This window comes from Amphibalanus amphitrite, unplaced genomic scaffold, assembly GCF_019059575.1.
Source record: "Amphibalanus amphitrite isolate SeventyFive unplaced genomic scaffold, NRLGWU_Aamphi_draft 000009F_arrow, whole genome shotgun sequence".
Classification (NCBI taxonomy): Eukaryota; Metazoa; Arthropoda; class Thecostraca; order Balanomorpha; family Balanidae; genus Amphibalanus; species Amphibalanus amphitrite.
Genome location: NW_024881505.1, coordinates 476,366 through 544,860, shown reverse-complemented (window position 1 = coordinate 544,860; position 68,495 = coordinate 476,366). Strand labels below are relative to the sequence as shown.

The 68,495-nt window shown below is 47.3% G+C and overlaps 5 protein-coding genes and 1 long non-coding RNA gene across 6 annotated transcripts; 3 read left to right on the top strand and 3 right to left on the bottom strand.

The window, feature by feature from the left end:
- Positions 1-16,189: 16,189 nt before the first annotated feature.
- On the bottom strand, positions 16,190-20,766 carry LOC122379909. The gene is made up of 3 exons (XR_006256251.1): positions 20,716-20,766; positions 20,159-20,279; positions 16,190-16,668 (listed from the first exon to the last, which is right to left on the bottom strand). It is a non-coding gene; the product is annotated as an uncharacterized LOC122379909 (long non-coding RNA).
- Positions 20,767-21,133: 367 nt separating this feature from the next.
- LOC122379656 lies at positions 21,134-22,416 on the bottom strand. The gene has a single exon (XM_043362035.1). The coding sequence runs from the start codon at positions 22,414-22,416 to the stop codon at positions 21,211-21,213; it is 1,206 nt and encodes a 401-aa protein (XP_043217970.1). The 3' UTR covers positions 21,134-21,210.
- Positions 22,417-28,063: 5,647 nt separating this feature from the next.
- Positions 28,064-34,460, bottom strand: LOC122379905 (WSC domain-containing protein 1-like). The gene is made up of 2 exons (XM_043362528.1): positions 34,170-34,460; positions 28,064-30,617 (listed from the first exon to the last, which is right to left on the bottom strand). The coding sequence occupies exon 2, from the start codon at positions 30,566-30,568 to the stop codon at positions 29,480-29,482; it is 1,089 nt and encodes a 362-aa protein (XP_043218463.1). The 5' UTR covers positions 30,569-30,617; positions 34,170-34,460; the 3' UTR covers positions 28,064-29,479.
- Positions 34,461-36,767: 2,307 nt separating this feature from the next.
- On the top strand, positions 36,768-51,132 carry LOC122379900. Its single transcript, XM_043362514.1, has 30 exons — positions 36,768-37,280; positions 37,630-37,745; positions 38,365-38,502; positions 38,675-38,878; positions 39,277-39,670; positions 39,915-40,001; positions 40,197-40,392; positions 40,775-40,910; positions 41,105-41,206; positions 41,385-41,597; positions 41,745-42,417; positions 42,638-42,799; positions 43,088-43,362; positions 43,535-43,700; positions 43,881-44,029; positions 44,194-44,313; positions 44,695-44,877; positions 45,118-45,297; positions 45,486-45,705; positions 46,064-46,171; positions 46,282-46,591; positions 46,769-46,958; positions 47,158-47,484; positions 47,760-48,200; positions 48,351-48,672; positions 48,840-49,006; positions 49,226-49,386; positions 49,527-49,665; positions 49,811-50,170; positions 50,421-51,132. Exons 1-30 carry the CDS (start codon positions 37,271-37,273, stop codon positions 50,589-50,591), a joined length of 6,420 nt encoding a protein of 2,139 aa, XP_043218449.1. The 5' UTR covers positions 36,768-37,270; the 3' UTR covers positions 50,592-51,132.
- Positions 51,133-53,857: 2,725 nt separating this feature from the next.
- LOC122379899 (NADH dehydrogenase [ubiquinone] 1 alpha subcomplex subunit 13-like) lies at positions 53,858-57,927 on the top strand. Its single transcript, XM_043362499.1, has 3 exons — positions 53,858-54,055; positions 56,862-57,012; positions 57,416-57,927. The coding sequence occupies exons 1-3, from the start codon at positions 53,968-53,970 to the stop codon at positions 57,618-57,620; spliced, it is 444 nt and encodes a 147-aa protein (XP_043218434.1). The 5' UTR covers positions 53,858-53,967; the 3' UTR covers positions 57,621-57,927.
- Positions 57,928-59,398: 1,471 nt separating this feature from the next.
- On the top strand, positions 59,399-67,038 carry LOC122379898 (tumor necrosis factor alpha-induced protein 8-like protein). Its single transcript, XM_043362482.1, has 3 exons — positions 59,399-59,594; positions 64,305-64,460; positions 65,384-67,038. Exons 2-3 carry the CDS (start codon positions 64,314-64,316, stop codon positions 65,804-65,806), a joined length of 570 nt encoding a protein of 189 aa, XP_043218417.1. The 5' UTR covers positions 59,399-59,594; positions 64,305-64,313; the 3' UTR covers positions 65,807-67,038.
- The last annotated feature ends 1,457 nt before the right edge of the window (positions 67,039-68,495 follow it).

Here is a 68,495-nt window from a genome sequence, read left to right as displayed (position 1 = left end):
TGGATGAAAGGCGATTGCTTGCCTGGTTTTTACTGTAAAATATGGGAGATATCCGCTCCATTTTAACGGTTTTTAGTTACCCTTCATCAGTTTATATCAATAGTGACTAAGTTTATGTTTGCATGCTACAAGAACAGTCATGTCACTTGAGGTCAACTAGGGTCAAACTACGTTTTTGCAGATAACGCGACAGACAAAAATGGTGTCGTTGTGTTCTTATTCATCAGCCGAGTCGTATGATATGCAATATGATGCATTTAGGTAAATAAAAAATGGTTTAAAGGAGTTTTGAAATACACATTTTTGTCAATTTTGCATCACGATTTTCATCGAGCTGTGCTCTATATGTGATAGAGGCTAGTTAAAATACCAGTCGTGACATAAACTGTAAGATGTCTAGAGCTAAACAGTACCTTAACCCGCGCCCCACTGGGGGGGGGGCTATTTATAGCCCCCCCCTCCCGTTTTTCTGCAATAACTTCCAAACCGCTGGACGTATCGACGCCAAACTTTCAGTACCTTTGGCTGCATCAATTTGACACCTTGTGTCAAAATTTGAACTTCGTAGCTACCATGGGTCGGCCGGAAATGACGTCAGAGTGACGTCATGTTCGTTCGATTTCGACGCAAAACATTGAACCACGGCAATCGCTCCCAAGAGCTCAGTTTTTAAGCTAGATCCAATTTCTTTGCATGAAAGGACTCAAAATTGACCGCGCTATCAAACTGCTATCTCGGATTTTCAAAATTTTGAAAATTTCGAAAATTTCATATAATAATATTCAAAATTTATATTTTTATATTTTTTTCAAAAAGTTTTTGACTTTTCGAAAAAACCGGAATATATGTGAAAGAACGTATGATTAACTATGATACGTATGATGAACGTATGATAAAATCATGAAAAACGTATGACTAACTCTAGCAAGTTTTAGCTAAATATCTTCAAAAATGGCCAAGTTATACGCATTATTGCAAAAAATTCACAATTATTAATTTTTCAAATCACTTTTTCAGTACGTATTTGACATCGTACACCAATATAAATGGCACCATCGTGTTCCTGAGCTCAAACTGCATCCAATAGACACCTTTTTTGTTGAAAAATTTTAACTTCAAAATTTGACCTTTTTTGACCTGAAAGTGACCTGACCTAAGCTAAATTCGACTCAAAATGACCTCGAATGACACAGACGACATCAAATTCGAAATATATGGCCTAAATGGACCATAAAACATGTGTCACGTGACCGACGCATGATATAATATTTTCGTGACCTGTGATGACCTGACCCTGACCTGAAAATCAAAGTACAAGCTTGGTACCCTCAAGGTATCTAGAGCATCTGTTCACGAGTGTGGAAACCAAAAATGAGCCTGATCTGACTTGTAAGACGGCGGCCAGAGCCCAAAATGTGAACAAGCCAAAGTGCTAATAATTTTTACTTTGACCTGACCTGTGACGTCATCGGTGACCTCGAGGTCAATGAAATTAGGTTTCGCTCGACAGTTTTTCCGGGGCTATCAGACGCCGTTTGAATTTTGACGATCGGCCCAGTAGTTTCGGAGTTAGGAGGGGGGCTATGAATAGCCCCCCCCCCAGTAGGGCGTGTTATACACAGACCCCAGTGGGGCGCGGGTTAATATTTCACTTTCCGTCAATATTTGGAAGACACATAATGGTTTCATCAACTCGTTGTAAAGCGCTGGAAAAGTGGCCGGCGTTACCCCTATGCCGGGCTTACCCCAGAAAAATTAATACTTTTTTTAAAACTCGAATTTTGCAGCTTTATGCTATTTCCACAAAACCAAGTTTTTGGGACAACACGGCCAGTTAACTTATCAAGCTAACAGGGTATCAACATTTTATACATCACGCAAGGTATGTCATAAAAATCAAAAAGAGCTTATTATGCCGGGCTTCCCCCGGCTTCCCCCACTGTAGGGTAAGGTGCCTAATTAGCGACCCTTCCCTATTTGCGACCTACCTCCCTACAGAAAAGCTGGGAAGATAAATCGGGGTAAAAACAATGTCAAAAGGTCTGCCATACTTTGGTTATCAAACTAAATTCTTTTCCGGTTGTTGGTGCTTCTGGTGGAACGTTTTAGGGGAGTTGCGATAAAAATGGCCAGTTTCTTATCCAAAACGTGTGCATTTGGACCCTATCTGATGAAAAGCGATGCACATTAAGATAATGCACCTTTTTTATTCTAAATCGACAATCCTTTTCCAATTGATTGCCGTTTTCCCGTAGGGAATCACGTTACTGTGCACTGCATGGTAGTCAAAAATGTGTCGCAACCCATATTTCCTATTTGCGCCCAACACGGTCGCAAATAGCTTAAGAAGGGAAAGAAAGGAAACAGACAGAAATTAAAATGAGTTGTTGCTGAAGTTTGCGATGTGTGGCGGGTGATACCAACTGTCGTCGCCGACTGCAGGGGTGCCGATGCCGAATCCAGGGCGGGCCTCGAATATCATGCGAGATAGCCCGCAATATAGATATGGGGGTTTCGCCTTATTTTTGCCTTTGGCGCATCACGTGATCAGTTTTCACCTTCATTAAGGTGTTGGACAAACGCTCCTGTTCCAATGATTGAGTGCTTTGCGTATAAGTTGCTTGTTTGGAACCATATTGCAAATTTTCAGGCGTCGCATTTTTTTGTCATTTTTATTATGGGAAAACCCACAGACTTATTAGCGACCCTCACCGTGGTCGCTAATCGGGACGAGTTCCCCATTAGCGTTTTTGCAATGGTTTGTCAAAATGCTCAGTGCAAATAAATTAGTGGATATTGGTGCAGAAAATGAATGGATTTTAATAGCAAAATGTACGATCTCTTCGAAGATCAAGCCAGTAATACAGTGGCACCCATATAGAGCGTGATCAATGACGGTTCAAATTAAGGGGGTCGCTAATTATGCACCTTACCCTACAGATCCATATGTAATGTATTCTGAGTTCTCTCATCTAAGAAAAATGATTAAGTTAAGAAACTAAGCTCTTGGGAGCGATTACCGTAGCTGAATGTTTTGCATCGAAATTGGCCGAACATGACGGTACTCTGACGTTATTTCCGGTTGACCTATGAGAAGCGAAGAAATTTTCATTGGAACACGAGGTGTCAAAGTGATGGAGCCGAAGGTTCAAGGTACTGCAAGTTTCGTGTGGATGGATACGCCCAGTGGTTTAACAGATGTTGCAGAAAAGCGAGGGGAGTTCTCTGTAAAGTCCCCCACCCCCCAACCCCAGCGCGGGTTAATGGCAGCCGACCGATTACCTGTACCTACATTTGCAACCCAATAATTCAACTTAGTACGGTTACAGGCAAAGCCTCTGGGCTTCAATCATTATCGTCGCCACGGGGATGGGGGGGGGGGGGGGCAGGCGGGGTAGCTTCCCCGCCCAAGCTCCGACCGTTTTAGCTTAATCGTTTTGAACTCGTTAGACATAAAATTTGTACCATCCTTTTTCCGTCGAGATGGTTCGAAATATGTATTTGATAGACCTCGGTAGTCGGTAAGTCACTTTCACTATTCGACCCAGGTCAAGGTCAGGTCTTGTCTTGACCCAAGCAGGTCTTTTTGCACCTAGCGATCGACATGTCTTGACAGTTTGGTACCACACTATTCACTAGTTTTAAGCACCATTATATCGTGGAAAAACTACTTTTTACCATATTTGACCTCAGATGACCTATTTATTTCAGTAAATGGTATCCGGGTCATCCTCACCACTCCAGAGCCACTGAGGGCCCTTAGAAACTGGCGTGGGGCCAGCTGGGATAACTGGGCTTTTAGGTACCGGTGCGGGGCCCTCAGACTTCGGCCCCAAGAGACCTAAGGGGGCTGGGGCCCTTAAGAGCCGGCGAGAGCCTTTCGATACTGGCCCATGGGGCCCTGAGATAACCTGCAAGATAACACCCGCACGTACAGCCCACCGCTAAAGTAATGTGTGGTTTTACCAATCTCAACAGATGGCTTTGGCCGACGATTTTTAAATGCGGACTGATTGAAGAGAAGACGTCAATAGATAAAGTTGTAGATGCAAGGGTGAAGATACATGTAAGTTACATTTTAAGTCTCGTTGCAGTCTGGCTAATCGTTCCTAGGCTTCAGAAGCAGAACATACCCATGACTGAAACCACACATTACTTCTGCTGTGGACTGTACCTGTTTATTAAAGTTCCGGTGCGGGGCCATCAGGCTCGGGCTGGGGCTCTCGAGCATCGGGCTGAGACAAGCAAGCGCCTGTGAGAGCCCTTATTGTTATTAGCCCGCATGAGCCCCGCAATGAAATGTGGATGTGCAAAAAATAGTGTTTGCAGTTTGCACACCTTGGGATTTTCACCGTCTGCAATTGCACATGCCCTGCCTCCCCCCTCGCCGGAATCCGCAGCCCCATAATCCAAAGTGTTTTTAAAAATATAACTATTCTTTATAATAAAATATCAAAATCAGCGCAAAAGATCTACACGTAAAAGCTCTACAGTCTTGCTTTTTATAGAACACTTAACACTTAAGTATGTTTAACGTTACGGTCCGTTTGAAAACTCGGCCCGTATTAATGCTGCCCGGCCCGTATCAATAATGACCGTAAGGCCGGCCCGTATAAATTCGGGCCGGTCAGTAGGTAATCGGCCGGTAGGGCAGTTCTAATACCGACCGGGCGGTATTAGAATCCACTGTTTTCCTCACGGCCATATCAAAACTCGGGCCATATCAAAACTAAGCAAATAGTCACTATTCGATGTACCTACCCATTAGCAACGTAGGCCTGCAGTGGACTTATTTTTTAATGCTGTACAGTGGAATCCGCTTAATAAATCCTCGAATAATAAATCCAGCCGCTTATTGTGGCTGCTTGAGCCATAGGCGGCGGAACGGGGAGGGCACCGGGGTACCGTGCCCCCTTTTGATTTTGGCATTTTAACCCTATTATTATAGTGGCAGGGGGGGGGGGGGTGTTTTCATCCACCCCTCAGGTTTTTCGGGAATATCTCCGAAACCGCGGAAGCTATGATGCTGAAATTTCCTGACTTTTCCGAAAACTAAATTGGGCACATTCCCTGAAAATTTCAAGTTCATAACTTTACCAGGGGCGGCTCCAGAGCACTGGGAATTGGGGGTCCTATTCGTGAAGCGAGTCATTTGGGCGAAGATCACGATGCTGCACCAGTTTTACGAACAGTGAATGAAAGGTATCATGTGATAACATATACAAAGTTATTGTGCATCCTCTTTTGACACGTTTTTGCTATAATAGGCGGATCCAGGCGTCCAAAAAGGGGGGTTATGTTTTACCTCCCAACATAGGTGCCCTGACACCGCTTATGCATGACCAATACAATTGTAGTCGTTCTCTCATAAGAAAATTGTAACATAACAAGACCATTACCACCCTTTTTAGAAACAGTACCAACAAAAACCTTATTTACTATACTTTTTGTGTACCACCAATCTCAATGATCTGTATCCGCCTATGATTTTTGAAAATGCATATTTTTAGGATCCATGTGAATTCCTGGTTCATTCTCTATCGATCGGCAAAAGTTGCGTTAAGATTGGTTCAGAAACCTGGCAGTGATAAACAGTCTAAAATGTATCTGCAATTTGCCCGTTTTTACCCCCCTCTACCCCCCCCCCCCTATTGACATTTTTTAATTTTTATTTTTTAGAAATGTAGATCACGTTAAGCGAAATCGAATGCCGTTTGAATTTTGAAAATCGGCCTGTTAGATCTCGAGATAACAAGGGGGGTCGTAAACAGCCCCCCCCCTGCCACTAATAGGGGTAGCCAGGAGCCTGCCACTAACAGGGTTAACATTAACCTTATGGGCGATGCATGGAAAGAATGGGACCAAAAGTCGGCAGTGCCCCCCCCCTCCTTAATTGAAAGTGTTCCGCCGCTACTGGCTTGAGCTGTTCCCGGATTTTCTCCATAGATATCCATAGTTTATTAATCCGCTTAATAAATCCACGCACTCCGCTTAATAAAGCCACTTTGGAGTTTCGAAGTCTGCAGTGACGTCTCCCGACTCGAAATGTGGCATCCAACCCGCTCCTTAACTAAGGTCCGCTCCTTATCACTTAACTAAGGTCTGGGCACAAAGTCAAGTAGCCCTCTACTAGAGGGCTACTGAAAAAAAATGTGGTCCTTTAACCGTATAACTTATTTCCTAGAAGTTTGAAATTTTGTGTAGTGCAAGTGCAGGACTGCGGGATCGGAGCCGGAGCTTGACAGCTCGTCAGCTTGACTTGACAGCTCTGGCCAGAGTCGGAGCTGGAGTCACCGAAGTCGTTTGTACTTCGACTCCGAAGTCAGAGTCGACATTCTCTGGCTTGAAGTCATGCTCATTGCTCTTAACTGGTTAGTCGAAATTTATGAAGCCGTTTTAGCCGATCGTGGGCAGGTGGGATAAGAGCTGTAGGTTCTGTTGACCGTTGTGACTGGTGGACGGTGGTTGTATCAGTAAAGAGGTCAGACCAATATAGGCCCACACTGAGTATTCAAACCTCCTGGACCCTCTCATACCACACACCGTTCCGTCATTTCTATCCTCAGGACAGTCAAATCCCTCTCCTCCACGCCTCAACTCCTTGTTCCGGGCTGGACGGGCAACTTTATTCCATGCGGGAACCCCCGATAAGAGCACGCCCGTAACCGGGTGCGGTGACTGGTGTGTGCTTGGGGTGCTGGTCAGCCTGCCCTCTGGACGGGCTCAGCCTCGTCGACTCACCAGGGTGCTCGCCCAGACCAAATGTCCCCCCGCCCTCCCCCTAATTCCCATCTCCTTCCGGCTCTGAAATGGTCTCGTCAGACCGAAAAGTCCTAACCCAATAAAAAAATCCCAGACCGTGGCGAGGTCCTCTGACCCTCACACCAGCATCAGGTACTCTAAGGTCATGGTGAACTGGTGAGCCCCTTCGGCTGTCGTTTTGCCTAGCACGGGAGGATGGCCGTTTAGAAGTGGGGTTCTTGCTTGAGTATTGTGAATACTCGAATGTGTGGCTTATGCAGCTGTCACCCCACCCAGAGGACCGAACTTCAGCCTTTGGTGGGTGTACCTGAGCCGCTGAAATGTCTGAGTTCTCAGTTGTACCGTCGAACTGACCAGCATCAGTATTCTTTAAAAAATGGTTTATTTCTGTTTACATGACTCCATATTGAATGACCGTTGCAAATAGTCACTTTTGAAATCCTTTATGGCTGATTTTTTGGAGGGGACGTCCCCCCGGATTCCTCGACTGCCGGCGGGGGGGGGGGGGCGTCCCCCGCCCCCCCCCCCCGCTTTCGACGCCCATGCTATCTACAGGGTGTTTCACTAAAAGTGTCAAAAAGTAAAAGGTCATAATGCACATAATGACAATGTTTTCTAAGGAACTTTGCATATCATTTCATCCGCAATTGTTGGACATTTGAATATATAAAAACGATATCACCGTCACTCAAACCTATTCCACATATCCGCCCCTTCTTTTGATGCACCGTTTCGGCACGTGTCCGGAGGTGCCTCACAGCCCGTTTTCATCCTCAGCGTCCAGACTGTCGGCAAAGCCTTGAATTGTGCTCTTCAGCTCCCGAAGTGATGCGACTTGAGTCTTCCTCAGCTCTGCGAGAGCTACTGAGTCACTGACCAAACCAGAGGCTTAGCGGTGACAGATCGGGGCTTCGCGCTGGCCAGGGGCGGGCGGCGAGGCAGCTGATTATTCGGCCCAGGAGCTTCTGGTCCAGTCAGTTCCTGGTGGCTACAGCTGTTACAGTGGTTGATTTTAATATCTTGTAAGGCCCTGGCTATTTCTGATGTTGGAATTAGCTTCTTGTTATCTTCAAAGGCCCTCAAAAAGACCCTGACCTTCTCAACGGTTTCCGCCGAGAGGTGGGGGCGACCCCGCTTTTTTTTTGGACTGGAACCGGCATCGAAGGAACCCTTTTAAACCTCTCAACAAGCCCTTTGAAACTTGTATAATCTGGAACGTAGCGAGGTGAGAGAGTAAAAAGTTTCCTGAAAAGTCGGCATACGGTTTCAATGTTTCTGATGGCACCAAATGTAAGTGTAATTCACCCCTCCTGTTGCGGTGTAAATAACCTGTTCTTGTTCTGCATAAGGAAAAAAATGACTAGTAACTTTGGCCTCCTGCCCTCGCTCCGTATGAGTGTAAAATATATCTTAAATGGACAAACAATAAATGTCCAAAAATTTGCAACAAAGCCACGTGCGCAGCCACGTGATTTGCATATTCTATATATCTTTAATAAGCATTTACTTTTTGACACTTTTAGTGAAACACCCTGTATAAACACTCTCAAACATCGGTTTATTGGAAAACATGACACACCCGAATATTGCACCCGTTACCCCTCTGTGTGACCCTGAGGTTATCTCGGGTCATGAAGGGTCACCAGTTTTTTTTTAACTATTTCTTTTGAATTGATATAAGAGACGACAGACGTGCTAGAGCGGTAAAAACATGTCAGATGTGTTCAACTCGGCGATACGGATCGACTGATATGCAGCATGACTCTTTCCGGTCAGGCCATGCCCTGACCCGAGGCTAGATTTTCCAAATGACCTTAAAAGTCCGAATTTCATTCGACGCGACTCGACGAGGGGAACACGTTGCTGGCAAAAGTAATGCCGTGGCTCCCTTTAGTCAAAATCTGTTACCTAAAACTTTTTTTCGTATAAACCAGGGATGCTGAGCCGTGGAAATTTCAGACGGTCCGGCTCCGGCTCCGGCTCCGAGTAAAATGGTCCGGCTCCGGCGGCTCCGGCTCCTTCATGCGATTAATTAAATGCCTACGGGTGGAAGAGAAAGGGCGATTGAAATTGGATGGGTACACGTTGCCTCTGTATTTGCATAACAAGGCTAATTTGAATAGTGAATACCACATGGCCTTGTACTGTCAAACCGAACTAGGTCAATATTTTTTCCTCTTAAAAAAAGAGCCGGAGTCGCCCCCTTTTTTGACGGCTCCGGCTCCGGCTCCGGCTCCGGGCTATATTACATATTTCACGGCTCCGGCTCCGGCTCTGGGCAAAATATGCCGGCTCCGGCTGCTCCGGCTCCGGCTCCGCACCCCTGGTATAAACGGCTATTTTTTATATTTTTGCCCTCTGGAACATGAAATATATCACATAGGACAGGAAAAAAGTTAACTGTGAAGGAACGGGAGGAGCTGACGATGATAAGCGCGATCTGATGGTGAGATGAAGATCCTTACGGAGGCTTGGTTACGGGGATAGTGGACACTACACGACTTATTAGGCACTTCTGGTGTGAAAACTGAAAGGGCAATAAATAAACCCACTTTCGGTATCGGTCTCCATTATCGACACTTCAGCCTACCTACATACGTGCCGCGCTTGGATACGCTGCAATGCGTCTTCATGTCATCTGTCAGGTTTGTAGTGGTATCGCAGCGATGTCGCTACCAGCACCTACGCACCTCCGTCTTGAGGATGTAAGGTCATTATAGGGATGCCACTGTATAGACTCAGTGATGTCATACAATTCCGTCACTTAGGAACCGTACGTGCCACCACCTATCGGACAGCCATTGAACTAATAGTTTCCAGCTTGTGCAACAGATGTCACTATTTTGGATGATACGGTCTTGGATGCTGCGGTACCAAAAATGTTTTTTGGATGATACGGTTTTGGATGCTGCACCCTTGGATGTTTCACTCTTGGATGCTGCAATTCCTCGTCCTTGGTTGCTGCCAATTTGGATGATACGGTTTTGGATGCTGTGGTCCTGGATGTTGCAGTTTTGGATGTTTCGCTCTTGGATGCTCTGAATCATCCCTAAGGGGTCGGTTTTGGATGTTATTTGGACGTTTTGATCGCTGGATGCTAAGGTTTTGGATGTTGCGTCCCTTGGATGCTGCGCTCTTGGATGCTTCAATACTCACCCCTGGCAGTAGCTTCATATTTGCGAATAATAATAATAATAATAATAATAATAATAATGCCATTTATTTCACACCATCATTGGTGCATACAGGAAGTTCCAGTGACAGCTAACACAATCATTACATCCATACCAGGGCACTAAAGAGTCGGGTACTCCAAAGTTTTTCCTAGTATATACTAGAATTATACTATATCATCTAGAAAAACAACTAGAACTAGGAGCTTTTTACTATATACCGAATATTATCCTAGGATATGGCTGCGCTGAAGCGCGGCGCAGCTGGCGCTCGTGTTTCAATACATTGCGCTTCATATTTATACACGTTTTTGGTATATACGCGGATATGTTGATCATATGTGAACGATTGGCGTGATGGCTGAGTGCAGGCCTTATGAGTATGAGCTGATGTTAAACTTGTGAAATGTATGATGTTTGTTTTTCTTTCTCTTTAATTTACTTTATTTTTATTTTTAGTTAGTGTAGTTTGACCAATCACTAACATCTAACTACGGCAATACCAACCTAAACTGATAAATCCTAACTGGACAAATCCTGGCAACGCATTTCCTTGTCCCATGGATCGCTTAGTTCCATTCCCTGGCCATGACAAGAAGGAAGAGAAGATGTGAAGACAACTTCTGGACGCTCTGAGCCCAAGAGGCTATGCGCCCTACACCAAAACAACAACAACAACAACAAGGCGGCTTGTGGTTTCACGCGGTTCCATGGTGTTCTCCCTTCATTTTGATTTAAAGACTTACAAATTGTGCTGGCTAAGTATTTAATAACTATCGTGTGCATTAAAAAATTGGCTCTTCATTATGCATGGAATTGTGTGAACAAAGGCCTTTCTGAGTAACTGTTTACAAATTTGCAAACTGCTGTACTTGACTGGGTGGTGGGCCAGCCTCATGCTTTCTCATTCTTTTGCGTAGCAATGTGTTAAAAAAAGAAGTTTCAAGGAATTTTATCAATTGTGATGCATGGCGACACCTTTCGACTTATCTGTGAGCATATTTGGTATAATCGTATTGCAAAGATTGCGTACACCGGCTTTATCTATTTGCAATGGCAGCTTTCGTACGACATTTGTGTATTGTCTTTTCTATGTTTGTCGCTACTCGTTTGTATGTATTTTTAGAGCCCTGATAGGCTGATGAAGGATGATTGAAGTCTTCTGAAAGCTATCATAACTAAGAAATGAAGCTGGTGTTATGAACAGTGAACAGTGTCCCAAAATTTTATTTCAGAGTGAAAAATTGTTCTTGAAAATTGGAGATGAAAGTGGAAAATTGATTTCAGTTGGATGTCACTTCCCACCCAAAACTGGCAAATTTTGGGACATTGGTTTTGAACAAACTTAACAATACAATATCACTGTCCCAGGCTCCAGCTGAATAACATCAACATATAACATAATACTTTGTGTAAGCATCTCGTACAACTGTGTTGCTGTGATAATGAAATCAAAACACATGCATCCTGCATCCATGAAAGTGGATAGTAAGTAGAAAGAAGCATTTGTTGCCTCATGTTAGTGATAATTGTGCAATTTCTTGGTATTTTAAGTTTGTATGAAAACGCGTAAGATTTAGGTGATTGAATCTAAACATGGAAGATAATTTTTAGGTCAATTTTTACTTTTTCTTTTTTAATGCTGTTCTTGATACTCCACCTCACTCAAAACACACCAGTTCATAAGTTATTTCAGGGCTTTCACAATAGCCATGTCTTTGTGGTCAATCATCCTCAGAGCAGCCTGAGTCAATTCCATTCATGACTTCCTTAGCCATATATCTCTGATCCTTTTTCAGGACAAGACATGCACTACTACATGTATGCTGTGCCTGGCTCAAGATTCCTATATGTAGCAAGGCTGCCCTACCGACACTGGCAAAATGAATGCTTCCTTGAACAAGGCTAACCAAAGGTGCCATCAACTGTCTTAATCTGAACAGGAAGGAAGCCTAGTTTTCAACATAGACAACAGCTTGTGTGAAGCTGTGACTTTCAGGGTGTGCACCACCCGGTGTTCATTTGTAAACATCAATAATGTGTGATTGATTGATTGATGAGGAAAGGAAATCCTTCTGAAGGCAACATCTCTCGACCATTCTAAGATCCTGTTAACAATCCACTACCTTAATATTAACAGGTCTTTTAAATAACCATGCATTATTCCTCTGATAATGCTTGTTATGTTTTCAAATAGGTTGATGTTCTTTCATCCTGATTTTTCAAAGATAAGTATCACTTGAGTTTGTTTTTATTGCAAGTGTGATGCATGTAATTTCATCTTCATGTTTTCTCAGATCGAAGATCTTGCTCGCAGCTATGCCTCATTGCTTACCATGGCCAAAACCTCTTTGAGGTTTACTGTAGGTAGTGTTCTCCGTCTGATTGTTATGTGTTGAGGATGAGCTGAATGTTACTGATATTGATACCTGATATCTAATTGTGGTCAATGTTTAGTGTAACACCGTGACATCTTCCAATGCCAAAGTTTATTTCCAACGAGCCAAAGCTTATTTGCATTGCAATTACGAGCGGTAGTGTGATGTGTGGAACGTGTAGTATGTACGATTGGGAACCACTTACTCTGTAACCCAAAGTGGCATGTTTGCATATACATATGAGAATGTTCACTGTTTATCGTCTTTAGATAATAAAAGCATTGGCATACCAGGAAGTGGATTGTTCGGTGGTCGCCTAAAATGGTATCAGAGCTGCAATTTTGACACCATCGTGTTCGTCATGCTCAGCCACGTCGAATGATATGTTTTGTGTATGGGTGAGGTCAATTTAGGATGTTGACCTCCGTCCAAGGTCAGGTCAGGTCATTACCTCATGATGAGGTCAAGTTGCACGTTATTCAATTTGGCAGGTCTTTCTGAATCTATTTGTGTCTTTTCCGTCTAAGATGAAGATCACTGTCAGCGCCAAAATAACTGTCTCTATATCCCCCCCCCCCCCATCGGCTTATAATGGCCAGATCACCTGACCGACCTGACGTTAGGTGACCCTTAGGAGAAATCCGAAGTTAACGACTTTTGAGAATAAGGGAGTTTGATAAGTTCTGTAAGTTTCATCTATCTGTGATAGATCTCCTTGAATTGATGGAGTTACTATGTTACGACGTTTTTGAGACCGTGCAGAGGTTCACTTATGACGTCATAGGTCAGTGACCTGACCTGACCTGGAAATGAGGTTGGTACCACAAAATCCGGCTTGAATCAAAGGTCAGGTATGCCAACTTACAACCCTCCATCACCAGCGCGCTCACCCCTACTTTACTTTGCAGCAATGGTTTGCCGCACATTAACGATAAAAGTTTTGGTCTGTCCGAGATTCGAACACAGGGCCTTCCGATGTATCAAAAACATGGGGTCATATATGGACGAATATCTCGAAAACGGTTGGATGGGCTTGAACTTTTCATCCCAAAAATGGAAATAAAAATGTTGTAGCTATCTTTTGACATACTTTGTATGTGGATGCCCACACTACGAAACCTTGAAAACCGAGCGCGAAAAGTCGCATTTTAACACGCAACCCTATGGGCTAGTAGGAAAAGTCACGCCCATGCTGCCATATGACTTTGGAGGGGGCTGATCCATACATACACACACACATACACACACATCAAGATATTCATATTCAGAACGTTAAAATCAGTGCAAGCACGCACGTCGATCAAGAGGAAGCTCGTCTCAGCTTTTTTTGTGTATTGTGTATTGTGTATTGAAATATACCGTCCACAGGTGCACCCCATTTACAGACGGAGTCACAAGCATAAATATACGCCACATTTTCACACACCTACCTATGTCTAACTAACACATGTATAAATAAGGTTACAGACTCGATACGAATGCCTTCACCTGACTTCTAAACGCCGCCCGGGATCCGAACAGGTCAGCAGTGGGCCGTTTCTCACATAGACTGTTCACAGCTCGTGGCAAGCGACAGAACAAACCGTTTCTGATTGTGTCAACCCTTGCTGCAGGCACGTACAGCACAGGCTTGGAACGAGTTCGCGATGGTACAGCGAGTGAAAACATCGCAAGAATGTCACCGGAGTCGATCCTGCCGGTGAACACGTTCTGCACGAAGTTCAAGTCATTCAGAACAAGCCGCTGGTCAATTCGCAAGACACCAAAATGACGAAGCAGATCAGTATAGTCAAGAGAAGCACATGGACTGTTTGAATGCCTGCCCAGTGCCCAACCACATCAGGAACTTGTGTTGGATACGCTCCAATCTCGCAATATGAGTTTTTGCTGCTCCGCCCCATATCACGCAACCGAATTCCATGATTGCACGAATGTGGGCATTGAAACCTGTCATTATAGGTCCTGGCGGTAGCCTACGGCCGGCGGGAGCTCGATAACTCTGAAGCGACCTCAAGTACATGCCCAAGGCGCGGTTTACCTTTCTTACAAGTTCATCAATGTGGGGGCCGAATGTCAACTTTGAGTCAAGCAGAACACCAAGATCACGCATCTGGCTCACACGTTCCAGTGCAGTACCGCCAATGTGGTAGGTTGTATCTAAAGGCTTTCCACGAAGTGTGAACGTGATACTTTTGCATTTAGATGGGTTCAGAGCTAACTTCCACGTACCTGACCAAAGACACAATTTATCTACGTCTGCTTGAAGAGCCAAAGAGTCACTAGCAGTTCGAATGCGACGGTACAATTTCAGATCATCTGCATACATCAGGCACCCAGAAGATATGTCGAGAGGGGCGTCGTTGCAAAATAAGACGAACAGGATTGGCCCACATATGCTGCCCTCCGGCACTCCTGACTTCACACGCACCCAGTCAGAACACTTGCCGTTCAACACTACACTCTGCTCTCTCCTACTCAGGTAAGAACGGAACCAATTGAGAGCGGCACCAGACAAATGGTATGACTTCTGTAGCTTATGTAAAAGCAGAGAGTGGTCAACACTAGTAAAAGCCGACGAATAGTCCGTATAAACTACGTCAGTCTGAGCCCCCTCGGCTATCGAACGCCACAGCTGATCGACAAGACAGGTAAGATTGGTCTCGCATGAACGTCCTGCTAAAAAACCGTGCTGTGCTGAGGATAAAACGGGCGACACGTGTTGAATCACTTGGTCACATATGATGCGCTCACATATTTTGGAACAAATCGGCAAGAGGGAAACCGGGCGATAGTTGCTGGGATTTTTGCGGTCACCCTTCTTGTGAACCGGGGTAACGTACGCGCGTTTCCAGACTCTAGGAAAGGTGCCCTGGCTCAGCGAAAGTCGAATGAGTTTTGTGATCGGCACAGTGAACTCTGCTGCACACTCCTTCAAAATTCTACCACTAAGACCGTCTGGTCCACAAGCCTTATGCACATCAAGGGTAAGTAGAATGTTTCTAACTTTGTCACTGCTCACAACAAACCTTGACAGACTATCTACGTCATAACTCGGTGCCACAGGTAAGTCATGAACGACAGCTGGGTCAGAAAATTTTGCAGCAAACGCACGACTCAGACATTCGGCTCTATCACGATCGTCAGATATAATTCTACACTGTAAAAAATCATAACACGTTTCGTGTTATATGGACAAAAACGACTCGGTATAACCGTGTGATGTTACACGTTTAGTGATGTTATCTTACACGGAAAGGCCGTGTTAGATAACACTAGAACGAGTTCTAAGTCTATTGTTTGTAGTGTTCCGCTACTCGCTAAAAACGTGCTACGAGTTTCATAACTCGTCATTGACTTTCTAGTGCATTGAAAGGCGTGCTACAATACTCGCATTAAACATGTAAGGTGTTAATTAGCTACACTCGTGTTACTGTGCTCTGCTTCGGAATCCTAAAAGTGTTAACATATCGGAGTATAAGATGTTATTGAGCACGCCAAAAACGTGTAACGTGTTTCGTAGCTCGGTTCGTGTTCATATACTTCCCGTCCAGTACCTCTTTTTAGAATGTATATTAACGCAAAATGAGCTGCATTACACGATTCAATGATCATGTTGAATGAATATATAAATATATAATTCATGTCGACTTATTATTACGATGAAAGGCGTACCTTCTTTGATGCAAACGGGGCTGTAACAGGCCGAGCCGCGTTTAAACAGAGGTAACGTCTTCAATCGCAATAAATCGACATGAAGTATACATTCATACAATTCATTCCACATAATTATTGAGGCGTGTAACACAGTTCGTTTTGCTTTAACTTACATCCTCGTTAGCCAAGTTCATTAAGTCTCAGAGTACAAATCTAGTCATTATATATTTCAACAGGTTGTTCACAGTAAACATGCGCTCTGAGCCTCATCAGAAGTAACGCCACAGCGGACGAGCAGTGGACAGTGGTCCTCCGCGATCAGCAACACTAGTATTGTGAAAGACACCTATGAACAACACGTCTTTGGGCCTGGCGATGGGAGCGTACAGGTGTCGTTTCAAATGCATTCACTGGCGCGGTCTTCAGCTTGTCGAGCCGACCGTCGCAACGATTTTTTAACGACTTTCCGGTCGACATTTGGGAGAGCTCTTGCGTCAATACTAGATGGGAGTTCTGAGCGCTGGGGCATTTAATTTTTTCATTGAACACGGGGAACATTGCCGCACAAACTAGGAGGCGCACACTCAGAGGCGTGTTGTCTTCGGAGATGGCAGCGCAGCGCAGCCTCGCTCCCCTCCGCCCATGACACTAGCGGTACGAGGGGAAATTCTAAAAAGCGTCCAACTTCTCCTGGTCCGTGTCTGAAATAAGAAAGAAATAATGTTAGTAAATGACGAAGTGCATGAATGAACGGCATACTGATACACACCTTAACTTTCGCACGGGTGGGGGTTGGGAGGGGGGAGGGGGCGAGGGGGGGCCACACCTGCCAGTTGTTTTCGAGTTTAAAAAAAATCGCGGCCAGCGGCGCTGCGAAACTTGGTATAGCTTATAAAACATCAATTTCGCATCGTGAGTAATATTTTCGACCCCGGGTCACATAAGGTTAGGTCACAGGCCAAGTTAAGTGATCATGCCTATTTAAACTTTGTGATTCAGTCATCTCTAAAGTATATTCGTATATCCCAGAAGTTTGAAACTCATGCTATTGTATGAGCTTGTGAACAATTTGCATATCTCTGAATTTTGATATATGTGACCTAAGGTCACGTCGATTTTGTGACCTCTCCATTGACTTTATAGTCAATGGAAGAAAATTGAAATCCACTTCTTTTGGCCGAAAATACCCTCAAACATCGGGACACAGATGAACATGGCACAATGAACCGGAAAATTGCACCTGTGACCCCTCGGGCCCTTTAATGCCTCTGAGATCATCCCAGGTCACGAACCGTCTCAAATAGTTTCTGAAAACACCAGGAATGTGTTCAGCTTAACAATACGAATCGAATGACATGCAACATGGCCTTTTCCGTGACCTTGACCTGAGGTCAAACTTCTAAGTTGACCTTTTCGGGTCAACTTATAGGTTATTCGACGCGTCTCGACGTCATTTTTCTTTGACCTATGACATCACAGGACGGCAAGCAAGGTCAAATTGTAGCAGCTTACAATGACAAACAGTTTATTACATTAAGTGACTTATCACGTTGATTGAGACGACAGAACGTTGATACCTATTTATCAGGAAGAGGGGCAAGTATCGTAGATATTACTCTAGACTACTTTCAGTACCTAACAAGTGCTGAAAAAATCGGACGTCACAAGAACAGTCGCTTTTTATTTTTTAGTCTTTCAAATAACTATATCACTGGCAGTTTTAAAGACAACTATTTTGTTAATTTTAAGGATGTGTATGGTTACGAAACGGGAGATGTTCAAAACCGTGACACCTTTTTTGAGACACCCTGTAAAGGCAATAAGGAATTAGGATCTCTCCGACATATGCTCCGTTTTTAACTTTCCCAAATAAAAAAAAAAAACTGGAGGAGTTTTGAGTGTAGAAATATCAAAATCTTGATATTTCTTTTTTGGAAATTTTGTGGTAGCAGTTTCCTTTGCCATGCATTCTGTACCTAATGTGCGATTTTTGAGTCTCTTGATTGAAAATCTATTTTGTGATTTTTTCTCGTGAGCAACTTTGTATTTTTTCGACGGAAAATGGCCGAACATGACCTCAGCTTGACCCCCATGACCCGAGGTAACCTAGGACGCATTTTTCAGGAGTTTAGTGAGATTGATGTCCGGAGAAGTACTAGAATCGGCGAGTTAAAAATCGCGGCCGTTTCAGTGTAAAACAACAGGGTTGCCTCCCCTTCTCCAGCGGATCGCGGGCGTCGCGGGTTAAGCTCGCACCATCTACTGAAGTGACTGTCATAGGCGGCGGAACGGGGAGGGCACCGGGGCACCGTGCCCCCCTTTGATTTGGGCATTTTAACATTAGCCCTATGGGCGTTGCATGGAAAGAATGGGACCAAAAGTCGGCAGTGCCCCCCCCCCCTTAACCCGCGCCCCGCTGGGCTATTCAGCCATACGCGCCCTGCTGGGGGGGGGGGCAGATTCTGCCCCCCCCCCTGTCTAACTTCCGAACCGATGGTCGTAGAAAGTAGAAAGACGGGGAAAACGACAATCGAAAGCTCTCAACAAGGCGGATCTTAAGAGCCCAATTTTTTTTTGCTTAAGTAGGTCAGAGGTCAGGTCAACGTTAGGTCAAGGGTACAAAATGCAAGTTTCTACAGTATCGGCCTTGCACCGTAGTTGCCGAAGAATGGACTGAGACTGATTGCCTAAAACGTGTTCTTAGGCTACCAAGACAATATTCGTTGCATACAATGTCATTCAAAGGTCAAGGTCAGGTCAGGTCAGGTCACCAAAAACAAAATATAGAAAAGGGCATGTGCGACACATGTTTTATGGGTCATTTTACTCATAGAATTCAATAGGCACACTCAATTAGTGATATGGACCACCTCTGTATGAATGTCAGGTCGAGGTCAGGTCAAAGTCAGGTCAAGTGAGGTCAAATTTTTAAGTTGGTTGTTAAGGCCTACAAAGGTGTCTATCTGATGCAGTTTTTCACGGCGAATCGAATGGTGCTATTTTTGTTTCCGTACGAGGTCTAGAACTTCCAAAAAATCATTTTTCAAAATTTTTGTGTGTCGTGACGTCATAAAATTTTGAATAACTCCCACATTTTTGAACTGATTCTTCTAAAAATTGGTGTGTAGGTGCACATAGACCACTTCTCTGACATATATTCCGTTTTTTTCGATACACTCAAAATTTTGGATTTTATAATTATTTTCCCCAAAAAGTCAGTTTTTTTAAAACATTTGGGCCGAAAGCCAATATTTTCAAAAAACCGAGATAGCCATTTGATAGACAATCACGTAAAACCTTTTTTGATACGTCTTGATTCCTTTAAAAATGAAGATGTTAGCGGCGTTTGAAATTTTGCGGTTTTTTAGGCGAAAATGGCGAACATGACGTCACTAAAACGTCAATTTCTCAAAAATGTTCCGACGGATTTCGCTCAAATTTTCAGGGAACGTGTCAAATTGATGTATGATAAGGTACTGAAAGTTTGACGTTGCTGGCATAACGCGTTTAGAAGTTATTGGCGAAAAACGGGAGGGGGGGCAGATTCTGCCCCCCCCCTCCAGCGGGCGCGGGTTAATTGAAGGTGTTCCGCCGCTACTGGTGACTGTTCCTTGACCTCTAAATGGCCATTCCCTGCCATTATACTCTTACACGAAAGGCCAACGCTAATAAACTAACACGAAATTGGCGATTAGGTAAGTTCACCATCGACTCTATAGTCTATACCTATTATCGGTATCGTCCAACTGCCAACATAAACCCAATAGCCAATGCACTGTGCACATCAAAATACAGACACGGTATATAGTGAATACAGACTGCTGAGTTTCGGCGTCGGATCCGTCCGCCAGAGGAGGCCGTCAGCCGTCGCCATGGCAACGGCCTGGCGCTTGGACAGCGGGACAGCTGACCACGGGAGCGGGACGAGAGAGGAAGGGAGAGCGCAGGGGCCTTGCGCAGGGGTAGAGCGGGGCGCCGGGGCGCCCGGGCTCTCGTCGGATTTCGGTAATCGGTTATGCTTTTGACGATAATAAATATGTTAAACATGTGATTTTAATTTTCAATATCGGCTTCATATTATCGGAGGCAAAACCCTAGTTTACTAAAATACAACCGAGTCCCATGCAGACACTAATTGTGATTTGCGATATGTTAAAAAAAATACCTAAATCGGCAGAAATAGGACAATACCTTCTTATCCTGTTAGCAGTTGAGCCGCATTCATCAAGGAATGAAGTCCTGCCTCACAGGTCTTGAGCTCTGACTGTGGGACTTCGAGATTGACCTTCATTCTGCTCATCTTGAGCCGTATCTGAAGTAAATAAATTGTGTCAGTTCGCAGCCAAGCAGATGTCTACCTATACTTCTTATCCACAGACAAAAAGAAAAGCAGAGCGAGATACCATGAGAGAGAGAGAGAGAGAGAGAGAGAGAGAGAGAGAGAGAGAGAGAGAGAGAGAGAGAGGGGCAAGAGAGAAACCAGGCAGACTTATCATAACTGGCTGGTAGATACATAGCAAAAAAAGGTACAGTCAAAATTATTCATGTTTAACATATTTACAAACGCACACATAGCCACCAATGGTGGGCTGACAGATGGAATGAGAATCAGGGCCGAGGGCTCCTCCTTCCCACCCATAACGCCACCTTACACGGATAATATTTATGTAACCACGCCTAAAAGACATTTAATATCACTGATGTTATTGCTAAAAAAAAAATTTGGAGCAAGTATCACTTGTACTTACCAACAAGACGTCAGATGCAGCACAGACACGAGCTCCCTGGATCGCACGAAGATGGCGACTGAGGCCCACGCGGCGCTGCATTTGGCGCGAAACTGAACCGAGTAAGTTAGCAACCCACAGTGTTAGGTAATTGGTGTTCATGTCTCTCAAGATTGCGGCCCAAATAACCTCATTCGGGTTTTTAAACTCGACGCAGCGGGGTAAAACACTCCGTGTTATTCAACACGGTAGAACCGTGCGCAAAGATGCTTTCACAAAATCGTATTCGTGTTTCGGAACACAGTGTTCGCCAATTGCGGGTATGAATACATGGCGATTACTCCAACAGTGTCATTGTACATGGGAATTCCGAGCTAGTTCATCCTGATTTGGACTAACCGTGTTTTGCTTCGCAATAAGGTTTAAGTTACTCGATAAATACGGATTCATTAGCAAGTTAGTTGTTTGAACACATCATTAAAGTGAGTCAGAAAACTCAAACTGCGCTAACATTTTTTACAGTGTACCATCACATTTCAGAACAGAAACATTTTTTGAAGACTTTACGGATTTTAACAGAGACCAGAACCGTTTCGAGTTGTTCTTGAAGTCATCGACGATGTGCAACATGTATCTGCGGTACTTGGACAGGACTAAACTCTTAAACTGGGTCCTACAGGTTGCAAACCGTTTAATCCGTTCATCGGTAGGTGACTGTTTCTTGTGGCGGTGGGCAATCTCTTTTTGGCGCAACGCTCGCTTAACATCTGCATCGAACCATGGTGGGTAGCGAGCCTTCAGAGTCACCACCGGAATGTGATCTGATATTGCCGCGTCAGTCCACTCATAAAACAGTTCAACAGCGTCATCAACAGCAAGATCATCTAGCATATTCCATGGTAAGAGCCGCAGTGCATGCCTCAGACCGTCAAAGTCTGCTCGCCGATAGTTAAGAGCAGTGCTGCGTGTCACACGAGCGCAGCCCGTCCGAGGCACTGTGAATGTTGCCGTGACCTGATTATGGTCAGAGTCAAAATAACCGACATCAGAGTCACACTGCACCCCGCTGATGTTCGTCAGCACTAAGTCCAGTGTGCTGTTCTCTCTAGTAGGCTGCAGCACATGCTGGCGCAGTCCGTGCTGGTCGACAGCATCCAAGAAGGTGGTGGCACGCGCAGACCGCCGCAGCAGCTGGGGAGGACGATCCGGCCCGTGCCAAACGATCTCAGGAAGATTGTAGTCACCCAGCATAATCACAGACCGGCCAGCAGAACATACAGTCTCGAGCACATTCACTATAGATGTCACTGCCGCGTCATCATCCGGCGGCCGGTAGCCAACAATCACTGTGACTGCCGGACGGAGACCAACAAGGTCAACCACTAGGACCTCTCCCTGCTCCACCTCGGCGCGTCGAAGAGGCTGGAGAGCGGCCCTCACAGCACAGGCCACACCACCCCCGACCGACTCCTCACGGTCCCGGCGGAACCACACGTGACTGCTGAGTCCGTGCTGAAGCTCGGAATCACCGACATACGGCTTCAACCACGTCTCCGTCAAGGCCAGGATGTCAAAGCGCTCAAAAACAGGAGAATGGGCCCGAAGGGTACCCAGTTTGTTTTTGATACTCCGGACGTTTTGTGAGAAGCAGGTCACAGTCTGTCTATCTCCAGCTAACGCCCCCTGGTGGCCGGTGTCCGACGTGCACACAGCTTCATACATTGTCTGTAATGACACTTCTCACATGAGCATGATATGTCGGATTTTGATTGACCATTCTTTTCAGCCTACCTAAGAAAATATTCAAAATGTCTGCACGAGAGGAGGAAGACAAGTCTAAGGCCATGATATCATATTCACGTCGGATGGCAAGATGCACCCTCGCTGCTATACCTACCATTTTGTCCAATGTCACTGTCAAGCAAGCTCTTTATCAACACATTTTCACTACTGTGGAGTATTTTATAGAACAGAAGCTGTCTGCTTGCTACTAGCATAGGACAGGGGAGAATTTGAAGAGCTAGACAGAGAGGGTGGTTCCTGAATGATTTCGGTAGTTTGACTATTTTCTTCACACATGAGTGATACGCCACACACAGTTCACGAAACACATTTTTTTCTTTACATGGATCCCACAGCTCACACCCATACAGGTTCGCGCAGTAGGACTTAAACAGCTTTATCAGAATTTCTCTTTTAGCATGGCATACCAACGCGCAAAGCATATTAGCACGATAGTACAGCGATCTCTCGAATGTGCGTATAATTTCATCGTATACACTCGCGTCCGCATTGAGATTCATCTGAACATCGATCACCTGATCGACATTCAGATTCGCTCCGAATCTGAATGTCCATGAATTGTTTCCGAATATCGAAGGCCCCGGCTCAGAAGGCCAGAGGCAAGGCCCTATATACCGCCAGAGGCAGTGTTGCCGCGGCCAGATTTTACAGCGTACCAGGATCGCATCCAAATCGTACCAGATTGGCTGTTTCTGGCTGCGTACCGTACCAGATCGTAGTAGGTCAAATTGTTATTAATTCAGTACTTTAAAAATAGCCAAAATTTCGGTATGTTCATGCCAGCAAGTAATTTATGACTCATTTGACCCAGTAGTTCGACCCATTCGTCTCGCCGCGTCGCCCCTTGAAAGGCAGAAAGGCGCTCTTCTGAAAGCTCCCAAATTGTCCTATACCTAGGTACTTAAAATTGGCCTAAAAATAGAGAAATCGAAATCCTGCCTTCGAGAGGGGGCACTCCAGTTGAGACTGGCGATTGCACCCAGGATCCTAGCTTGCACCCAGAATCCGAAAATTGCCACAGTAATATGCCAGTGAGAATGGAAAATTATTTGCTGGGTGTCATTTTGATTTAGTTTTCCAACGAAATCGCACAATTTTGGGACAGTGATTCAAACTAGTCTCTTTCCTTAGCCCTTCGACCGTCGACGGACCTCACATTTCACTGTTCACAATACAACTACAATTCCCAACTATTGGTTATTGGTATCTCAGCTTACGAGCCGTACCACAAATCGTTGCATTTGGGCCCGGTCAATTCCCAACTCACGACACAACCTCTTATATTGCCTTCATGGACACAACAACTGCCTCAGCGGTCAGCCTGTAGCCGGCGGACCGTCCTTGGCAGCCGGCGTGGAACGCGAATTTTCCACTTGTTTACTATAGCGCACACAACAGGAATATGTATCAATAATTCCGAATCCGATGCATGAGACATTATGATGAGAAAGTTAGAAACACCATCCCTCCTAAGTGTTTTTTTAGATGGAAAGAGATATTAAAATGCCAAAAAAAAATGCATTTCGGCGAAAAAGTACCAGATTTCGTTTAGGCGTACCTCCGTACCAGAACGGTCGAAAACGTACCAGATCTGGTACTATAGTACCAGGACGGCAACACTGGCCAGAGGCCTTCAAGTTTCAACGTCATTCAGATTCATATTCGGGGGACTATTAAAGCATCTAAGAACGCAGCATCCAAAATACGCAACATCCAAAATCGCAGCATCCAGCGATCAAAACCTCCAAATTACATCCAAAATCGGCCCTTTTGGGAGCATTCAGAGCATCCAAGAGCGAAACATCCAAGGATGCAGAAGCCAAAACCGTATCATCCAAAATGGCAGCACGAGAATACCTGAAAATCGTATCATCCAAGGACGGTTTATCCAAGAGCGAAACATATCCAGGCATGCAACATCCAGAATCGTATCATCCAAAACAATACAGACAAGATGGAGCCACTCAAGAGACTCAGTAGCGCCACCTAGCATATGTATTATAAAAACTATTAGTTTTAGGCTTGCTTGATAGGTGGCGAATGCGTCGTGTTCAGCGGCACATCTTCACGATATGACGTCACTAGGTAATATGACGCCACTAGGTATTCTACAGTGGATCCCTATGATATTTATTAACCCGTGCCCGGCTGGGGGTCCTGGATTTCCACGCCCTGTTGGGGGGGTGTTTGAACACCCCCCTTGTAACTCGGCTCCTGGGCCACGTAGCGATACGCGGAAGGCGGCGTTCGAAAGAGCGTCAAAAATAATGACGAAATCACTTCAGTCAATTTTTAAGTCAGGTCAAAGGTCAGGTCACCAGAGGTCATTGAGGGCAAAATTTCGCCGATTTCCAGGTCGAATATCGAAAATTTCCAAGCAGCCAACGCATAACTCGGGAAAGCTACAGCGCCGCGGAAAACCGCATTCGATAGCCCTATTAACACTCTTTCTGAGTAATTCTCTCAGATTTGACCTAACGTCAACGGTTTTGCCTGCACGGGGCAAAAACTGCAAAAATAGCCGATTTTTTCGGAAACAGTTTTTCGGCAATAACTTTTGACCCAAGCCTTGTACGAGCTTACTTTTACCGGCATCGTGTTCCTCTCGTCAAGACGCATCGAATGAACTATAACTTGACCTTTAAAGGTCAACTTGAAAATTTGACCTCAGGTCAAGGTCATAACCTGACCGGAAAGGGTCATGTTGCATATCAGTCGATCCGTATCGTCGAGCTGAACACATCTAAGGCGTTTTCATCGCTCTAGCATGCCTCTATCAAAAGTTATTTGCGAAAAACTGTTAGATACCATTCGTGACCTAAGATGACCTCAGGGCATAAACAAGGGTCACGGACACCATTTTCATGTTCAGTGTGTCTAAACCACTTGTAATTCGGTGTTTGGGAGTGTTTATAATGTCTTTCGTCCAAAAGAGGCGCATTTCAATTTTCTCCCATTGACTTATAATGGGGATGTCGCAAAATTGACCTGACCTTAGGTCATCGATATCAAAATCCTGAGATATACATTTTGTACATGCTGTTGCTCTTAGCTATCGCTGAAAGTTTCAAAGCGATCGGTCACTCGGTGTAGCTATGACAGACATTGAAACTTTTTATGAGGTGAGGTCACTTCAAGTGACCTGGTGACCTGACCTTGAATGACCTTGGTCTGAAATTTTCACAACATGTGTAGAATTGATGTATGATAAGGTGTAACAAAAACGGCTATTCGCGAAAAACCACAAGGGGGTGTTCAAACACCGCCCCCCCTCCCCCCCCCAGCAGGGCGCGGGTTAACAACCGGAACCGACTGCAGGTGGCTGCTCTGTGCTCCCGCCGCCACTCTGTCTCCCGCCAAATAGCTGGAAAGCGCGGGAACCAATAGCGCGCCAAATCGGCGCGCCGTGTGCTAGCTAGCTCTTCGTTCGCTAGGTGCAGCTGCACTTGGCGCCGGTTGCGCGCCGCGTGGCAACTCGTTGCTCGGCCGGTACAGATGCACTTAACAAAGCAATGAATTGCGAACAGAGCTGTTAGCTGTTGGCGCCTGGTGGCATTATCGAAAGGTTAGGAGGTCGATGGTATTTGGTTTGATTGATAACTAGGTAAGTTATTCGTTGCGGTTGCAGGCAGGGTCGTCGCCACGGATTTTTGACTGGGGGGGGGGGGACGATCGACAGACGTGAAATCTAAAAAAAGAAAAGATTAATACTGCTCTCCGCTTTCTTTTCAAAATCGCTGCACCACATATTAAACCCGCGCCTGACTTTTCATAACGTGACTGCCTGAGGGGACAGGGGGGGGGGGTAATGGTACTAGCTTGATTTTCGGAGAGATCGTTCATTGTGCTATTAAAATCCATTCCTTTTCTGTCCCAATATCCACTAATTTATTTGCACTGAGCATTTTGGCAAACCATGCAAAAAGCGCTAATAGGGAACTCGTCCCGATTAGCGACCGGGAAGGGTCGCTTATAAGTCTATGGGTTTTCCCATAATAAAAATGGCAAAAAATGCGACGCCTGAAAAGTTGCAATATGATTGCAAAAGACAACTTATACGCAAAGCACTTAATCATTGGAACAGGAGCGTTTGTCCAACACCTTTATGAAGGTAAAAACTGCAGATGACTTGATGCACCAAAGGCGAAAATAAGGCGAAGCTGTAGGTATTGGTTTCATTCGAATGCATCTAAGACTTACGTTAGGTACTAGATATGAAGGTATAGGCAGTTATATGCATCCGACATTGATCAGCATGGCAAGGCGCTCAACTGCCAGCAGTCTGTAAAGTGTAACTGGTGGCAAACGGGACCAACGCGCGACCGGCCACGTGTGATGTGGGTGAAGAAGACACCCCATGTCCGCCATATACCTATCTACTCTTACCACTCACCACTATCCACAAAGAAATGTGACGAAGCAGGCCGGGACCGCCAGATCGGCGGCGGGGGTTGTTTGCCTAGTCATCAGCCGCATCCTCCGCCCGCCGCCGCTCGGACCGTCTGTTCTGTTACCGTGTCACGAACGCAACGGTGCACGGAATTCGCAGCGCGGATGGTGGCCGACCGGGCCAACGACTTTACCGGGCTGGTGCTGCGGTGTGGACTGCAGTGGGCGGGCACGGATCCTCGGCGACCCGGCTATGCAACAAGTCCCGGTTTGACCAGAGGATGGCTGTCCCACTTGACAATATAGTGTTCACATAGTCTAAGCCTCTCGGTATTTACTGATAGCCACTAGTGTGGGATACTCAAAAGTGGTGCTTAGTAGTCTTGCTGCAATTGATGAAGTTTGTGAACTGCACCAGTTCCCACTGCACTGACTCGACGGCCGATCGAGCCAAATCGACCTTCCGTGCCCGCCGAGGTGGCTATGACGGCGGGTTTTCCGCGCCTCCGGCCGGCCGGCCCGCTCCGGCTGCAGCCGCTGAACGTTCTCAGTGACTCCGCAGGTCGTCGGCACGGCACTCCACCGCTGCTGGTTGTTAACGGAACCGGTCCACCAGAGCGGCGGCTCAGCTGGTTGCATCGTGATTCATTAGAAATTCATGAGCGAGAGAGCGCCGCAGACGGCGCCTGTGCAGAGCGGCGTGCAGGAGAGGGGAGAGGTGCGCGGGGCTGACACGACCTACGGATCCACCCAGCGAACTGCGAAGCATATCTTTTGGGTATGACATTAGATTAGGTAGGTTCATACTTTAAAAGCCATTCATGAAGAACAGCATGTCCTTTCTCCACGGCCAAAGGTACCTACATAACGTATATGTTAGATTACTATTTGTATCGTGTAGGTACGTCGTTTAATTGACGTTTCAATGATTTTATTCTGAAGCGCCGTAAAGTGTGGGGCATATTTACCCAAGCATCTGATTAAATGCAGGCCTCTTTCCCTCTCTCTCTCTCTCTCTCTCTCTCTCTCTCTCTCTCTCTCTCTCTCTCTCTCTCTCCTCTCTCCTCTCTCCTCTCTCTCTCTCTCTCTCTCTCTCTCTCTCTCTCTCTCTCTCTCTCTCTCTCTCTCTCTCTCTCTCTCTCTCTCTCAATATCATAAAAAACACATTAGAAGGCTGTTCCTCTTCCGGTCTGCGCGTTGAGATGTATTTGACTGTTAATGCGTTTGGTTAGACAGTAGGGTAAGTACCTAATGCTTACACTAAACAGTATAGGTATGTAACTTCCATTTCAGAAAAAAAAAACTGAAAATGGTCTTCACAATGCCCTTTTCACAATTCTTAGTTGACTGATATGCCTACACTCAGCTCACAAAGAAATAACAAACGGATAACAAAGCAGTCATTAACAAAATTACCATTCTAAAAACAAATGTTCCCTCACAAACCACCCGAGTCCGGAAGTCGGCAGTCGGAACAAGCTAGCGCCGTTATAATCGTGACCTGCCCATAAACTTGCTTCCTGAGTCGCACACTAGTCACTTCACAACAAAACATTCGTTGTGGCTTTCACACGCCGACATCCAGCAGCTGCACGAATCAGCATTAAATATTTACGCTGGAGCGCACAGCGCAGTGAATATTACAGTAGTTTTTGCCGCCATGATTCAGCTGCCCGGCACGCCAGGCCAGCGTCCAGCCTGGACGTTGGCCTGCAGAAAGCTCGCTCGAGAAAGAAAGCTCGAGAGCTCGCCACAGAAATACGTATTCCCTGCCTCCGACACACTACCCTTTGGGCCAAAGGTTATGTCATAGCAGAGTATGCAGTTTTAACCAGGCTAGGCGGGTGACCTTACCCGTGCCAAACGAGTCCCACCCTGCGATGAAGCTATCGGACATATGCATGGATCCTAGAAAATGGATCTGGGACCTCATCCCATGGATCCTGATCTCGAATCTGATGGGATTATAACTAGATCCCACTCTTTAGTTTATTTAGAGAATCATTGGGATCATATACATATCATAGTCTATTTTTTACTTAAGAAGCAGTGCGACATAAACCTCTGTATCTGACATAGACCTCGGTATACAGAGGTCTATGAGACTTTGAGTGACATCACATATCATCACTTCTTTTTGTCAACACAGAAATCCTAGACATCCGCTTGTTGCAACTCACAAAAAGTTATGCTTGACTTTGGTAGCTTTGTGTAGGATTGGAAAACATAGTTTCAAAGGTTGTACATGATGGGATCCACACGGATCATAGATCTATGTCCTTGATTTATCGTCATATCATATGAAATCTTAGATCTAGACCCTATATCCAGTGGGATCACAGATCCTAACATGGAGTTACTGGTAGCTTCGAGATCCACTGAGGTCACAGATCCACACTTGGATCCATGCACATGTCAGGAAGCTATACGAATGGTGATATACAAGTGAGTAAGTGACGTTGCACGTTGTACGTCGCACGTTTAAAAACGTTAAAAATAACCTGAAACAATGAAGAGGCTGCGAGACATGAAAACGATCGGCAGAAAAACCAGTGTTGTGCACAATTAACACATTTTGAAACCATTGTCATGTTCAACGCATCCGTATATTAATATCACCGAACTCGTCTGCAAACGAGTAGTGTTGCAGGGGCAGTCCCGGGTAACCTCTGTCTCTGAGGAGCCAGTGCAGCTGGTGGATGTAGCTCCAGAGCTCGGCCCGCACCCGCAGCGGGTACGTCTCGCCGTCGGGCACCACGCCGTGCCGGTGGTTGTGCGCGATCCCCTCCAGCTCGCCGCGCAGACACTCCAGCCGCCGCCGGTCGGGCTCCACCTGCAGGAAGCGCAGCAGCGCGCGCAGCTCCCCCATCGGGTCCTGCCGCAGACGCTCATACAGCACCACATGTGTCTCGTTGGTTGCCTGCAGCCACTCTGCATTCATATTAAACCACACGTGCGGTAAGTGCATAGCATAATTCAACCAATCTTCTCCACGATACAGATACGTCATATCTTTTTCGTTACGAACTGATCGTGTTTCGCCATATTTCCGAAGAGAAATTATCGATTTGAATGGATCGCGTATGAGCAGTACGGCTCGTCGTGGGCGGTCGCTAGGAAAAGGCGACAGCCCGTGCGGAGCATCTTCAGCCTCCGTTACATTCCATGGCTCAGGATAATAGTGTGTCTTGGAAACGATACCGATACCTTGAGACCACGGAATCTTCTCCCCAAGGTATCCGTAAGAAATCAGCTCTCTGTCTGCCCGTGTCGCATCCCAGAGCTGCTCAAGGTCCAAGACAATTTTGCCTGGGGTTTGATTTCGGTACGTCCAAAAGTCAGGCAGTCCAGCTGTAGTGACAAGTCCCGTAGAGGCCTCCAGCAGGTAGCGGAGCCAGGTGTTCCCTGACCTGGGGAACGACGCCAGGTAGACGAGCGGCAGACACTGGTCGCACGTGAAGCGGGTGAGCAGCGGCCGGCACTGGGCGCTGGTGAACCAGGCGTGCGCCGGCCGGCTGGGCACCCACAGCTCGGCGATGGGCCGGCCGCCGATCCGGCCGTCTGTGTCGGCGGGGGCGGCCAGCGGCACCGTCCGGGGTCGGGTCACCGCCACCAGGCAGAACACGGCCACCGACACCAGCGCAGCACCGAGTCTGTTGGAGACGCGCAGCCTCTTTAGCATGATTCCTAGCTGACTTGCATGTGTGGGTTTTTCACGACAGTGACTATGTCTGAAATGGAAGCAAGGAAAGTTGTGTTATCACACTACATAAGGTCGCCTGGGTCTCCACTTATGCCGATGCAGGTTAATGACGAACTACAACAATCTACGGGGTGTTTCAAAAGTTCATTTACACTCTTTAACCCGCGAGTTGCTGGGGGGGGGGGCGTTAAACGCCCCCACTTTTTTCCCGGGCCATAGCATAAAAACGGCGCGCCGCATGGGCGCGTCAAAACTTGCGTAGTGCGTACCTGTAGGGAATTGATTGAAGTTTATTGTGACAAAGTTTAAAAAAATCATTCGAAAATTTTTTTAGATATCGAGGTTTTTAGTGACGTCATGATTTCTGAGTTTTCGACCAAAAACGGCATATGTTCAAAAAATCATATAAAATCACAGAATAGACATACAGACATGGCGTAAACGCCATTAGACTGCCAATACCATGAACAATCAAATGATGGCTATCTTTGATTGTTGATTATCGTTCCGCATTTTCCAAAATCTTGAACTGAATCTTGGCAATTTCTCGTGACTACTTCACGACCATGATACATGCATTTCTTAAATTGAACTTTTTGAACCAAACACGTATCACATATGATAAAATGAATGTCACCATCGCGTTCTACGCCCCAAATTACCCATAAAACATGTGTCACAGGCTGCGAATATCAGTTTTGATTTTCGGGGATATGTGTCTACCCGGTTGATCTGACCTTGACCTTGACCTATGCTTGAATGGCCCCTACATGGAGCTCACACTCTCGAAGGCCTTATATGACAATGATGGATTGTGCACCGTTTTGATAGAGTTTATGACGAGAGGCGCCCATTGCGAAGTCCTGAAATCCATGCTACTGAAAACCCGATTTCAGGTGTTTGACCTGACCTTGACCCGACCTGTGACCTCAAAATTCAACTTTAAAGTACTCGTCTGAAGCGTCTCGTCGCGTTCTTTCGTTTGCCGCCTGGTGCGTTTCGCTGCGCCTATTGGTTCTCGAGTTATCGGCTGGGGGCGTTTAACCCCCCCCCCCCAGCAAACGGTGGGTGGCGAAATACCCTGCAGCAACTGCCGGGTTAACGTCCAATAAAATATATATAAGTGTACTGAGGCCGTTTATTTACACCTTACATGAACCGCCGTTCAATTTAGCATACCTATTGATAGTCAAGGTTGATCGTATATGAATTCAGTCATGGTATATTGGGCCATTCCGACGCGTTTTAGTGAAAAAAAAAACAGGGGTAGGGGTTGATTTCCCCCCCCCCATTGACTTCAATAGCGGCGGAACACCCTCAATTAAGGGGGGGGGGGGGGGGGCACTGCTGACTTTTGGTCCCATTCCTTCCATGCAACATTGCAACGCCCATTGGGCTAATGTTAAAATGCAAAAAAAAATCAAAGGGGGGCACGGTGCCCCGGTGCCCTCCCCGTTCCGCCGCCTATGATTGACTTACATATAACGGTGAGGTCAAGAAATTGACCTGACCTTAGGTCATCGATATTTAACTTCCGTGATATAAAAATTGTAGCTACCAATGACCTCATTACAGGACCCTTCTCAAATGCATGAATGCATCTTCTCCGATCAAAATGAAAGTGAAATTCGGAATCAGGACCTCGAAAAAACACATAGTAGCGCATAGGCGCGGGAACCGGGGGGGGGGGGCAGTGGGGGCAGCTTGCCCCCTCAACTCTGGGGCCGTGGGGGCTGTGCCCCCACAACTTTGAGACGGAATGTCGTACTTTTTTGCAAATGTTTTCTTTTGTGTTGAAAAAAGCCAAGGGGTGAAAAATAAGTGGCCTAAAACCGGTGAGAAGACTAGATTTGGGGTACCCGGTTGATCTCTATTATGGGGTGCCCCCCAGTCTGAAAGTCGTTCCCGCGCCCCTGTAGTAGCGCCTCACTTTAAGAAGTTATAACAGGCCCCGATATTTACAACTTTTCGGTCGTTGACCTGACCTGGAAGGTCAACCATTGCCCTAGGATCTTAAAATTGGGTATTATCGGATTCTTCTTGTCACGGGCAAAAGTTTCCGCGAATCTCAGCTCCATCGGGAGCAGAGAGGCTGGGGAAATCCAACGGACCAATGAACCCCATATGTACATACATGTTTGCGACTGCAGAAAACGCCAATATGGGCAAGGGTTAATAAACCTGAAAAAAAAAATCATGAATAGAACGATATGAAGTGTAGGTACCCAAGCTCGCCGCTGATCTCAACATTAGAACTCGGAAAGCAACGCTTTTGTCTCTTATGCCTCAATGACCGTTTTGTTTTATGGAATATCTCTCGGTGTGTCGCCTCGAGCCACCTTACGAGCTTGCGGTCACCTGTCTCGTCTCCCCTGCATAATGCGCAGTCGACTGGCGGGGTGACCGCGGCACGCCGGCATTTTATCGGTGTGCGGGCCGAGCCCGGGTCGCCGCGCTGCTCATGCGGCCGGTGCATGCGGTTTCGTGGGGACGACAGACGACTCATACGGTAACCGGACAAAAAGTCAAATGACAAAAAGTCAAAAGACAAAAAGTCAAAAGACAAAAAGTCAACAGACAAAAAGTCAAATGCAAAAAGTCAAAAGGGATAAAAGTCAAATGGAAGAAAGTCAAAATGTATAAAAGTCAAAACGTCAAAAGTCAAAACTAAAAGGTCAATTTTTTAGCGGATTTGACTTTTTGCCATTTGACTTTTATCTTTTTGACTTTTTGTCTTTTGACTTTTTGGCATTTGACTTTTTGTCTTTTGACTTTTTGTCTTTTGACTTTTTGTCATGTAATCGACTCACACTGCGCCACATCTACGCTCGACACGGATGTGGCAAGCGTGTGATACTTCGGGCAGCTCGACTGTTTTTCGTATGGTCACGGTGTGTGCGCGCGGCCATAACTATGTAATAGCTCGAACAGTGACGAACGACTGGGAGTGCGATCGGCCCCTTCCCCACCCCACCCCTCTGCACGTTAGCGGCTGGGAAAACGCCAATGCTGCTTAAGTGTTTAGCCCCAGGAGGATTTGTCGTTCAAATCGGATAGATGAGCGTGACGGCATTGGCATGACAAATGTAGGTATGGTGTTATATCGTATATGCTAAATGTCATTTCATCAAGATATAGCCCATTTGGCGTTCAGCATAAAAATGGCTATTAGCTTCACGTTGAGGTCATCCATAACCAGACCCCGATTCCGCCATTCTGCACATTAACCAATAACCGGCTCGATCAGATATTCTTACAAATAATTAACATTACCGTCAGAAACTCACGCTCCGAGCTCAGGCCATGACCACAAATTAACTACCAATGGATACGAGCGCAGAGCAGGTCTAACCTAACCTACACACAGGACCACTCATTAGCGCCATGGATATGATCCCATGCACTCGCAACAAATATGGCCTGGAGGTTTTACCATGTATGTATGTTACAGGTATGTATGCATATGTTATACCATATGCATAACCAGACGCCAATACCGCCATTCTGCACACTCACAATGTACTTACCTACATTAACTGGTTCGTGCAAATATTATTAGAAATAAATTACATTCACTCACCGGTCACTCCTGGGTATTTTGACGCCGGTCACTGGTCAGGTGAGCGCTGTGCTACTTTTCACTCCTGCACGGGCCGCGGAGGCCAGCGGACGGTCGGTGCCGGCACGCAGCGGTCACTGCCCGGCCCGGCCGTGTGCCTCCCGGCGCACTCTACGCATCGACTACCGTTAGGCCGCCTCGCCGGTCGCCTCCGGTCAGCTCTGCGCCGACCGGCCGCTCGCGCCCAGAAAAACAGCGATGGGAGGACTTGCGTGCACGCGACACCGCCGCCGCCGACCGACTGAGCCGACTGAGGCCGTTCCTCTCCGGGTTCGGCGTCGGCTGCCGCGCGGCGGCGCTAGCCTCGGCCTCACAACCCAATTGGCTCGCTCATCTCAGTGGGTACTGAATGGCTAACGGTAAACTTGCAGTCTCTTTGTATTTCTCGCCGGGGGGCGGGTGCGTCGCACCGTCACGGCCGAACGACGAACATGGCTGGCCAAAAGCCATTGGGTGGCCCTGATCGCAATAGGATATCGTCCTGACCGACACTAGCACCAACAATCAACATGCATTGCTGAACGTATGGTATGTAGTGTACATACTGTAGTGAGGCGTAGCGGTATCGTGAATAAGGTCATGTTTTGAGACTGACCGTATTTGCATTCGATGACTATTAGCGAAAGGCGGATGATACTATATTATTGCTCATTGTAGTCGAATAACTAGCCTGAAAAAATAAGAATACCTACATCGTGCTATAAAGATATATTTTCTCTTTAAAAAGCGTAAATTGCATTAACCCGCGCCGGGCCGGTGCTCTGAGATTCCGCGCCGGGCCGGGGGGTGTCTGAACACCCCATTCTAACTCGGCTCCTGGGCCACGTAGCGACACGCGGTAAGCGGCAATCGAAAGAACGTCCAAAATAAGGACGAAAACACTTCGGTCATTTTTTGGGGGCAGGTCAAAGGTCAGGTCAGCAGAGGTCACCAAAGGTAAAATGTTGACTATTTCAACATTTTGGAAACTGCCGACGGCTATCTCGGGAACCGATAGAGCTACAGCGCCGCGGAAAATCGCATTCGATAGCCCTTTTACAGGCCTTTCTGAGCATTGTTCTCAGATTTGACCTCAGGTCAACGGTTTAGCCTCCAGAGGGCAAAAACTCCAAAAATAGCCGTTTTTACGAAAAGCGTTTTTTTCGACAATAACTTTTGACTCAAAAGAGCCATGACATTACCTTTGTCAGCATCGTGTTCCTCTCGTCAAGACGCGTCGAATGAACTATAAGTTGACCTTGAAAGGTCAACTTGAAAATTTGACCTCAGGTCAAGGTCATGACCTGACCGGAAAAGGTCATGTTGCATATTAGTCGATCCGCAACGTCGAGCCGAACACATCTAAGGTGTTTTCAAAGCTCTAGCACACCTCTATCAGAAGTTATTAGCGACAAACTGTTAGATTCTGTTCGTGACCTGAGATGACCTCGGGGACATAACGAGGAGTCACAGTTGCCATTTTCCGGTTCATTGTGTCAATTTTACCTACATATCGATGTTTGAGAGTGTCTAGAATAGCGTTCGTGCAAAAAGAGGCTTTTCAATTTTCTCCCATTGAATTATAATGGAGAGGCCGCAAAGTTGACCTGACCTTAGGTCACCGATATCAAAATTCCGAGATACACATTTTATAGATAATGTTGCTCTTATTAATGGCTGAAAGGTCCAAGGCAATCGATCAGTCGGTGTAGCTATGACGAGCATTCTTATTTTTTTCTGAGGTGAGGTCACTTGGCGTGACCTGGTGACCTGAACTAAGGCGACCTGTGTCTGAAATTTTCACAACATGTGCGAAAAAGATACACAAACAGGTGTGCCAAAAACGGCGGCGCTCCGCGCCACCGTTTTTTGTTGTTGTTGAGATATTAGCGAAAAACCGCTGGAAGGGGGGTGTTCAAACACCCCCCCCCCCGGCCCGTCGCGGGTTAACACTTGCTTAGCCCATCCGGGTCGTTAGTTTCAATCTAAATATGGGTTTCTGGAAAAGGGTAGTTAATATTCATGTTTTGCAAAAAGGGGGAATTTATTTTAAATCTAGCTAGGTATGCAAGTTAGGTCAAATTATGTTTGTTTAGTCGATCAGTCTGGTCTTCGCTTCATCTCTGAATACGGTGAGATTTGACTCGAGATAGGCATATCTAAGTTGGTAGGTATGTGGGACGTGGCTGATGTGTAGATACATACAAGCTATAAATAAGGTATAAAACTATCTCCATTAGAGAATGAGCACATTTCTTGATATTTTCTTTTTATAAATTACGCTGAATGAAGTAATTTGTACGAACGTCCAAACCAGTAGGTAGGCAATATTCTACCGGTGACATGAAAAACGTTTTTACACAGATATTTTAATGAGTTCCCTTATGAAATTTTTAAAACGAGCGAGGAAGCCTATAGCGAGTGAATGAGTTTTTCTGCTGTTAATCTGTTTCATCTTTTTTCACACGCTGCCATGCCCGAATGCTTACCTGTTACCAAGAAATATCGCCGCAATCGGGGGACTCTGGCGTAATGTCACATTTTGTCCGTATACAAAACATTCATTTCTTCATTTGTTCGCGAAGGATTCCCACAAAGGCAAAGGGCATAAGTTGGGCATAAGTTGCGCACGATCCTATATATGGCCTTGACACGATCAAGCGCGATAACTCCAAGAAACTTCGATTCCATGCTCTATGAATTTAACAGACCTATTTACAAAACATATCTAGGCGTAAAGACAACGTAAGCTTAAACGAAACGTTTCTCACGTACCATTTAAGTCACCTGAAAGTTTTGTGCCACTTTCTATGCCGTACGATATATAGGCATCGTAGAGACATCTCAATATTTTGAGACAGCGTATTTGAGCTTTCAAAATGTCAAGAGACCAAGAGCCAAAAGTTGAGCTTTCAAAATGTCAAGAGACCAAGAGCCAAAAGTTGCTATCACATATTGAACACTAATGCCATACAGTTTCGAATCGCACATGTTGTCAACTTGTGTTATCGGCAAGTTAATCTATTTGCAAAGCACTATGGTTGTGTAGCACAATATGCGGAGCTAAGCCATTAAGTTTCAAGATGCCAAAAGGTAAGGAACCTAATGAGCAAACGTGCACACACTTTCAAGCCTACCGATATTTACCTCACGGGGATCGGATGCCCCGTTGGGGTTCAAGAATTACTCGCCTGAAAACCGGCAGATAGCGACACCTTTGCATGCAGGATTCAATAATCAATACGTATGCAAATAGGTATGCCATATGCGTAAGACGGGAGATGAACGGTTTCAAATTGAGTTGAGAATGGTGTCAAGTAACATTTCAACCTGTCACCGCATGTTTGTTGATCACCTTGTGAATTGTGATCTGCTCCCTGGTTGAACAGCCCCCGTGCCATACCCATGACGACTGTTGTTTACATACACTGCTGGTTTTCAGGCGATAAGAAGCCCAAGTCCAAGTCCGGCTCTGGGAAGGCAGGTGCCGACCACGGCGGAGCTGATGGCGGCACACAGTCGTGGGAGGCTGCCGTCAGAGACACCGTCATCAGTGACGTAAGTTGGTCCGCCTTGAAAGCCCGAAAACTCGGCCCGTACAGTTTACTGCAGAGTGCAGAATAATGTTCCACTTTTCACAGACTGCCCGTGTTTACCTACCACCCGACCGCGCCCGGTGCCGCGGTCCTCCCCTCGGTCTATGACCCTTGTTATCTGAACCCCCTCCCGATCCCCACTCAAGCTCCCTCCCCGCCTCCCAGCTGGCTCCGTGTCTCCGTCGTCTCACCTCCGGCCCGCTAATCGTGATTCAACGTCTCATTAATGCTTGACCTACCACCGACGAATACGCACAAAATGTCGCCGGAGTGATGTTCCAACACGGCGCTCGACATTTGAGACTTCTGACGGGCATTGTCTGTAACTCTGTAGTTGGTGGGGGCAGTCGCAGCCAGTTGAATTCGGCGAATGGGTCGGGCAATGTCTGGCTTTGGTTTGAACGATGAACGCAAGCATTGAAATTATCACGATCACTCGACAGTCCGATTGGACGGTGGGCGTCGAGTCATGCGTTGGGTGGGTTCTGGGTTTATCACACAGTCCAAAAATTCAAGCTGAATTTTATGAAAACACGCATGTACGGGGTTATAAAATCGCCCTCACCATGATGTGCACACAGTCCTCCTGGAGCTGTCGGCTGTTCATGGTGGCGGCGGCCGACAGCCAGTACTACGACCTGCTGGACAGGGTGTGCACGGCCGTCTTCACCGGCTGCAGGCGCACATTTGTGCTCATCGACTACCAGGACATCGCCGAGGTAAGTACCAGCCGACACCAACGCCGCGCTTCAATTCGTCAACTCGAGCTCCCGGCGAGTAGTGATTTTTAAACATCAGGAGACGGTCCCAGGCAACAAATACTCTGCCTTTCGAAACAGTATAGGGTTGCGTGGCTCTGGAGCTGCGCTGAGCTGACGTTGATTGTCGCAGATGCTGCTCTCCAAAAAGGTGGACGGCCCGAGCCAGAAGGGGGGCGCTCGGTCCGGTGCCCGGTCGCGGGGCGCCCCCCAGGTCGGAGACCCTGTGGAGGAACTGTACGGCAGGGCCGGCGCCGTGCTGAACGAGACGGGAACGGTGCCGGCGCCACTGCTGGCCGCCGTCATCAAAATGGAACTGGCCGCGCTCAGGAAACAGGCGAGTTACACAGGGGACGGGGAGATCCGGGAGTGGTAACACACATCTATCGAGGGAACTATGTAAATGCTGATGCTTGGCTAGCATGACACATGAAATAGATAATGGAAGGCAGGACCAAACTTATATTGAAAATACCCCGAGCGGACACCCCATAGCAAAACAAACTTTTCTACAAAATGAATAAGTATGTCGAGATTATTTCGTCAGTGCCTTCGAATTATGGATAAAACACTCGAATGACGGATTGGTGAATACAGCTTCATTTAATTTTTATTTTCCGGTATAATAAAACCAGGATAACATTTGTAAGTTATTCGTCGTTTATAAAAAAGGGTAATGTTATTTCACTTTCACCTAAATTTGAATGAAATGACATATATTTTCATTGATTTTAGAAAACGACTGTGATCGAGATCGAGCTCCCAGGAACGTCATCTAGCAAGAAAAAGGCATCAACGTTTGACCTCAGCGATGTCAACTTCTCCTCTGGAGGCGAATCAAAAGATTCAAGCAGCAACCAGAAGCGCAATGAGCCCAAGGTAGACGCCAAACAAACGGACACCGGAAAGGAACCTAAACAGAACGAAAGAAAGGAATCACGGAGAACCTCAGGAGAAAAATCGGAGGGTAGAGGAAGAAGGAAAACTGTGAAGGAGGTCAAACTAGAAGACGAACTAATGCAAGACAGACAAGAAGATGACAATTTCTGTAAGAAGCGTCTGACGAAGCTCAAGAAGCGTGGAGAGAATGACGACTCAGTGATTATTCTCGATGATATCGTCATCAAAGGTAAGCTATGTGAAGTCACGCGAGCATTTTATCGCATTTATCCGCACGAATACATTGATCATGATTCGGTTTCGCACATGTCTTGGCACATGTCAAACAGGAGTATCGTGTATAGATTCGCCATGGATGCTTCTTGTATCGTGGCAAAAACTTCTATGAGGGATTGTGAGGATTGGCAATGTGAATTGTGCATCGTACATTTCTTTCATCGTTGCCGATATAAGTACCGTCGTTTTTTTTTCAGAGGACGAGCCGATCAACGGACCCGATATTTACGTCATTCTGACTGGATTTCTCCTGCCTGACCTGCCACTAGAAATGGAGAAAAGAGGTAACGAGAAGCAAACTGGCCCACAACACCAAAATCGGTCGCAAATCTTTAAACGAAAGTTTCGAGTACCTAGAACTTTCTATCAAGAGTAATGCCGTACTTTATTGCCACAAAATGTAAAATATGATATTAATGTCGGCATAATTATAAAATATGATAATTGTGATTATATTCACTTCCGCTTTTGTTGAACAGGGGTGCCCATAGAAGTGCTGTTCCGGATCTTTACGAAACCGTCGATGCCGGCATTGACACTCCCGGCCAAAAATGGAGACCCCGCTGGCGAAAATTCGGCCAGTTTGGACAAATCGAAGCAGTCAGCACAGTCCATCCAGCAGTCGGAGTCACAGCTGAAGATGGATCAATCAAATGCAGAATTCATCCTTTCTCTGTGAGGCCTGATATTTTTATCTTAAATAATCGAATGGAAACTATTAATATAATTGTTCTCAATATTCTTAAGTTAGTAAAAGATGTATCAAAGTACACAAAAATAAAAAAATAATCGATACTAGTATCGATCATCGGTTGCAATGTGGGTCGATCACTGATCAGTGATCACTGATCAGTGATAATCGTTAGGTATAGTTACGTTCGTGATTAAAAGTTTTCCTTTTACGAGTAGGTAAGGCATATGGTTCAAGAGAGAGCTTTAGAAACTTTCACATTGAAGGATTTCAGGAAGATTATATATATATATTATAAGAAGCCGTAAAAAGATCTGCATTTAGCTCCACTAATATCGGAAATATTCACCCCCCCCCCCCCCACAGACAAATTCCCTTATTCTGGGAGCAGCTTGAAGCGAACGTGAAGTCGAACAGCGCAGAGATTATTCCACCAAACTTCCTAGTTAGGGACTTGGTGGTGCCCCTGCTAACCATCAAATGCAGCACAGAACAAAGAGTGGTAAGTGCCGAATGCTGCCTGCTTTATCCGATGAAATGATTAAACTGTGGATGTGGACAGATAATCTGGTCGTTTAAAAGCGCTCATCGACGCAAAAATAGTGTAAAAAGAGGGCTTATATTTCTTTGACATTTTGCTAGTCGAGAAAATCTTCGTAATTGTATATACGACGATACGCTTATGCTTATTTTCAGGTTGGGGAACTTCTGTTCGACATGTTAGCAGCAGAAATCTATGACCATCTGAAACTGAGAGCAATATTCGACTGTTATCTCAAGTATCTGCAGGTGACCAAGGTGAGTGAATAATATAACAACAAAAACACAAATAGGTAGACGAAGTCCGTTGATTACGTTTTGCTTGTGGTTTTGCAAAAGTTTTGCTGACCGTTTTGCCAACGGAGATGTCAATTTCGCAGCTAGTCAGTAGTCTGACTTCGGACGTGGCACCTGCTCGCCGCCCTCTGTTCACCAGGTGCCGGACATCAGCAGCGTGTTCCCGCCGGAGGAACTGTGTCCTCCCCAGGAGGTCGAGGACGAGGCGGCGGCCACGGAGGACGGTGTGCCGGAGCGGACCCCCGGGCCGGCGCCGGCCACCCCGCCGGCGCTGCTGTACCAGCAGAGGCTGCAGGCAGTGCCGCCAGAGGCTGCCTCCGTGCCCATGATCGTCAACGCCCTCGTCGACCAGGTGATGAGATGATCGGAGTAAGAAGGATCATGGATCTTATATCTTATAGAATGAGAAGGAGATGCAAGAGGATTTTGTGGTAGGGCTAGCGTCTGTATGTGCTTGCGCAATGCACATATTTTGTGACCTTCCCGTTTACCGTTTCAGGTTGCACTGTGGATCGACGGTGATTTTTACGAGCCGCTAGACTCTCCCGAAACCGAGGAGACAGGTGCCGGTTCGATCGGGTTCGGCTCTTCTCCAGTTTCTCAGCCGAGCATGCGGCCCACCCCGGAACCGATTTTCGAGCATTCAGAGAGACGGCTACCAGGGGACAGCAGCGGCACTGCGCAGCAGTCGTCTCGCGCCTCTGTCACCATCCAGGAGCCGGAGCGATCAGATACACCGCCGCCGGCGTCCCGCGAGCGGCGCGGCTCTCTGAAACTGCCGGCCCCCGGCCAGCAGGGGCGGCGCGGCTCCACCAAGAGTCCTGAGTTCGAGGCGCTCCGTCAGCGGCGCGCCAGCGCGTTCCCAGCGCTGGGTCCGTGGGCGGCGCTCGCCGGCGCTGGTCGGCGTCCGTCTGCGCAGGGACACCGGACCAGCAGCCGGGCGCTGAGCCTGCCGCTGCCGCAGCTGCTGGCACCGCCGCTGGCAGGAGCCGGGGCGCCCGGCGCCCCGCTGGCGCCCGCAGAGAGCAGCGATACCATGGAGGACGACGACGTGGAGGTGCCGGGCCCGTGGCTGCGGCGCCGGTTCGCCGTCACGCAGCCCATCACTGAGCCGGCGCCGGTGCTCGTCTACCACTGCGACCGAGTGAACGCCCAGTTCTACAGCCGCACAGGTGAGCCGCGATCAGTGCAAGTGGCGACGAAACGCGAGTGCTACATGTCTGGCCAACAACGCTTTTGCTCAATGTAATTGCCTTCAATGCAACTATGATATCTGATTGTGACGACTACCCATGCAATTTCTTTGGCATCCAGTACACATTTCCTTGCCCAGCGCACCCATTCCGTTCCTTCGTCGATGTGATTCCTCCCGCCGCGCTCCCTATACCACAGACCGCACGGTGATCCACCAGCTGGACCACGTATTGCGTCACAACTTCCAGCTGCTGCAGCTGCAGGCTTCCGACGTGCCTCCCGACGGCAGCTTCCTCAAACACCACGCCGCCAAACAAGAGCTGCTCGCCAAGCTGACATCCGTGGTCACCTCGCACGAAAGTCAGTCGTGGGGCACTCCCCGAAAAGCAAATGAATTTATAGCAATAAAGTTTCTGATATAAAAGAGTAAATGAATCAATCAATCAATCAATGAATGGATGAAATAACTAGTTACATGAATGAATGAATGAATGAATGAATTAATGAATGAATGAATGAATGAATGAACGAATAGACTGACTGGATATTTGAATGAATGAATGAATGAGAGTTAATGAAAAATGTTACATTCGTAAGTATGCTGCTTTATGTTTGCATAGCACATTGCTTATAGCGAACTTCTTGCAGACATGGACTATCTGTTGCGCCTGCTGATGTTCGAGGCACTGTACCCGAGTCTCCGCTCTGAGACGGCTTCGCCGCTGCTGCGCCGTTACCACCACCCGAGTCTGCCGGCGGCGCACGTGTCCGCCGAGCTGGAGTTGCTGCAGCCCGAGTGTGGCCACGGCGCGGCCTGTGACGAGCTGCGGCAGCTCACCACCGACCAGGAGACGACGGGCGTGCGGGCGCGCTTCACCGACCACTGCTGGGTGGAGCTGCTCGACCCCTTCTCCATGGCTCAGGTGTGCACTGCTGCAGCGGCGGCGAGCTATGGGTGGGAATGCTGGACCGGTTGAAATGGTGGGCGATGCACTAAGGCCCTAAACCAAATGTTCTCGAAACAGTGAATTTTAAAATGTACTGCACCTACTGTAGTGTAATGTAATGCAATGCAATTCTCCCTTTCGACATCAGACCTTGTACGAGGCGGAGTGCGGATGTGACCTGCTGGCTGCCAGCCATTTCGAGGGCGACGACGGCCTATACCTGGTGTACGGCCATCCGCGCGCCTACGACGGCTTCGTGGAACGACGCTGGTGCTTCCGGCAGCACACAGTCGTCGGACTGCGCGACTTCATCGGTGAGCTTTGTCGATGCATTTTCATCAATACATAGCGGAGTGTCGACATCTCGGATCGGCGGGGTGGAATTACACGAAGATGGAACATATAGGAAGCTGTTGAAACAGTATTCCTAAATGCAGGTTAGTAGAGTGAACAGGTTGTTCGGCTGAAGACTGACAGGTGTGTCTATATAACAGCGCATAGCTGCCACATGCCGGTGGTGGCACAGTGGTTCCAGCAGGAGACGGACAGGATGAAGAAGGCCGAAAAACGCGACAGAGAAGAGGCCGAGCGACGCCGCGAGCTCGAGCGCCTCAGACCTATACCAAAGCCCCCGAAAATGAAGGTAGGTTGTATTGAAAATATCGGGATGGTTATATTGACATAGTAAATATTGGCACTTTTATGCCAGCGTCTTACCGAAAACGCATTTAAACGACTGAAAATGCATGATGACCCATTTGATGTAAAGGACGCCTTTAAATTCAAATGACTTCATCTTTCCTGCAGCAAGAGGTTCCAGCGGAAGAATTTATAATCGCCCAGTCTTTGAAAGGACAAAAGCAAGCAGCTCTTAGCAAAGCGGAGGAAGTAGACGAGACAAGTGAGACAAAGACAGAGAAGACACAGGTACGTTTTAAAAAGACTTCACTCTCCGCATCTTATTTCATTCGGGCCAAAACTTACTTGTAATGCAGAAAATATAACGAATGGTAAACTTTACCAAAACTTTACCACAATGGTAAAGTTGTCCTTATACAAGACACAACAACTTTTGTTTATTTCAGCAGTGTCGTATGCCACTATTTTGTCTGGAAGCGCTAATCCGTATTAGTTGGTGTAGGACGATTTATTCATAGATATGACGCGCCGCAAAAAGTTCAGCCGTCGACCCATCACCTATTATACCTACACTTATATTTCCTTACCTATCTATTAATTGGAACCAGATTATCCCCCATTTGTGCGGGAAAATATTTTCTCGAAAACATCACCTATAATTACTTGCAGGAAAATCAACAACCCAAAAAGAAGACCGATGACGCGAAAAAGAAGCCAGCGGAGAACAAGGGAAGAAAACAATCTCATGTTCCTGAGGTCACAAAGATTCAATTGATATCGAAAGAAAAGCGGGAGAAGCAGCTCGCCAGTTCGCGTGCCCGTCTCTTGGATCCTCTGCCACCAGATCAGCGGGTAGGCCACAATCGATCATTTTTTTGCATAACTTGTTTATTTTTATTCGACTATTGGTATATAATTGACGAGTAAATGAAAACTGAAGCGCATTTTGGTAGGTTATCATCTCACCATAAGCTGGTTGGGGTTGATTATTGATATCTTGTGGCTTATGTGATCAGTTGCTTGAGTTTTGATCAAAGCGATTTATGATAGGTAATGAATTATAAAAAAAAATAATTCGCATCATTTTCACAGTTCCGTGGTTTTGACCTTGGAGGAAAACTTGCGCACGTCTCAGGAAGACAGTACCGTCAGTATTTCGATAACGGTTCCTACCTGACCGTGGAGACCAGCGAACATCTGAGAGGCTCCCGGTTCCTTTCCGTTTCGGTCAACCACGGGGGAACGGCTCTTCACGTGCATCCTAGGCCACAGGTCAGATTATCAGCTCTTGCATCATCAGAAGTTTAGTTACCATTTCCTTTTACATCGTTGGAGGAGACCTGCACTTTATGAATCCTAGTTCCTACCTTATATGTTGCCAGCCATTGTAGATGTCCAGCGACAAGGGCAAGGGGCAAGCTCGAGCTAAAATGCCATTCAGATCTCGTTTGTCGTGCCAGGGAGAGGACGTGGTGATCCACCTGCTGGGAGGGTGTGTGATGCACCTGTTGACCCGCCTTCTGATGCCGGAGCCACCGCCAACGAAGGTCGCCAGCCGCCCCCCGACACCGAGCCTCACCCCTCTGGCACCCACGCGACGCGGCTCGCCAACCGTGCGCTCGCGCAAATCGCCCTCCCCCGCCGGAAAGGACAAGAAGGATAACAAAAAGGAAAAGGAAGGTCGGTCTTCGAGCCAACTATCACGAATGGGACGGCGAAGCGTACTGTCTAAAAAGCACATTTAAGGGGGATTCATTTAAATCTTTCTGGCGTGTATTACAGCTGCTGCTAGCGGCAAATAGTACCTAAAGGGGTTGTGCGCTTGTGACATAATCATCTATTTACCTATAGTGATTGCCGGGAAGGTCTACCGACGGCTTGCGGCGACTTGCGTAATGATGTGCCATAAAAGTGACCATCAGTTTGATTTTATTTCCTTTTATCATTAATGATTACTTTTTCAGAAACTTTATTTGATAATGCTTTGTGTATTTAACACGATTCTGATTGTTATTCGGCTTCTTACACTTTTTGATAGGCAAGAAGAAACTTCAGAATAAAAAGTCGCGGGCATCGACATCGCGGAGCCCCGCCGGACCGATCCCGGCTGTGGAGGAGCCCGAGCCAGACGCCCAGCCACCAAAAGGTATGCCCAGTTCCTCTCGGAATGAACACTTCCACGTCGCTTCATTTGTGATGTTTTATGCTAATCGCTACCTCCGATTCATGCCCCTCCTTGTATCTGCTGTCGGGCAGTGTCGGAGCCGCAGGTGCTACACACTCTGCGCGTCTCGTGTCCGAGCGGCCTGGTGGTGGAGCTGGAGCCGGACCCGCGCGGCAGCGGCCCCGAGCCCCGCGTGCTCGTCCGACAGTTCTACCTGGACGGCGGCGGAAGTCGGCGTGGAGTGCGCATCTTCGTCAGCGAGGGTCTGCTCTGCCGCCTGGATGACGGGGAGCGGGAGGGCGCCGACCTGCTGGGACCAGACGGCTCCATCACGCGATGTCAGTTTGTTCAGGAGACTTCATCTCCTCGGCCGCCAACCATCGGTGGAAAATCTGACCGCCCGTAAGTTCCGTCAACGATGTATCACGAAGTTCTTTCGCTATTGCTCAAGTAAATGGGATTGGAAGATTATGAGCAATAGCACAGATAACAGTAGTACTACCTACTGATATCTGTGGTACTACTGATATCTGTGGCAATAGCATTCGTTCATAAAATGCCTGTTTTCCATACCGGCAGTTCGTCGTCGTCAGACTCTGCGAGCTCTACTGGCGCCGGCACCGCTGCCACATACCGTTTGGTTCCCGTGTCACTGGTGAAGGCTAACGGCGACAGACAGGAGCTGACCTCAACTTCAACCAGCTCCGAGTCAACTGAGGCACCGAGACGATATCTCACCAAACTCGCCACAGATCCTGTCACCAGAGAGGTTAGTCATATCAGTACCTACATACCTCTTGGGACTTGGTGGAAAGTGATGGTTGGCTATTTGACGACGTTTGTAAACGTGCGATTCCGTTTCGGTGTACCGAACGCTTTGTCATGACGTGTTGGCAACTTTCGCAATGTGTAATCTTCACGTGGTCTTGCTGGCTGACCAGCTGGGCGTCGTTCCCCTCTTGTCGCAGATGTACGTGGTGCGCCAGGACGGCGTAAGTGCCGTCCTCCGGCCTGGCGGCACCTCCGCCATCCAGCACGCCGACGGCACGCGGCTCACGCTCAGCGTGCCGGAGCCGGAGCCGGTGGCCCACTCGGACCAGGTGCCCGTCTGCAGCGACTACATCGTCAACGACGCCGGCTGGATCGTGTCGGACCGCGCCAGCTGGGTGCTCGGCATGCGCGTGCTGATCAGCGACGCGGCCACCAACGACTGGAACGTGCAGACCGAGCACCCCGACTACTGCCGCGTGGTGATGCGCCAGCTGGCCGGCGTCTGTGAGGTCTACCTGCCCCAGGTAAGTAATGTCAACGCACATGAGAGTTAGTAGTAGCTTAGGAAAAATGTTAAAACGTAAAGCAGGTTGTTTCACTTAGGAATATTTCAGACTTAAATGCCGAAGTAAACAGACATAAATTAGTGAAGGTGGATCGGGTTTTGCAAAAGTACGTATTGCTAAAAATGTATCTGTTCAGATAAGTAGCGGATCATCGGTGACTAATGGCGCAGCGAAGCGTTCGAGGTTTGTACGACTGATGATTGGGTAACGCGCCATTGACGTCTGGCCGATAGGGAGCGGTGATCGAGGCTCGCAGCTGCGGCTCGTACACCATACGGCAGACGGACGACACTCGTCTCCAGGTGGACCCTGAAGCGGTGGTGTTCTCCGCTCCACCCAACGCGCCCGGAGCGCACCCGACCGTCCACACGATCCCCCTGAGCCGGCCGCCCGCTCCCCCACCTCCGCCGGCGCCGCCGTCAGCGGAGGAAGCGTCCGCCAACGCCGCGCCAGGGACCTCCAGCTCAAAGGTGGCGGACAAACACAAGCATTCGAAGACGAAAAACAAGGCGGAGCCATCTGCACCGGCTCAAGCGGGGCCGGAGACAGAGGCGGACACTTCTCCAGATGCAGAGAAGGAGCCAGAAAAGCCTAGGATCAGCGACACCGTCTGCGAAACTGTGGATAGCCGACGGAGGGTGTTCAGGGCCACCAGAAGAGGTCGTCTCGTGAAGGTGGGTATCTGAGGTTGAGAAGTCCTAACGATATTAATAACTATGAAGCGAAAACGGACTAAGTGTAGACTGCCTCATGGTTGAACATTGCATGTCATGGGGATAATATTCTATGGGCTGTGTTCATATGTAAAGGAAATCTTTTTTCAGGTGGACAATCGGGACACCTGCCCAGCCAACGGATTGACGTTGGAAATGCGAGCACAGCTGGAGTGCAACACTGTGCTTCCCAAACCACCACGCCTCTTTGTGCTGTACCGCGACGGCGACGGTCTGGAGCTAGTGACATCGGGCGAGGTCTCGCGATACCTCAGCTTCGTGAAGTCGTCCGAAGGCGGCCAGGTGTGGACGGACGCGCACGCCACCGACCCAGAGGTGCGCACGGTGCGCGTTTTCCGACCGGTGCCCGCCACGGAAATGCCGCAGCACCGCTGGAAGGTGCCGTATGTGGAGAGGACGCTGATTCCCGTCAGTAAGTTGATGCGCTTGGTGATGAGACATCAGCCTTCCTTGTGTGATGTGGGTATCAATGCAATAGACACGTTCTTCATAAAGTCGGACCTCACGTTTTCGACCAATGCCACGAATAACAAGGTGTCGCATTAGTTACTTGAGACGAATGATGTGAGCACGTTTCAGATCTCCGAAATCGGGACCTGACTCTGATGTGCAAGGACAAGGAGGCGATGGTCGGCTCCCGAACCTGGTGGGGCGGTGGCGACGGAAAGATGGGTACCAATCCCGTGACGGGCCGCCCGCACAAGGTGGAGCTCATCGAGTCGCGAGAGCTGCTGCAGATGCCCAGGGTAAGTCGGACGATGAGGGAAAACCTGGTAAGTCGACGCTGCGCTAGTGGTGGCCAGTGACCATGCCCTCTATGTTCAGCCACGTGCGGGAAGGGTTTAGTGCCAAGCTCGTGTCTGTATTCCCTGGCACGCAAGAAGTATCAAGCGACAAGCAGTACTGGAGGTGCCTTACGCAAAGACGTCATTGGGAACACTAAGCTGAGAACTCTCTGTGCGCAGGTGCAGCCGGAGATGTACCGGACGGTGGTTCAGGCGGTGCACCAGACGAGACTGCGGGGAGAGCGCGGAGAACCAACGGAGAGGCCGGTGGTCATCGGCCACCAGCGGCCGCCACCCAAACGGTCCATACACCTGTTCGAGGCCAACAAACTGATCGAATGGTGAGCGGCAGCCAGAGTGCGACTTTCTGAAACTTACTTCCGCTGCTCTTGTCAGTCGCAACCCATCGGTTGCCTTTGGGCGTGTCGGTGAGATGTCACTTCGGGCGTCGAGTCGAATAACGATGAGCGTATCGTTTCAGGCTGGAGGCGGCGAGAGCGAACCACAAGCTGGCAACGTCGACTACACCGAAGCCGCCGAAACAGTCACCCGAGTTCTGGGAAAACTTCCGCAGCGAAGCGGCCGAAATCAACACATACAGGGAGATGCTTCGCACACAGGTAAAGCAAAGGATCGGATGCTCCGTTCAGGATGTTATTCGCGTATTGTTGGGCATTGTTCTTTCTCTTGCTTGCTTTTCTGTTGCAACAACAACCAATAAGGAGCATGACAAGTGACAATGAGCTTCGCTGTCATCTTCGGCAGAAGTTTCCGGCGTACTTCCAGTCGGAGGCTGGCGGCGAGTTCTTGGGAAAGCTACGCCAGACGTCACGGCCGCCGCTGGCGCCGCGCCTGCGTCGCGGGGTCAGCCAGCGCCAGGTGGTGCTGGGCGGCGTGCCGCGACCTCTGCCCTCGGGCGCCGTGACCTGTCGGCCGGCCGTGCTGGACCTGGGCGCCGTGCGGCGCGGCGAGTCGGCCGCCGGCCGGCTCTGTCTGCACAACGGCGGCGCCGTCACCGTCGAGTTCCGGCTGCGGCCGCCGGCGCCGCTGCTCAGTCTGCACGTGGAGCCGCGCTCCGGCGTCCTGGAGGCCGGCGGCGAGCTGCCACTGCTGGTCACGTTCCAGGTGAGGGTGTCTATATCCATATCGTGTGTCCATATCGTGGAGTCGGTGGGGTCACCGAGGAGTCGTATGCTGCACTGGTCCCAACAGTTGCCGATTGCACAACATGGCTGAACGAATGGTTACCTGGCTCGCGACGGTAGAAAACCAGTTATTAAATGTTGTTACGATTCACAAACTACTGAACGTTCATCATCAAGCTCCCTAAATTGACGTTGCCTCCCTCGCCACCTGTTCTCTGGCTACCCGGCAGCCTGGCGACACGATGACGGGCCGTTCTGTGTACTTCCGACTGGACGTCGTGTTGGAGGGCGGCCTGGACGTACTGCAGGTGCCGGTGGTGGCGTGCGTGTCCGGAGGGGACTGCCTGCTCTCCCGGCTACCGCCCTTCAGTGTGTCCGCCCGCGCCAACAGCGTGCACTGAGTGGCACATCGGCCAGCAGCGTGCACTGGGTGGCACATCGGCCAGCAGCGTGCACTGAGCCTGGCGCCTTGGAAAACCGGGCAGAGTCGCCGACACTGTGCGGTGCGGAAAGTCCTAAGACAAATGAACAGGCACGCAAATGAACGTCGCCGAAACGGGAAGAGGAGAGCTTATTTAAATGTTGAGATTATGTGATAAGAAGTCTTTGAATCGAACGAATGTGGTGCTGCTATGCTAAGATGTTTAATGTTTGTAAATGATGTGGTTTCATGCGTTTGAATGTGATCGATTGTACATGTGGAATGCACGTCTATGATGTTTGCCTTAGTTCAAGAGTCATTATCATATTGGCGTGTCTGTGCGATAATTTATGATTGAATTCAGATTAAAATGATCGGATGATAATTTCTATCTCGAAATAATGGACCAGTAGTTTGGTTCTTGAAACTTGGCTTGAAGATAAATGAAATAGGTAAATGTGCCCCGTTCGCTTCTCAAAACATAGGAATGCATGATGTCGAAATATATGACGTATGAGCAGTTTCCTTTTAGTTCCTTCTTCCGAAAGGTACTTCATTTTTACAATGGATATTTGGGACACTATCTTATACAAAAAAAAAACGTTATATTAAAACAGAAAATTTTCAGATAAACATTTTGAAAAAAATTCTATCTAAAATTTTTCTGTTTTGTTGTTTGGATATATTACTTTGAAATTAAATTCTTTGCTTTGTTCTCGAGATATTACGGGGAGCAGGTATCCGCCCCCCCCCCGTCGCTGTGAAGTTGGCGCGGAATGCGGATCCCCGTTGGTGCGCGGGTTAAACCATGATATTTCGGACCAAAAGACTATCTCGCCACTCAAAGCAAAACTTCAGGACGTCCGGAACCGAAAACCCATTGACGCGGCACGAATGCGTCGATGGCTACCAAATACTGCAGCGCTGCTGTCTAGTATAAATAAAGCGAAAAACTGTGTCCATTTTTTACAACGCATTCTGATGTACGGTAATAAGAGTGCAGGGGCGCGGGAACTACTTTCACACTGGGGGAAGGGGGGGCACACCACAATTGAAATCAACCCAGGGTACCCCCAAATCTAGTTTTCTTGCCGGTTTTAGCCCACTTATTTTTCATCCCTTGGCATTTTCATCAAAAAAGAAAACATTTGCAAAAAGTGCGATATTCCGTCTTAACCCGCGCGGGGCTGGGGTCTCCAGCCGAACGCGCGGGGCTGGGGGGGGGGGGGGTAAATTTTACCCCCCCCCCTGTTATCTCCCGAACTAATGGTCCGATTTGGAAAATTCAAACGCCAATCGAAAGCTCTCATCACGAACTACTAAAAACATGTACTTAATTTAAAGTTTGAGGTCAACGTCAAGGTCAGGTCAAGGGTACAAATTGCAAGTTTCTACAGTATCGGCCTTGCACCGTAGTTGCCGAAGAATGGAGTCATGGACTGAGACTGATCGCCCAAAACGTGTTCTTAGGCTACCAAGACAATATTCGTTGCATACAATATCATTCAGAGGTCAAGGTCAAGGTCAGGTCAGGTCAGGTCAGGTCACCAAAAAACAAAATATAGAAAAGGGCATGTGCGACACATGTTTTATGGGTCATTTTACTCATAGAATTCAATAGGCACACTCAATAAGTGATATGGACCACCTCTGGATGAATTTCAGGTCGAGGTCAGGTCAAGGTCAGGTCAAGTGAGGTCAAATTTTGAAGTTGGTTGTTAAGGCCTAAAAAGGTGTCTATCTGATGCAGTTTTTCACGGCGAATCGAATGGTGCTATTTTTGTTTCCGTACGAGGTCTAGAACTTCCAAAAAAGTCATTTTTCAAAAAAATTGTGTGTCGTGACGTCATAAAATTTTGAATAACTCCCACATTTTTGAACCGATTCTTCTAAAATTTGGTATGTAGGTGCACATAGACCACTTCTCTGACAAATATTCCGGTTTTTTCGATAGACTCAAAATTTTGGATTTTATAATGATTTTCCCAAAAAAGTCAGTTTTTTGAAAAAATGTAGGCCAAAATCCGAAATTTTCAAAAAACCGAGATAGCCATTTGATAGACAAAGTAAAATTACGTATAACCTTTTTTGTTACGTCTTGATTCCTTTAAAAATGAAGATGTTAGCGGCGTTTGAACTTTTGCCGTTTTTGATGCGAAAATGGCGAACATGACGTCACTAAAACGTCAATTTCTCAAAAATTTTCCGACGGATTTCGCTCAAATTTTCAGGGAACGTGTCAAATTGATGTAAGAAAAGGTACTGCAAGTTTGGCGGCGCTGCGCGCCGCCGTTTTTGAGATATCGCAAAAATTCGCGAGGGGGGGTAAAATTTACCCCCCCAGCCCCGCGCGGGTTAAATCTGTGGGGGCGGCCCTAGAGTTGGGGGGGGGGTAAACTGTCTCCACTGCCCCCCGTTCCCGCGCCTATGAATTAGAGAAAACAATGCGTTCAAAGAATCGTAACAGTGATGCCAGTACCAACTTTGGTTGTGGGTGCCCAGAGCCCCTTGGGGGGTGCCCAACTCAGCATTGGGGGTGCCCGGGCACATAAAAAAATCGACACCTACATGGCCTGTAACATATACATAATACATTAACTAATAACTATCAGATTGACGGCATACGTCAACAATTATACCCTGATAGAAGAACAGAGGCTCTGCCTCTGGTTAACCGTGTCAAATGATGAATCTGACTTCAGACGTGTACCGTGTAGGAACTCGGCCCAGTATCGTTGAACAGACAATGCATCGGCCTGAAAAATACGGTACATGATACCTAATTTTAGGTTTTTAGTCGGCCGATCCGTCCCCCTGACGAAAATCTGTGGCGACGGCGACGCCCCTGCGTTCAATGATCAATCCGCTCGATGATCATACGCTCATCCGATCGCTGACCCTTGAATACATTTTCATCAATTTATTCTATTGCGTTTCCCCAGTAGTTATCAAAATATTTCAATTATTCGATAAAATCCAATTAAAACATTAAAACTATAATGTTTTGTGTACGCGATTCAAGACCAGTATAAATTACTAGTCGTGACTCTTCAATCAAGAACAATATATTTTTCCGCGTTGTGATTACAGCTTTTCAACAAAAAAAGTTGTTAAGCGTGCAAAAAAATAGAATAATTCATCCAAAATCTTCACTTAAACACTAGACTCCGAAAATTCAATCCGTAAAAAAACGTATAGTGTAATAAAGCATTTTGTGAAAAGTTTGACGTTAGCTGCGCACATTGTACGATTGCAGCGCATGTTTTGTGAAAAAAAAAGGTTGTATTGGAATGCGTTGTGTGTGTGTGTGGGGAGAGGGGTGGAAATTAATCAGATAAAAAAGATAATTTGTCACCATGGCTGGGGTAAAACAAGATATGCCACCACCTGGTGGATATGCTGCTGTCAACTGGACTCGTGTTCCTGCCAAGAAGTTCTTCACAGGTTTGTGCAAAGGAATTCAAAATAAATCCCCTTTTATCAGCTGACAGGCAATTACTATAGTCAAATGCTTTAATTAACTGAATTTTGGGTATTTATTTACTTTAGGTCCGCAAAACAGAGGGGTAAATAAAAGTCATTCACACGATACTCTAAGACCTCCTGATTTCATTTCTGATACTTATTCCTTCTAGAAACCAATTTTAAAGCACCAGTACACTACTATCATCAGTATCACCACCAACGGCCCCACCTCCGACCGGAACTGCACGTGTCTGCGCGGCGCACCCGCTACAAATGGTCCAACCAAGGTTGAGCGAAATCACGGATGATAATAAATTGTGAGGAAAGTGACGTCAAAATAATTGAGGCGGAGCGGTGCAGTGCCGAAGGCAATGCCTTAGGAGAGATTACAGGCAATGGTAAGTCAAATATTTTTAGGTTAAGTGGTTGTGTATCTGGCTTCAGGCCGAAGGCCTGAAGCCTGATGCATAACCACTTAACCTAGAAATATTTGACTTACCATTGCTTGCAATCTATTCATGCAAGTCACTTTTTCCTTTTCCCCCAGTAGGCAAACATCAGTAGGTCAGGTTAGGTAAGGTTTGGTTATGTTCTGATCATTTTCTCATGCTCTATTACCTTTGCTAAATATTTTCTCTTTTTTATTCACCGTTTTTCTTGTGCTTTGGTATTATGACGTCATTTTCATAACGTCGAAAACTAATGAATATCCGCATCATTTTTTTCTTTTATAGGGCAGCGTTGTATGTTTCGTTTTTGTCGCGGAAGCGTGCTTCCTTCAGTGTGTATTGTGCAGCAGTGCGGTGTAATGTACTGGGGTTTTAGTATCTTATTTTACATTTTTGATGCATTTAAGCATCATATCTGAATTCAGGACATCAAATAGTGTAAGAATGTGCATTTTTTCTTGTTAAAATAATATTGCGGACCTAAAGTAAATATTTACCGAATTTTGTGCAAAAAAATGATGAAAAATGGTATATACCTTTGTATTTTTTAAAGGGACCCTCCCACCCTCAAAGAAGTTGATGAATAGGCAGTAAAGTGATGTATTGTGGTTCAGAGAGAGCAAAAATAAATATGTATCTAACAAATCAAAAAATCACCAGTTCTGAAACATTAGATGTTTACTTTTGTTTATTTTTTGCAGCTTGATCTGTTCCCTGATGTCATTTGAAAGCAATAATTTGGTAGGTATATCTTAAAAGTGTGGCAGATATCGATATTGGGCTCAAGGCAGCACACCTAAGGTACCACAACAGCCTTGCAGAGGTTTTAGTAAAAGATTTGAAATCACTAGATCTATGCTGACATAAAAAATTCAGATGGGGCATTCAAATGCATTAGCCCATCTGAGTACAAGTGCTGCAATTTTGAAATTAAATATTTTCGATTGAAGGCATTTCTTTACGTTGTGAGTGCTGAAACCGGTGATTGTGAGCCAAGGACCAGTTTGGCTATCTCAATTCTCAACTCAATTCTAATGTTAAAGGGACCCTCCCACCTTCAAAAAAGTTAATGAATTGGCATGAAAGTGATGTCGCTCGGTTCAGAAAGAGCAAAAATGAATATCTACCAAATTTCATCGAAAAATATTCACCGGTTTTCAAGATATTAGACTTTTACTTTTGTTTACTTTTTGGGATCTCCGCTGTTCCTAGCGACTTTATTTGAAAGTGCGGCATTTGTTGCGCGCAAAGCAGCATATACCACCGCGTGCTGCCAAACGTTTTAGTAAAAGATTTAAAAATCGTTAGATCTCCGCTGACGTCACAAATTCTAAGGGGGCATACCAATGCATTAGCCCCTTAGAATCCGAAAACTGCAAGTTTGAAATTCCATATCTCCGAATTAAGGCATTTTTCGATGTTGTGAATGCCCAAACCGGTATTTTCAGGCCATGGCCACCAATTTGGCTATCTCAACTCAAAACTAATGTTAAGGTGGGAGGGTCCCTTTAACCCAAATCTATGTCTAAGCAGAGGGCTGTTCACTGACCCTGTGTGCGGTCGGACCGCACACAGCCTCCAAGCTCCGCCCACTGCGTCCCTACGTCAGCCTTGCGTCACCGCACACAGCGACCGCTGTGGCCGGTCGGGACTGGCCACAGCGGACCGTCCACCGCACGCAGCCGTGACGTCAGAGCCGCCTACCCATCCCCTACCCCCACGCCTGCTGGACGTACCGCACACACCGTACGCAGCAGTGTGCGGTGCCCGTGAACACCCCTCTGGGGTGGTCTTTTTAAGAAAACTAAACTTTTTGTCCATATTATGGACATGATTATGGATTACATCAACAAAGATGCATAGTAGGTACTAAAAAAACTACTTTATCCATGGGATTTATCATGGTAGGTCAACAAATTTTGAAGTTTTACAGCAGATCAGTGGATACTGGATGCAATTGCTTTGCACAATGACCTTTAATAGAATCATCTGCTGTGTGCCCCTCCCTGGTGTTGAACTTGACTGAATATGAGTATTTTTTATTGTTTACCTAAAAAAAATGAACTTTTATGGAAAGCTTGTTTAAAATTGTACAAAAATCCACATGGTTAGCAATCCTAGGCCTTAATTTCCCAAAGCCACGGCCCAGTTGTTGCATGATGCATCCCATCCATGGTTGCCACTTACCAGGCTGCATCTTGAGTTAATTCATAGACCTCTATATTTATATGCTAACTTCATAGAAGTAGAGAGGTCTATGATTATTAAATATTTGCCAGACTTTAAACATAATGAGTATCTATGTGATAAAACTAAGACATTTTTCTATCTTTCAGGTTATCAGATGATTGCTGGCTACCTTGGACTGTTCGCATTCGGTTTTTGGCTCACACATCGGATGCACAAGGTGTTCAAGAATAGAAAAATTGAGCAGCGCAGCAGTCACAATGCAATCTTCCCCATTCTTCTTGCAGAGCGTGACAGGGAGTGAGTATTTTTCTGTGATGAGAGCAATTTCCAAAGTTAAATATGCTATGTATCTCCTTTTTGCAATTCCTGCTTAATTTGTCCATTTACTTGTGCCAGAAATATTAAATATTCATTCAATTAGACATCTAAACATTTGCACCATATTCGGTCACACTTTTGTTGCTGTAATTTATTCTGTTATACTGGTGTGTGAATGAAATTTATATTGATCATTCATTGGCATATACGAGTATGCTGTCATGCTATTCTATAATAAGTTTTTGGTGATTAAAACTGCATGCTCTTGACCTCATTTTACCTGCGTTTGGCTTCTGTGAGGATAGCGCTTGACAGCTTAGACAGTGTAGAGTATGTAAAGCCGTGACGGGGTCTGTAGCTCACCTCTGAATATGCGTGTCAGGTACCTGAAGCAGCTGAGCCGGAACCGGGAGGAGGAGGCGCGCCTGATGAAGGACGTGCCCGGCTGGAAGGTGGGCCAGCTGTACGACCTGCCCATCTACGAGCGGCCCAACCGCGGCTTCACCGACCCCGAGATCTGCGAGTTCTACGCGCACGCCGATCCCAAGTACCTGTGGCAGCGCATGGAGTACGGCATGTTCAAGTAGGAGGCGCCCGCGAGATCCTAGGGCGCACCGCGACACGGGACGGGCAGTGTCGGCGGGCCGGCCGTGACGATAGGGGCCGCAGTCAGGTACACTACCGTCGGTTCATAGACGGGGTACGGGACCTGCCGTCGCTTAGTCGCGGTTCCAGGTCGAACGTTTAGGTACCTTTTTTGGTGGAGTGTTGCTCTGTGCTGTACAGTGAATAGTGAATCGCATTGGGAATGATTGTGGCGTGTGACGCGTCCTCTGTGACTACCGGTGTGCTAACATGGATAATAAATGATGCGTGGACTGGCTTTTTGCCTAGCATTCCATGTGTCAACAGTACACCCACACAAAGAACACCTAGGGCGAGATTCATATTTGATGTGTTTGCTTATGAAAAATTGCGCATCGCTCAGCATTAATCAACTATACCATTCCTTATCAACGAAAGGTGAAAGGTTGCCATGTTTAATGTTTAGGTGCGTGACATTTAGCGTATCTCCCAACGTTCACATCTCAAATCACAACGTTCGCATCACAAATCACAACGCTCGCAAGATACATAAACCGCGAGGGGTCCCTGCACCAACGCAATGTTGATGCCCAACAGTTGCATATATTTAGCTTTGACCTGTTTGTTCGGGTTCCGGCTATTTTCTGATCATGTGCCGAACAGGTTACAAGCAGCGTTGACTTTTTCAAGGTGTGCCGGTTCGTCAAAGGCGAGTTCTCTTGAGTTCGTCAAAGGCGAGATCACTTGCGAGTTTGCTAACTGGAACATTGATTTAGCATTTGACAAGGTAGCTGTCAACTGATGAACATACTTTGGTCACTGCAATATGAGATTCATTTCTGTCACGCTCTGCACTTTCGAGGTAAGGTACTCAACTCACACAAGTATTTTGAATCGAAAATGCTTCTGTTTATAGCTTGCCGCAAAGAGAGCGTTGTAATAGTTTGTTTGTTGGGGGTTAGGGGCGCGCCGACTACGAGGTCATTTTGCGCCCATAGCGTTGTAATAGATTGTAAAACGGTTCATACCGGCATGGAGATTCGAGAGCATCCTGCCTGACATATGCACACCATAAAGTAGCAGTGCTGCAAGTTATTGTCAAATCTAGTCCTGGCATGGCGCTGCACTGACTCCCTAAATCCGTGACCAAGTTGGCTCCACGGTCGGGGTGAGGTCTGGTCATGGAATACCACGACCGCAAAACGTAGTGACACGCGGTAACTCCGTTAGGTATGGTGTCTGGACAACCAAAAAATCTTCCATTCCAGATTCATCAGGTGTTATCTAAATGTATAGTGCTACATTTTCTACATGGAAACTTTTTCACTATCGGAGGATGTCTAGGTAACAAAGATATCCATTGGAATGGAATTTCGAAAAGTAGACTACGTCACTACGATGACGTTTAGGGACGCACATAACATTCATGCGCCGGATATAATCACTAAAAAAATGATTGAGGAAGCTCGGAGAGAAGCGTGAGATAAGGTAGGTATTTGTGTCACTGGTCAATCTTCCCTGCGAACGCAGTAGGTAGGACTACATACCTAAACACGCACAGAGACGACTGAGTCACTGTGAGCTGGCCTGTTTCTCAGCACATAAATTGGGGCGCACAGCTCCTAAATCCATACATTTAACATTTCAATGTGCAAAAGACGATAAAAAAGTAATAATCATTTGCAGTAATGCAGCACCCGTAATCCACATACCTTTAGCCGGTCTCCCCGCTCGTTCTGTTCTGCCCTAATTTTCGGCCGCCGCCGGCAGATGGCAGCAGTGCTGCCGCGGACGGCCGTCGGGTTGGGCCGTGTCAGTGGTTCGTCCGCCGGCGGGGCCGTGTGGGTTGTGAGCGCGTGTGGTGCCCCCGCCGGTAGGTACAGGGCGCTCATGCTGACGGGTGGGTGGTTCCGTGGGAAGTGCTGACTGCCGGCGGCTCGGAGATTGGAACGTCAACTTCGGCTGGTGACTCCAAGGTGAGGTGTTTCTGCTTGCAATGCCAACATAGGTCCTATTTTTCTCGCTCTAGTCTCTTGTGACAATGTGCCCTGATTTTTTCTTTCCGATAGACGTTTCGCAAGCGTAAACTCTTGAGGTCAAAGCACCTATATAAACATTCACATGCTCAAAACTGGGCTTTACGCTGAGAAGGGGATGAACTGCGGTCACGGGACTTCGTTCGACGCACCGACACACGAGTACGAACAGAGGCTGAACGTAAATAGAGTCGACTCTGGTGCAATCATTTGCGTCCCACACCATGCACACGGCATATACACAGAGGGCCGCTCGTGGAGGGAGCGGGTCGCGCCCGGCGCCGTCCGACCCATCCCTCGGCCGTCCCGGCGTGTGCCGGTCGGTAGACGGCTTCCTGCGCCCAGCGGACGCAGATTGCGACTTCCGTCTTCCTGCCGGGGTAGAGAGAGAGAAGCTGTGGTGCGCCGCCCGCCCGTCCGGCCGCCGGAATATGTATGAGCTCGGGTGTGAATGGTGTCGGTTTTGAGCGAGTGGAACTGTGGTAGAGAGAGAAAAATGCTAATGTCCCGCGACATGTCCTGGAAATGTTTGCACGCCTCCCTCGGTCACATGTGACTGTGACTGTCATTCATGAAGCTATATAATCAATCGTCAAACTAAGCGTATTTGTTTTGTTATGGTATTATAAGAGGCCGTTTTAATCTTCCTGTATGTCAACACCTCATTCTCTCCTGAGGAGAATGCATTGACGTTTAAACAGAACGCACATAAAAGGAGCAATAAAGAAAAAAATCGGTGTGTGACCGAAAACATAAGCCGTTCGATTATTGAATGGAAAGGTGACCGGGACATATAGGTATACCTATCAAGACGGCCAGACAAAGGCAAAGGTCACGTAACACTATAAAGCTTGCTGCCCCGCTTATGTGCGGCGCTGCAGTTACCATAGATTCCATGGACCACACGTATCCGTTCTGCCGCTGTTAATTGCATTTCTAATCGCTGTTAGCCGTTCGCTACCTTTTAGCTGACCTCTGCGGTGGCGGCCCTGCACCGCCACACTAGCCGTGCACCTGGCCAGGACCTCCGCACTCGCCGACCCCGGCCGGAACTCAGGCGTCCGACCCCACCGCGCCGGCCTACTGCATGTGATGCTGCGGCCGCACGCGAACCGACCATAAACATGGCTGCTGCTCATGTCATTGATGGGCTATAGAAGTAAAGAGCTTGGAGGCAGGCGAGAGAGTTATACTTGGGCTCGCTGCTTGCCAGTAAAAGACAGGTTATTATCGGTCATCGGAACAATGTAGCAGGCTCGGAAAGGTATGCATAATGACAAATAAATAAAATAAAAAGGTCCTAAGAGTGAGGCAAGTTGTGATGTCATACTTTCCCAGCCAGAATGCACCGTCTATTATGAATGCATCGTTTTGATAGTGTTTGGCCGTTGGTCAGGCATATAAACATTAAACAGTAAAGAAGCAATATTTTTTATATTTTTTAAGCATCTGGGTTCTGGACGTTTTTCTGGTCAGCATAGGTGGCAATGGATTGCTCGTTACGTTTTTTATTTATTATAAATTACCTCTTCCGTAGATGTGTTTCATGTCTATAATGTCGCATCCTATGACTATCGGAAGACATGATTTAAATAATCTGTCACTAAGCATTGCTTTACTCGAGGGCAGCGCTTTTCGAGGAGCGCTGTGGCCCGAAGGTTTGAACTTTGAATTGTGAAAAACGCCCGCCCGCCGCAAAACGCAAACACCGCAAAACGCGCAAAACGCACGCCCGAAACGCCAACGCAAAGGTCGCAAAAATAAACAAACGCCCGCCACAAACCGCAAATAAAAAAACGCAAAAACGCCGCAAAACAATAAAACCGCCCGCATCGCACGCCCGCTAACCGCCAACAGAAAACGCCTAAAAATCGCCCGCCCGCCGCCAAAAAAGCACCGCAAAAAACGAAAAAGCGGCCGCCAACCGCAAACAAATTTAACACCGCAAACGACGCAAAAAAAGAAAACCGCCCGCATCGCCCGCCCGCCCGCCCGCCGCCAAAGACAAACACCGCAAAAAACACAAAACGCCCGCCCGCCGCAAAACGTAAACACCGCAAAACGTGTAAAACGCACGCCCGAAAAGCCAACGCAAACGGCAAAAAATCGCCCGACCGCCGCAAACAACACAGAAAAAAAAACGCCGAAATGCCGAAAAAAACGCCCGCACCGCACCGACGCTAACTGCTAACCGACGACTAAAAGTCGCCCGCCAGCCGCCAAACGCAAACACCGCAAATAAGCGCCCGGCCGCAGCAAGATAATAACTTATCAGCGGCTGGCATACCGCTAGGCTGGTCATTTTCACAAATCAAAAGATATCTGCAAAAATCTCCTAGATGAAAGCGCCCGATTAAAAAACGGATGGCACGTGCGTGTTCCTCGCCCCCAACTTCCATCAGGTCAATCGTCATTTGGGTCACCTAACGCATTGACGACCGGCTGGGTGGAATGAACATTGCGCCAAGAAACGTAAGTACATATATTGTCAAAAAGAATCCCCAGAGTGGTGGATCCCAAAAGTTTGAAACTACCACTTTGGCCCACTGGACGACACCTTAAACAGTTGCCGACCGGATGACACCCATCGTTTGGTCACCCACGCCATAGTATGCATCATGGGTGCGCCGAAATGACCAAAAGTCCCAATTTCCGGTGTGCAGGGTCATTTTCAACGGCACGTGGCACGTGGTTCTGGACTTTTCCGGCCACTTTGCGACATACCCATGGGTAGTGCACCGAATGGTGGTTGATATGCATGTAAGAAAATGGGGGGTCGTTTGGATCGTTTTCGAGCAATCTGCCGTGGAACGCATTTTTTCATTTTGCCCATTGGCTTAACACGGGAATTTTAAAAGTCACGTGGCACGTGCACCAGATGGTCCGCGGAGGGGAGACCCATACCAGAACGTAGATCACCTGGCCCACTAGAAATCCTGAAAAAATCAGAATTTTTGGAGCAGCCGTTTTCAAGAGCATCAAGTTGTAGGTACTGATCTCAGGCAGCTTTTGCCAAATTGTCAGGGAACTCAGATTTGTTTTTCAATAGAAAAACACAATTCTAAAGAATAGTGTTTTAACTATTGACAACAAACCTTCGGTTATTTTGATTTAAATAAGTAGACAAAACAGCAATTAAACGGGTGACCAGATCAAATTCATTACTTATCTCAACATTTATGTCGGAGTGAAATAAAATTATCCGTCTCTAGTGGCACCGTGAAGAGACGGAACCATGTCAAATGTCATGGATTATCAAAACTGAGTGGCCCAGTTGGCAGATTGTGAGACTAAATGCTGACAGGGCGGCCGAAGACGAACGAGCGTTCATCCCGAAGACGAGAATAGCCATCTCGGACGGCGTGAGGATGAGGAAATTCCGGGCACCGCCGTGAGCGGATTCCGGAGTGGAGCATTAGCGAGTCCGGAGACGTGACTCGTGAGCTCAGCGGATAGCGGGGACGGAGGTGAGTGACTTGAGCGATCACTCATCACAGAGCTGAGCGACAGGGGCCTCAATCTGTGGGCGACAGGCAGCCACGTCACTCGGAGGGGAGACCGATGATTACTGTCTGCGGTAGCTGACAGCAGAGGGGATCTGCTGCTGGCGGGTCGGCGATGGCGCCCTTCTGACCGACAGGCAAGTCTGAGCTCCAAGTGACGGGCGCGTCACCGAGTGACCTACACTCAGACTCATCCCCGAGTGACAGTTGTGCCGTAGACGAACTCACGGTGACAGAGTCGCCGTCGCCGCCGTTTGATCACCGCTCGGTCGGCACGGCTCCAGCCAACAGTGACCCGGCCAACTCCCCGTCTCGGTGGCCGTCTCAGGGAGAACCGACTCCGTGTCAACACTCGCACAGCCGCCGCTTCGTGTCAATATTTACACACGCGCGTAGTATTGTGCAGAACAGCGGCTTTTTTCGCCTCTCGGTGTTTCTGTGAGGGGTAAGGGCGACGGTTGGTCGGTGGAGCACGGCTCGGTGCAACTCAGCTCCGTCAGCAAACGCGGCTCGTGCAGCGCCCGGCCGGGCGGGTGCAGAGTGAAGTGGAGTGTAAACTCCACTGGGGGCAATCCAGTGGTGTACTATACACATAAATAAATGTCATAGCGTCTGTTGGAGGCTAAATAAAAAGCAACGACACTGATTTCTGATGTAGGTATAGGATTTGTTTATAATTCATAACAATGCGTGTCAACGTATCAGTCATACGAGACACACACTTGGAGCAACTTACGAGTAGGCGACAAATGAGTTGATAAGAATGAAGAACACAGGCTGAAATTGATTTTAAAGTCATGCCTGCACCTATTCTTAGAGTGGATTGTAAGGTACCTCTCCTTCTTTATCTTCCTACGGCATCGTCCTTGCTTATGGAATGCCGACTTTCAAACTGTAGCAAGACAGTTGTCAACATTGGTCTCTTCTATCATTTGAATGCCTATCTATGCATCCCGTCTAAGTTCTCGTTTTGTCCTGCAACTACTTTGTAGCTCTTCATGTAACAGTGTGCACGCTTTCTAGTGTTTTGCGAATTAAATATCTTCGGCGAATATCATAAGCTGTGTTTTGACACGGTTGTCTTTCAAGTTCATGTATAATCATTGGATGCATCGCATTACTTCGTTATCCGCCTGTGTCTGCATAGGGCCTGACCATGAGCGAGTTTCGAGCCAAGGACATCGGCATGCGCGCGCAAAAGAAACTCGCCAGCAAGCTGAGCAACAAGACGGTGGCCAAGATGCTGGTGGACGACAACACCAGTCAGCTGCTGGATAACCTCTGCCTTCTCTGCAAACAAGTGGTCAGTAGCGTATTCAGGATAGATTACCAGCCCGACCCGTCCTGATCCGTTCAGCCCATCTACCATATGTATATCAGGCATGCCCGGTGCCCGGTTTCCATTTGCCCCGGTCCTTCTCCGCTTTCTACCCGGTCCTTCTCCGGGGCCATACTCAGCTCTCTGCTCAGTCCTTCTCAGCACTCTCCCGTGATCCTTCTCCGTTGCCCCGGTCCTTCTCCTCTTTCCGCCCCTGTCCTCCCCCACTCCGGCCGCTGCCGGTCGGCGGCACCTCCGCGCGGACTGACGGTGGCCGCCGGCCGCTCCCGCTGCTGCCGGGCTGGCCGGCCGCCAGTGGCCGTCGCCGCCCGGCCACTCGACTCATGTCGCACAATGGCCGCGCTATTCCCGTGGCCCAAACACTCGGCCGGCCGGTCAAACTTGGCCGCCGGGCACCACCGTCGGCACAGAGGCGCCCCTCGATCCGCGGTCAGGGGTGCAGACACGGATAGACAGTCTGAATACAGCCATTGGTGGGATAGAGGCAGATGAATCAGTGATGACGAATGCCAGCGGCTACAATATTTGTCGGAGATGCAATAAATATTTGCTTGTGATGGGTTGAGTTGATGGCGATGAATAGCTTCCTTAGAAGCATGAGATAGCTGTTGTTCAGGTGTTTCTCACTTTGAGGTCAAAGTTTGTTTATCTCAATTGGACAATCCCTATATGTACAACAAGAGGAGCGTTGAACAAAATCTTTATTTTGAACTATGAATGTGATACCCAGCCGTGATATCTTCAAAAAAGGATTTCTAAAAGTGTCCAGCACTCACAAAAGAAACTTGACTATATCGATTTCGTAAAAGGCATTAGCCGGTAAGCGGCTTCTTACTGGTTTACCGGTAGGTAACCCTTTGACCAACCCTTTGTTACTGTTTTCTCAGAGCGGCGACAAGGCGGCCGCCGAGAAGGTCACCAAGAACATCATTAAGGTCATGGTGAAGGTGGGCCTGCTGAACCGCAACGACCAGTTCAACGCCGAGGAGCGTCAGCTGGCCAACAAGTTCCAGCGCCAGTTCCAGACCACGGCGCTCACCATCATCAGCTTCTACGAGGTGGACTTCACGTACGACCACGACTTTATCCTGAAGAGCCTGGCGGACATGCAGGCAACGATACTGGCGCTGATCGAGCGCCATCTCACGGACAAAACCAAAGCGCGGGTGGAGCATGTGTTCGGATTTTTCGCGCGCGAGCAGTTTTTGGACGCGGTGTTCGCCAGTGGCTCCTCGCACCGTGCGCTGCTCGGGAGTCTTACTGACGACCTGCACACCCTCCTAGAGACGTTTGAGGACAGCGCCGGCTGATCAGGTCGGAGCCTAGCCACGCAGCTGTCCGTTGACGGTGCAGGTAACCTAGGTAACCAGCGGCCAGTACTGGTGCGATCCACGGGGAAAAGTGAATAGGCAAACCTGTGAAGCAAACGCTTGGTGGAGTCACCACCGCTGTTCTGTATGATGCTTGTCAGCGCTGGTGGATGCTTAGGATATTGCATTTCATGTCAGGTGCGATCGCATGATTTTATGAGCGTGCGAGTATGCCCATCTGTCATCTATGTATTATTCCCTCATGTTCTGTGAATTATAGTTTGTTGGATGCTGGGACCGCATTATTTTGATCGGCTCGTAATGCTCTCATGTATCTTGCTCGTGCATGGTCCGTGCAAATAGTCGTCGCCATCTGAATTATCTGTTGTTCACATTTTAGCTCACTCAGTCTGCCAGAAACATCGGCCTTAGCCGCTGTGACTTACAACATTTGCTAGTGTGATAAGGTGTATGCGTCAGTTGTGCTGATATTTTATACGCTAGTCATATGTATGAGTTGACCAGATTTTGCATGCTGATGTGTACCTCTATACTGTCGCGAAAACGCTGTAGGGCAGCGATAACATGGGAAAAGTTTAGTTTTGAAACTGTAGATTTCTGCAAGATATGTTGTTTTATTGATTAGGTTGAGATAATTAAAAATAATATACTATGCTATTTACGGCCCTCCAGGTATTTAGTAGTTGGTTGCCAGTATCACATAAGCAATCTGCATTGATGAATACGTCTAATGGCTGTTGGAAACCATTGCCGAAGTGTGTGCACGAACCCTCTTCTCATTTCTATTGAGTCATTTTACAGGGGTGTCTCTGTCATTCAAAGTTATTGCACCAAAAGCACATAGGCTAACCAACCACTCTTTTGCTGGAGGGCCGTACTTGCTGAGTGCCACTTTGAGAAACCAAGTTCCACAAAAGTGTACTATAACATGTGCTTACAGCTAAGGTTTTCGCTGCTGAAGTAATTATACCGATATTTATGTTCACTATTTTGGTTTGCGTTTGTCATTGTATTTGTGACCGTTTGGTGGACAGAGGTCCGCGGATGTTTTTGTTTTCAGACAGCAGACCCAGAACCCACTGCTCTCGTTTTCGGCGCTCAGACTTTTTTCGAGCTCCCACCGATAAATACGTGAATACGTGAATACGTGAATCTGGTTCTATAATTTAATAAACCTCAGACTGCTATCAAAATACAGGACAGTGGTCAGATTAAATGCCTATGCTACGGCTCCCAAACCGACTTGTCAGCTGTCCGCTCCACAGCAGGCTCAGACTTATATTGGAAGTGAACCTCCATGATCTTCAAGTTAGTGTTTATTTTTCGAATGCTGTATGTGGTAGTCTTCGATTACATCTGCTTATGTTTTGGCATCCACCGGTTGCTTCCGGCCCGCACCAGAGAAGTATGCTTATTTCTGCTCTTCAGCTAATGCGTTCAGTGTTAGTGATGGTGCATGAACAAAAGACCACAAAGCTTTTGAAACCTATACATCATGAGACGAACGTTTAGCCTGGAACGAAGTGATGCTGATCTGGTCTGGTCTCATTTCGAATGTCGCTGTCGGCAACTCTCCCTGGAAAAGAACGATATGCTTGTTTACATTACCGATGAACCCGGCCGTGGCGGGTGGCTCAGCGCGCTCCAGACCCTCGTCGAGGCTAATAATAGCCTCTGACTGTGGCGCTGCAATGTCACGGATTACCCCGGCTCCGTGACGCCACTACTGGGCGTGATGACGTCACAGATGTTATGGTGCGGGCTTAATGGCGTCATAGATTCACTGATACATGGAGGGCTTGGCTTGTTCAGCATATGTCTGCAGATTTGGAGTAAGTTTTAAGCTTCTTAAAATGAGAAAGAAATGCCGGACAAGCGTATTACTTTCTACCATAAGACTTGTCCATACTACCGTAAAGCTTTCGGATGTTTGGCACCCACCATCTAACTCGCCGTTGGCCGCAGAAAGGCGACAGGTCCGCCCCGCTTCGGACAAGATTCAGGATAAGACGGGTTTTCTGGAGTGTCATGTAGAAGACTTACGATAAAACTGAGCAATGCTATCTTTGCCAGTTAATGACAAAATGTTCATGTACGAGGGTGAGTCATGGGTATGGAATGAATGTGACCTTATCGAAAATATCGCTCATCCCTACTAGGTGCTTTTGTCAGAGGCGAAAAAAAAAACAAGTAAACGCCCTTTTTAAAGAACTCTTACGATCTCACCTAAAAACTGAGCATGTCAAAACGACTACTTAAACCATTTGAAAGTATTAAACTGATATTCATGAGAGAGCAAATAATGAAATACTCAGCCAACAAAATATTACGTAAGTTCGCGATATGTATTACTTTTTGTCTAAAACTTCCCGCGTAAAAGGAGGTCACTCGAGCGAGCCTATATATAATATGTATGTTGTAGGTAGGTAGTTCTAGTAGTCTTGGAGCGAACTTTTGCTGTCATTTGACGGCGGAGCAGTTCCTATGGGCGCATATCGAGCCGTCATTGAACGTCCGCCCATGGCCACATTCCGCGGGTAATGAGGTCATCGAGCGGACTGGCGCCCCGCCCAGCTGACCTCGGTGCCCCGGCCTCGGGCGACATTAGGGGCTCGGCAGCGTGACCCGGTCGGGCTGAGGATGCGTGATCAGTGAATTGTCACTGACA

Coding starts and splice junctions, on each gene's coding strand:
- LOC122379900 (XM_043362514.1), top strand. Junction 44,314..44,694: donor CAAAGACAGAGAAGACACAG/GTACGTTTTAAA, acceptor AATTACTTGCAG/GAAAATCAACAACCCAAAAA. Junction 49,007..49,225: donor AGCTGCTGCAGATGCCCAGG/GTAAGTCGGACG, acceptor CTCTGTGCGCAG/GTGCAGCCGGAGATGTACCG.
- LOC122379899 (XM_043362499.1), top strand. CDS start 53,968: ATGGCTGGGGTAAAACAAGATATGCCACCACCTGGTGGATATGCTGCT. Junction 54,056..56,861: donor TGCCAAGAAGTTCTTCACAG/GTTTGTGCAAAG, acceptor TCTATCTTTCAG/GTTATCAGATGATTGCTGGC. Junction 57,013..57,415: donor CTTGCAGAGCGTGACAGGGA/GTGAGTATTTTT, acceptor TATGCGTGTCAG/GTACCTGAAGCAGCTGAGCC.
- LOC122379905 (XM_043362528.1), bottom strand. CDS start 30,568: ATGCTAAAGAGGCTGCGCGTCTCCAACAGACTCGGTGCTGCGCTGGTG.
- LOC122379656 (XM_043362035.1), bottom strand. CDS start 22,416: ATGTATGAAGCTGTGTGCACGTCGGACACCGGCCACCAGGGGGCGTTA.
- LOC122379898 (XM_043362482.1), top strand. CDS start 64,314: ATGAGCGAGTTTCGAGCCAAGGACATCGGCATGCGCGCGCAAAAGAAA. Junction 64,461..65,383: donor GCCTTCTCTGCAAACAAGTG/GTCAGTAGCGTA, acceptor CTGTTTTCTCAG/AGCGGCGACAAGGCGGCCGC.